This window comes from Chanos chanos, chromosome 8 (genome assembly GCF_902362185.1).
Source record: "Chanos chanos chromosome 8, fChaCha1.1, whole genome shotgun sequence".
Lineage (NCBI taxonomy): Eukaryota > Metazoa > Chordata > Actinopteri > Gonorynchiformes > Chanidae > Chanos > Chanos chanos.
In genome coordinates this window covers 37,607,038-37,657,880 of record NC_044502.1, presented here as the reverse complement: position 1 = coordinate 37,657,880, position 50,843 = coordinate 37,607,038, and the positions used below count along the sequence as shown (strand labels likewise).

The window sequence follows — 50,843 nt, the reverse complement described above, 5'->3', positions numbered from 1 at the left end:
TTTGATAGCAGGGGGAAGGGGGAAAAACCAAATAGCTCTTAACTGTGATATTCGGACTTCAATGCTTGTTGAAAATTGTGCAGAGTTCTGATGTAGGGTACTACTTACAATGGAAAGTTCAGCCAGTTGCATTAGTTCAAAGTATGGCACTGGAAATTTTTCAATGTGAAGTTTTTTGTTGTGTTCAATTTTCAGCTTTTACCTTCACTCTTATCTGTATCTTTTAGGAGTTACAGTCTTGTGCATCTAAGGTTATACACACAATACAAAGGATTTTGAGTACAAGGACAGTATATGATGGTCACTGAGGGTGAACTATCTATAACATTTATCTCGAAGTTTCTCTCTCTCTCTCTCTCTATTTCTTTATCTCTCTCTCTCTCACTCTCTCCTTCTCTCTGTCTCTCTTTCTCTCTTTTTCTTTGTCTTGTGTGTGCGTGTCCATGTGTCCGTGTGTCCGTTTGTCTGTGTGTTTGTGTGTTTGTATTTCTTCCATTCCAGGCAGGTCAAGGCATAGTGGGCTTGGAGCAAATAGAACAAGGCAAGTAAGGAAAAGCGAGCAGAAAAGCATCTGAAATCCTATTGAGGAAACCTGATGTAAGATTATTAAAAGATTAGCTTCACCTAGTTTCATCTCAACAACTCTCTTTGTTTGTTTCTATGTCCAGAAAACAAAGAGCCTTCAGAGAAAATCAGGAAAGGAAGGAAGGGAGATTTGATCACTGAGGCGGATTGTGCTCATAACATGCAATACTTCTTCATTAGAGCCTACATCTGAGAAATTAATTGTTTCCCTGAAAAACATCACCATCCTTTTTGACAACCCAGTTTTTAATGGGCAATGGCTTACAGCTTTCATTGCATTCCGTTATGTAACTGATTTCTTTAATAATCATTTTCAAAAACAAATCAATTTCAGCTAAAAATGAAAACACTTCAGGCGCACAGACGGTTTTAGCATGGCTGTGCAATATGCACTCCAAAAGCATTTGGAGAGAATTTCTGACATTACTCTCTCTTAAAGGGATTTTTATTATTTACTGTCAATTAAAGTGACGTGTATGCGCTTTACGAAGTCAAATGACATGGTCACCAACATACACTTCTCATTTCCCGTCGAGTGTTGTGATGAACCAAGTTACCGTATGTGACTTTTAAGACCCTTCATTACCGATGCCCTTGACTTACACTGGCACTGCAGGCTAAGTGCTTCATAATGGGGACAGCTGTGGTGTTCTCATTTTGCTTTTGGACTGGACACAAGGCATGTTTCCAAATGTTCTGTCTGGTGCTGTTGTATCAATGGAACAACGTCCTCACAGCTGACGTGCAGATATTTTTCCTCTTTCTCTCGATTTTTAAAGTCAACAAACTCAACGCTAAATTCTATCGGGGTTGGTGATTTTAGCACAGAGGGAGATTTAAAACCCTCATAGGCTTTTTTCCACTCTCATAAACACTCATTATCATAAAGCAAGAGGAGGTGTGATGTAGGGAGACATCCTGAGGGGAACAATGTAAGCCATTGGCTTTATACCTCTCCCAAGTGTGTAGCAGAGCAATTGCACAGTGTAAATGACTCATTGCCAAAATCCATTCAAATAATAAACATTTCAGGTAAGGTGTAGCAATAATACTCATACTTTCTTTTGCATACATGGAGCATCCTTTATATGTGACAAGTAACAACTCATTAATTAGGCTCTGAAGTACAAACTGTTGGTCTTTGTGTAGTATCTTCACATAGTTGTGAAGCTGCTGACGCACACATTTCAAAAACTGTACATTTAAATGATAATATACCACTCATTACCAGTTGACACTCTCTTTTAGAGCGATATATGATCATTCAGAAGAATCATTTTTTGAGGATCCTGATCAGGCCTCGTGTAGTTTTAGCTTTAGGCGTGATAGGACAAATCTGTGCTTGTGAGACAATACCGCTGACCAGGGCTAGTCACAAGATGATTTCAAGATGTATTCCGATATGATTCACCTCACTTTGCTCAAAGTCATGAGTGATATTTGACAGAACAGTCTTGCCTGAAAAGAGGAACTCTCTGGTCTCATGCTCCCTCATGTGGTCAGACAGCAACTACAGTTTAAGCATGAAAGCTATGAAAACATATTGGATATACTTCTTCAAAACTCATTTCACTGTGTAGTCATTGCTTGAAATTTGCTGCGATATGTTTTCATCACGCAGTTTTGGCACGGCAAGTATTTCTGTGTAAAGTCACACTGGTCGTTTTTTAGCTGTCTGGACAAAATCAACACATGGGATGCCAGAAGACAGAGGATTCAGAAGATAAAGTTTTAGAGAAGCTTGTCTGTCTGATTCACAGTCATGGCCAGATTACGGTGCCGCTGTGACCACATCCTCTGCTCCAATACAGTCGCTGGCACATCAAACAGAGATAGAACCCAAATCAAAACATCCCTTTTTTCACTCGTCTATCTCACCACGAGCCTCTCCAAGACAGAACGGTTACACAAAACGTATACGTTTCTCCACAGATTTAATCTTTTCAGCAAGCTATGTACAAATCTAAGGTATTATGTACAAATATTAAAACCAAACACTCAACACTCTGCCCTTAAACTTCTCAGATATCTTACATCATAGACATTCTCAGATATTTACATTTTTCAAATCAACAAACTGCCGAAAAAAAACACCAGCATACAATCAAAATGGCCAGAACAGGGAATATAAACTGAATATATCTGCGGTATTGTGACTGATACCCATGTTTCTGTTTGTCCATGTCTCCAATATTTTCATACAAAGGCATATTGATACTTAATAAGAAAATGAAAGACCTGCGATAGTCGGTCTAATGTTTCTTTCTGGACTGTGGAACTGAAAATACAGTAGTTGTCTCAAAAGTAGCTTCATTTTCGGTACTGGATAAGATCATTGTAGACATCTGACTGCACCCCATAGAGCTCCTATAACAATAGAGGAAAAATTGCGTTGTTCATTGGTTAGATTTCACATTTAAGCACATAAACATGCACGTTTTACACACACACTCGTATAGAAAAAGAGGCTCTGTTCTTAGGAGACAGTCTTAAGAAACTTATTTGTTTACCTGGTAAGGGGACTCAGTAACATCCACTGTCTTAGCTCTCTTTGATGATGTGTGTGTTCTCCTTTTACCTTACAATATATCAAAGAAATGAGAAAGGGTTCATCACTCTGAAGTGTCCTATTCTGTTGTGACTTTCTCTCTCTCTCACACACACACACACACACACACAGACACACACACACACACACACACAAACAAACAGACAAGCAGCGCAGTGCACTTACTAGATTCACATGGTTTTACTTGTGTCACTGAGTCAGTTGTCCTTTTCTGACGGGAGACGAAACAGTAGACAGCGAGAACAATCAGAAAAGTGAGAATGATATCACACACCAAGATAGCCACCACAACCGCCATATCTAAATGGTAACAGGAGCCACAGTCTGCGGAGACAGAACAGGAATGAGACAGATGGAGACATGTGACACCTTTGTAAAACATGTTTGTGTACACGTACAAAAGCTTGACTAACTGGAAAGAGCAACGTCGCAGTGACGAGGCACAGAAATAATTATGAGGATACATGAAAACGCAGATGTGTGAGGATGTATGTATACACAAAAACTTTTGGGAGAAAAGACAAGAACCTTGATTTCCTTTGACAGGACCTAAAAGAAACAAAGGAAAGCAACAAACGTTGATTATCCACATGACACAAAAAAAAACAAAAAAAACCACGACATCATGAATTTAAGATCATTCTCAAGATTAGGTAAAATATCTATCTCTGAATTTGGTAGCCACAAAGCAATATATTTCTTCCTCCTCAAACAACACCGCGTTTCTCACATACATATCCATCACCCCTCTGCATCACTTACCCATTGGTACTCAACAGTGTGAAACAGGAAACTTTTTTTGTTTTACTACACAACACAGGACCACATCAGTCACGAAAAGAGCCCAAAGAATAAAATAAAACTCACTCACCAAATAGCCCTGATAGAGATCCCACTATACACAATGTTTTGCCCATAACTTGTAGAGAGAGAAGAAAGCAGAGTACAGCTTGGTTAATCTTCGGCTCCTGGCGCTCAAACCAGAGGACAGTATGGTTGCGTCCCTGTCCAAAACAACACCGTTGAAGGTGTCTCAAGAGACAGAGCCACAACAACTAAAAAACAGACGACGAACGTCGCGAGCGTGATGTGTGTTTGCTTGAGCAGGTGCGAGTGTCCGTGAAATGAAAACCACAAAGAGGAACTATAAGAGATTATATGTGCTGTTATGTCACACCCTCATGTCCATCTCTCTCTCTCTCTCTCTCTCTCTCTCTCTCTCTCTCTCTCTCTCTCTCTCTCTCTCTCTTCTCAGTTTTTGTTTCATTTCTCTTATCATCATGCTTTTTCACAAGAACTGCATTAACAACTCAAAATTTAAAAAAAAAAGAAAAAAACATTCATGCCAGATATTTATGGTACCTGACAGAACACAAACAAATAGATGACATCATCTATTTGCGAATGATCAAGTGCTTACACGTGACAAAAAATGCCTGTTGACCTTGAAAAATAAATGGTTTCCATTTCATGTAAAGTGACTGCAGCCAGGAAAAGTGGTCAAAGTGCTTGCTAGCACAGGAAATGCCCCAGGTAAAGAGCTAGACACATCTCAGCTGCACTAAACGACACTAGGTCACTGGATACTTTCTTTTGAACAGCAACCCACAAAACCACACGATGAGAACTGAAAAACAGTTGTCACTGAATCTCTATGGGTTTTTGATTGTGGAAATCCCATGGTAATGGTTCAGTAAGGCATTTGTGAGAGGTCGCTCACATCCTTCACACAGCGCCGTGTCTTCTACGATACACTGTTAGTCCTATAGCAGTTATCAGGCCATTCTGCGCGTTTCCGCCTACACACACGCTCACTCTGTTCCTACATAGTTTGACAGTGGCTGATTAGATGCTGCCTGTGGTTACAGCTATTTCTCAGCAGTCCGGTCCAGTCTAGTTCAGATGAACCTTTGATAAAAAGATTGACAAGCGAAGAGAAAGTAGGCTGACCTTCCAGACAGATATCAAAATGAGCATCGCTTGATGATAGCAGTTCACAACTAGGCTTAAGCATGCAAACTCAAAATATGAATTTGGGATTGTTCGCTGATCTATCAAATTCGTGTGATTGACCTTTTGTAGACAAAGAGTCATAGTGAGCAATTAGTTAAAAATGACACGTAATTACAATTTTAAAAAATGATCATCAGTTAATAGTGAATGATGTTAATACAATACGACCAACACAATTAACTTCATTGTGGACTCATGTTACTTGTTTTTCCTTGTTAAAATTATTCTGCTATCAATCTGTTCCCTGTGGAAAAACTTGCAAGTTGAGGTAGAACAATCACTGAAAGATAGCAAACTCTTTCCCAATTCGTCATTAATAATGTGTCTTGTTTACCCTTGCTACTGTCTTTCAGTTTTAATATGAACAACTGATCCCATCTGGTATTCTTATCCGTACATCATTGTGCTAAACGCATTAGGACTGATATTCACCACAAACAATTCTGTTTCTCTTTATTTTTTCAGACACACACACATAGACACAAGTGCACACCTGCATCAGAAACAGAATCAGAATTTAGGGCTAAACCCACTGCTCAGTAGGTTTAGCCGTACGTGGAATTGTCTTTGGTACGATGGTGCTACATACAATACAACATTAAAGCACAATGAGTAACAAAAGCAACACGTACTGTAAAACAAACAAAAATCAAAAAACAGTGCAAAAGTTGCACAATGCACAGTGATACAATGAATATCATAATATTGTGCCTGTACATATGTCTGCCCATACACATAATCATCATTAGCTAAGTACATTAAAATACTAAACAAACAGACATTTTGTCTGTTTGGAGAGATAAATATTTACTCTTGTACAAAAATGAGCACAACCTTTATTCAAAGTGCTTTGTTCCTCATTTTAGACACAAAAATTCTAGGGATATTCCCAAATTCTGTACACTCATTCACACACAGTCTACTAATACTTCCCATATCTGTTTTTACTTGAGCAAACATGTGTGACACACAAACGCTTCTACTTCATTACTTTTTATATAAGTCATTGTTTAAGGACTAATCTTACAAAATTGTCTCAAAATCGTAAAAGCTATTGTATGCTCCCTAAAACTGAGGACACTGAGAGTGTGACAAAAAAGAAAACCACACAAAGGTGAAAACCCTTTTATTTGATCAGTTATCAGCACAAGGACGAATGGTATCAAGTGGACTACTTTTTGGCTGTGCTGATGTGTATCACAAAGTACCACAGAACTCTGTCCATGCACCATTCAGTCATCGAAAAACAGTTTAGACAGTTTACTCAAACTTATTGTCAGTCAGGATCAGAGCTGTAGTCAAGACCACCTTTGTTGAGTCCAGACATGTCCAAGACCAGGTCTAGTCGAGACCGAGTCAAGACCGAGTCCAAGGGGGTTCGAGTCCGAATGAGAGAGACAGAGTCAGGTGCATAGCATACAGATCCACCTGATGGGCCTGGTCCTGCCCAAAAGATGCAAAGGCCCCAAAAGTTTTAATTTAATGCTAAAAATAATATGTTATTGCTTGTTAAGTTGGTTGATAATATAACTGGAATATCATCACAAGCACCCCTGAATAAAGAAAAGGTGCTCTAATTTTTTATTTGTATAATGTTTGATGGGTTTGACTGACATTTGTATTAGCCAATTAACAAGTTAGGTTTTGATTTCATAGTTCCAGTATGGTAAACCTTCTACAGCAGATAGCGGCTGGTTTTCCACCCAACACATTCGCCTATTTGAAGCGCATTCATGAATATTTGGCTAGGGAGATGTCTGTGCGCGTTCCCATCAACTGTGTCACGCAGATTAAAAATGTACACTCTCGTCATTGCTGGAGGAGTGCTGACCAGCTGCCGGCTTACAACTGGTCTAGGACAACTTCACCGGAAATACGTGATAAAATTGCAATTTACTACACGACACGCCTACTACATGACACACCCACTATGGTTATGGTTGGGGCAGTGGTTAGCGTTAGGGGCCTGTGATGTCGCATACTAATCCAGAAAGTTATTCAGTGGGAGTGTCGTGCACTAAAGTGGGTGTGTCATGTAGTAAATGGGCGTGTCGTATTGTCTGCGTGACTGCAGATACTCTTCTCTGTTTATACGACTAAACCTGTTTCCATTGGCCAACACCATTTCACCCCATACTAATCACCTGTTTTCAGCGAATAAATTTCTTAGGCGACTTAAAAGATTTGATGTGAAGTTTAAGTGTTAATTTGCAGTAAACAGTTGGATGGAAACCCAGCTAGTGTTGTGATAGAATTATATTATGCGTTTGATGTGACACGGCATGCGTTTTATGCTACCTCTGATTGAAGTGTGCTTGATGAATAAAAATGCGGCAGTATTTTGTGGTTTACTACATATTCTGTTTCAATGCAAACAAAGAACGGAGGATTGGACAGGCTTGGTTACTGAGTAAGCTACAGTTGCGATATGGGGTATCTGACCTGTCACTCAGTTCAGCGGTAGGTTATACAGAATGTGTAGGCGAGTGATGGACTGTGAGTGAAAGTCGTGCCCGCTCACTTTTACCGAGGCCCTCTGAAAATAAATATCTGGTTATGCCACTGGGCAGAGTCAAGACCGAGACAGAAAAAAGGATTTTCTTCGAGAGCACTTTCTTACCTGTTTATAATTTTTATAAATACACGCAGTATATCTTCTATGACAATCATGAGCATGGACACAGAGCGCGCGGAGATGAGTTTTGGCTGGCATACGATTGGTTACCACGCAGCAAATGTCAATGCCCGTTTTAGATGGATTTTGGATTAATTAAACCAGTGCCCGTTTTCTGAACAAGCTCGCTTAATCATTTTTTTTTTTTGAGGGAAGGAATGACTTCTTGAGAAAAAACAACATATATCTTGCATATATACATATATCTGGCAGCTGGACTCTGTCGAGACCGACTATTAAGCGACAGGGCAGCAAACTCCCGGATACATCCGATTATCTGTGGAGTGAGTATCCAGGAGTATACAGGAGTATTCCAATCCGGATATCTACTTTCATGCAGTGATATCTGGCGAGACCAATGGCCAAAACCGAGACAATTCCGAGTGTAAATACCGATGAGTCCGGGACGAGTCGAGTACTACAGCCCTGGCCAGGATAGGACCTGTCATTCAAAAGACACCTCATTTATATCATTACTTTATTTAACCTTTTGAACCAGAATTCCAGTGCCTCTTTGTTAGAAAATACACAGCTTTTGTATGATTTTGCCATGACTGATGAGTCATAATGATTTTTAAAAGATTATTTAATTTACAGATTACGTCGTCACTTTAGCCTAATAGTACAATTATCAAGAAATTTCAGATGTGTGTAAATCTCAAGTTGAGTCATGTGTGAACTTGATTGTCTCTCTCTCACCCTGTGGTTTTGTTTGTGTGAGTGTGTGTGTGTGTGTGTGCATACTCGTTTTTGTTAAGGTAGGAAGACATTTTGCGGAATGCACACTATTCTACTGAGGATGTCTTGTCTAACAAGGGTCAAACCAGGCCCACCGGTAAAAAAAAAAAAAAGGCATAGGTTTCTTTTTGAAAAAGATATTGTTGTTGCAGGTAAAACCAAAAGTGTGAAAGGGTTAATGTTAAGGTCAGGGTTAGGGTTGCATAGTTATTCCTCTCTTATGTTATAACAGATGTCAATGGATGGTCGTCTGAATCTGTCATTGTCAGTGTGTGCGTGTGTGCCTGTGTCCATGGATGTACCTTATTTTCTTTCCTCAAGGGGGCGAAACAGACTTGAACACTGAGAATTTACGAAAGATAATGGTAAGTAAACTGGTGAAAATAAATGAGGCAAAAACACAAAACAGTGTGAAGGTAGACCTGTGTGTGAAAGCTGCTGGAATTTCTTAATCGCTGACTTATTACCACAGCAACACAGTATGCAGTTTATTTTAACCAATGAAAATGTTTTTCTTGGTCAGTAACAACATGTTTATGAACATGAAACAAGCTCAAGACATAGACTAAACTCTACAAGATTAAATACCTTTTTATTTAAGACATAACATTTTCTCATATTTTTAAGCTTTATGAAACAAACAGTAAGAAAAATTGATAATTTATGTAAAGAAAGCTGTAAAGAGACTGAAATATACACGATAATACAAGATAATAAAACTGTATCTTTAACACAGATCACACTGCTGTCTATGAAAATAATTCAGCCTCTAAAAATAGTTGTACTTGGGGGTTGGGGGGGGGGGTGCTTGGAGAGACTGAACATCCATGAATTTCTCAGGATTTACAGTTTGCTCTAACGTTCATGTAGACTTTGTCAGCTGTGGAAAAACATTTAGAAACAAATATTTCTTTAGTGTATACTTCATCCCTCATCCGAAGCTGAATTAAAAATATTTAATATGAATGATAATAATGAAGGTAAAAGACTGCTGCGAAACTAACACAAATTTTCAGAACCAGAAAACAAAAGTTTTCACTGTGTTTCACTGGCTTAGTTTTTGGGAGAGTGGGGAAGTAAGAGAAACCCACAGTGGTACATAGAATATAGTTCCATGGTTGTTCCTCTGCTTTCTCAATTTTACTTCTTGATATTATTTGTGAGACAGGAACAAACCTTACTTTCATACTGAATGTATGAGAGTCTACCGATTTCTTACCATTTTCTTTTTTGAGTCTGCGTTTGGTCGCATAGGAGTGTGTGGCAATGACAATAAGAAGAGTCAGGATGATGTCTCCAATAACCACTCCAGCCATGGTGCCAGGCTCTATTTTATAGCATTCTGTGGAGACGCTCTCTGAAAAAAAAAATGTTATATGTGCAAACTCTAGTGGGCAAGTGGAGTGGGTTGGGGGAATTTTTTTTTTTTAACTTAAAGAAAAACTTTTGACAAACGGACTTTACACAGTTCATGATAATATATCATTTCATATTTTAACTGTTTATTTACATATTCACAGCATATCAACAGATTGTACATGAAAGCTCATCTGAACCTATATTAACAAGTCCTGTGGATTGTAGCTATTGCATACCACATGATTTAACAGTACAGTGCGCTAGTGTGAGCACTGAAAGGGTCAACAACGATTAAATAACACTTTTAGGTATCTGAGTACAGGCTATCAGTCATTTACATTGGGTTTCTTTTATCTCAAAACCTTTAGCTGTTATTAGTACAAGCGCAAATTCCTCAACAACTGGGTAACACTGGAATCCTGTTTGAAATAATTGAACAGCTACAAATACTAAACAGTTATAAATTGTTAAGGAGTTTTAAAAGGCCTGACCTTAGCAGTGCTTATTATTATTAGTCTACCGTTTGTTTTAATTTTGTAACATGTTTCCGAGATTAAAGTAAACTCCAAGTAGTGACTTTCCCAACATATCACCTTACTTGCTATTATGTGTAAGTGTTTAGATCTCTACACATATTTTTCATAAACATACCTTTGTCGGCCATGACTCCAGCTGAATAGTGAGAAAGAAATGGGAGAAAGAGGGGGGGGGGGGTGACAATTAATCAATTACAAGTGCCAGGACCAATCTGTGAAACATAAAAGCACTTTGTTTTTCGGGGGGGTTTTCAGTGAAATGGTGTGTGTGTGTGTGTGTGTGTGTGTGTGTGTGCATATGCATATGCATAACTTCAGCACACATCAAATTTCAGATCATACGCACGATAAATACATTAGCAAACTTCAGTGGCGTGTTTTAGGCTTATTCTTCCCTCCTGATTTAACCACCTGCTAAGATATATATTAAGTGTCTGTCATTTATATTTATCTCAGATCACTGTCCTGGTATTTAAGTTAAATATCATTACAAATATTTCTTGGGGAAACGGCTCTTTATTATTTTGGGAAGTAATTGCTTTTACATATATATTGGCACTTGTAAATCTAGGGACAAACACTTTTTGTTAAGTGTTAAATCTGTGATGTTTAATAAACATGTAACAAAATATGGTAATATGCATGCAATTATAAAATAACAATTTCATTAAGAGATTCCAGATGCAGCTTAAGTATTATTATATCAGCATTTTGAAAACAAAGAAAACTTGATTAGATCTAATAAAGGTTTACACTTAACCAGACTTACTGGATAAACTGAGTGTAGATTTACACAGAACACTGCACAAAGGCTAGTCATACTTAAAGCATGTCATACTTAAACTTTACGCTTAAAAGTGTAAATATTCGTTTTAATATGCACAAAACTTATATTTATGTATTCCAGATTTAACTTTAAACCTGTTATGCATCTTAAAGTCGAAGTCGTTCAGTCATCTTCCTGACGTGATACGATAAAGGATGTATGGGGGTGGGACGAGGTGAATCATACTTACCCAACAAAAACACGATCAGAATAACACCTCGGAGGGCCATTTCCGGCAGAAGATTGTTGTTTAGCACCTTAAATCGAAAAACACATCATACCCATAACACAATGGGTGTAAAGTCTTTCTTTTTCTCTCTTTTTTTCAAAGCAGCAGAGCATAAACAGATAAAGTGATAGTTTAAACGTATTCAATATGATAGGCTTGAAAGGTCCTGTGAAAACGTCTCACTCTGAAGAGATAAACCGGAGAAAGGCAAAAATGGTCTCTCAAACGTAAACTGAAATAGATGTAGGTAATCTCAATCTGAGCATGAGACCAAGACCATGCAGCTATGAACATCCTCCATCCCTAGCATGCCTAGTTGCATTTACCTTCTTCAATCATTTTTTTCTCTTTAACGCGTTTTCCCTGAAACGGTAAAAGTTTATCTCCGTATGAAGATGTAATGTAATATTACATGAGTATTTAAGCATTTCAGGTTTCTCAGCAGCTACATATAGAATCGACGAGCCACTGCGTTGATAATATGTTCATTGAAGTACGTTTCTTAGTTTTCAAGTTAGTGTAATTATAATGAACCTTCATTGCGAGGAGAATGGTTATACGTTAATTGCGGAAGAAAAGTTTTTTGTTTGTTTGTTTGTTTGTTTGTTTGTTTGTTTTCCCCTTTCCCCCCAAAACACCATTTCTAAAACAAAACTAGGTTACCCATTTAACAGTCTTGGTAACGTGGTACTTATTTTTAGCCGAATGCAATTCCCTTACCGTATTGCGTCAACTCCGTGGCAGTTCGAATTTAGTTATGGTTCCCTTGATAACACACATAAAATTGACTATATTTTCCGGCCTCAGCCCCCTAGGTTTTATGAACGCTGCCATTGGACCAGTTAGACAGTTCTGGGGGCGTTATGACAGTTATGGAATTTATGTGTCACACAGCCGAACAAGGGTTTCAACGGTTTTTAATCTGCTTCTGAATAAAAATGTAGAGCATTACTGTTAAGTAGGACCAAATAGAATAGAGCAACGTGGATGGGCTGCAACCGCACACATCCCTTTCTGACTTTACTAAAGTGTTGGGTTTGATTTAAGATGGAAGGAAGGTGCTTTTATCACCACTGCTGAATTGATGAGTGCTGCACAGTCATAATATAACTCAACCCACCAAGTCCAGGTCAAATTCAGAAATTTAGACTTAGACAACGGAATGCATATATTTTGAAATAAACTGAATCTTTTTTTTTCTTCTATTTTTATTCTATTTCAGCTAAGGCATAAATCTTAGGTTCTACGATAACAGGGTCATTGTAATCCTCACCTACCAATAGCTGTTTAAACAGAAAAGCACAAACTTGCAAATCATTTTAAATAATTTAATATATGTTAAGCAATAGGACTACTTAATATTTGTTAGCTGATGTGGTGTTTGGGTGAATTTGTTAACGCCAAAGTTTGAGAGCCGGAAACGACTTGTGCTGGTTCTTTAGGCTATATTTCATTAATGGTTTCGTTTCCCGTATTGTATGTGACGGATATAGTAACACATCGCCACCCTGTGGTGTAAAACTAGTTCTAACCTAAAATGTATTACTTAAATGTGTATTGCACATAATGTATTGCTAAGATACATACATACATACACACACAAACACACACACACATATATATGTATGTATGTATGTATGTATGTATACAGAGAGAGACACAGAGAGAGAAAGAGAAAGAGAGAGAAGGAGAGATCTGTAAAGTACTCTTTGTAACCAATAGGCATTCCATGTATCTTCAGTAGGGATTCCCTGTAACCTTAGGTATTCTGTAACTTCACTCTTTGCAAATTATAAGTATTCCTGTAACCTAGGACTGTGCCATGCATTAAATCAGGGCATGAGCCTTTTTATCCTCAAAAATGAAACTTCTACCAAACTGCACTCAGAAAACACTCACTCTTCAAAGTGTCTTAATGTGCCAGTTTACAACATTTTTTTCATGTCCTTGTATATGAATAAACTGTAGACGCTTATTCCACTGGTATGCCTGATGCAAAACAATTCTGGATGAATAGGAGTTAGAGGATTTTGAGAAGAGACAGACAAGAAAGCTAGAGGTGGGTAGGAAAAATTAGGCGTTATGATTCCATCGTAGTGACACTTTCTTCCATCTCTTTACCATCTTTAACTCATATTCTGGGTCTGTAAACCCAAATATGCATTAGTGAATTGTACTGAGATAGGAAAGCAGTTGGAGGTTTGGCTGTTCTACTGTTTAAATCATAGTTTGAGTATAACTTTTTCCTTTGGCTCAATACACATTATAAATCTTTATAAATCTCTAACCCTAACCCTAAATCTTTGACTAAGACAGAATGTAGAATACTTAATGTACATGCTTTAAGGAAACAAAGGTACATTAGAGAACATCATCTCAGCAGACACTATATAGTCAACACATGTATTCCACATATTTCATCCTCTAAATTCTGGACATCTGTGATCATTAATACTCTATCGGTGTTACTACTGATACCTATGTGACATAAACCCTCTTAAGTTTCTTACAGTGTTATGGGTTGTCCGATTGATCTGAGGAAGAAAAACAGACATTCTGGTATGTGGCATGCAGCAAACATCACCTCCTCACCAGTCTGAAGAGGCAATATATTTGACTTGTTTTGGCCTTGTGCACACAAGGAGAAATCATTTTTTAAAATCGATATATACACATTTTTTTAAAATAAATCCCTTTGGCATTACCACTGTAATTAAATGACCCTGTCTCAGAAATACTTCAGTACATCCATAATGTTGAATATACAGCATGACTATAGACATGCATATCACAGATCTTTTGAAATATTTAGAATCAAATCTCACATTTTCCAGTCTGAATTAAGCTTGACTTCTGTATGCCTGTAGTAATCCATACAGATGTCAACCTAATTATGGGCAAGGCCCATCAGCAGAACACAAAATATTTTTATCTGATTGAATGTTTGAGGTCATAAACAATGATTTCACATCTTTAAAACAATATAATAATGTTATAGGCCCTTAAATATGAGGCCTGCTACATAAAGAATGGTTCATCTGTACAAAATTATGGGCAAATCTAAATGAAAATATGCTATTTTTGTATTTGCCAAGCATATATATTTATTTACTTGTGTCCAAGTAATAAAGTATGGTATCCATTCCATTCATATTAATTAGCATATGACTTCTGTCCAACTACAAACCAAACATAAGCAGAAACCCTAAAATCGTTCAGACATTGACTGGAAAATACACAGTGACAATTTCCCCTACAACTTTTATTAAATATTGAAAGTATCCAACAAGTGTGATAAACGCACTTTAGCGCAGTCTTAAAAAGAAGTAGATTAAACGCGATAGACGGTATTTTGCCTACTACGTACACTGCAGTCAGCAAGTCTACTGTAAACCATTCTATATATGTGACACACAATATTACACTAATACCTCGCTCCATGGTATTAATGGGGTATTGAAATTTAAATGTTCACTGTGTAATCCACATGTAGTAGGTGTGATAATGTACGGTTTCATTTTAAAACACCACAAATGTCAGTAAGCATTCTATTAATATGTTTACTTTGTCACTTACACTAGAGATAATACGGTATCTCTTATAGTTAGAAAAACAGGATTCTTCGTAACCTCTACCCCGTAAATAGCAATTACATATTATGAGAAATACAAAGAAAAGTATTTGAATATCTGTCTTCTCCTTACACATACAATATGGTCAGAAAATGATATGATATTTCTTTTAGCTCAAATATTTGCCAGTTCTCAGACCCTAACCCTATTCCAAGTTACAGGGAATAGCGAAAGTTGTTTAAAATGTCAAAATCCTCACAATGCAGTAATGAATTCCAACCATTCATATGTATAGTGTAATACATTCTTTGGGCTGCATCAGTGGCGGTTCTAGGTTGTATGGCGCCCTGGGCGAACACCCCCCCCCCTCCTGCCACCACCACCACCACCACACACACTCACACACACACACACACACACACACACACACACACACACGCACACTCACAGGAAAAAAGCGGATCATTCTGCACTAACTGTAATTTTTATTCAGACTTTTAGAACAACAGATGTAAATATATATATATATATATATATATATATATATAAATATATACATATACACACACACACACACAAAACTAAGACTCATAAATATCAAAAAGACGTAACAAAGAATATCCATTCGTGCTGATTTGGCACTCGAGCATCAATACATTACCCAACACTGTCCACCCACAGTCAAGATTCTTTCTTTTCACCTTGGCGGTGTGCAGATCAGCGGCGCCGGAACGAGTTTCAAAGTGGGGGAGCAAGAAGACGGAGGTAAACCCAGACCTGTAAGTGGGCTCGGGGGCAACCTCCCCCGGGGAAAATTTTCTTAATGCTGGCAGCTAAATGCACTATGTCCCGCAGTTTGAGACAGAAACGGAAAGTCTAAAGTCAGACGCGTTACCAGGATGTCATAGCGTATGCTACACCGCAACTTCGCAACTTCTAATTTGATGCAATCAAAACTGTTAAAACACAGACAGCAGAGCTGGAGAGCTGGAGCCTTCAAAGCACCAGCGGGACAAGAACGTATTTTCACCGTCTAGGGTAGCCTACTTTAGATGGAATTACTAAGAAATTGTGCCTTACAGTCGAGTAATCTCTGCTGGTCATTCTGATTTCCCAAATCAACAAAATACACTGCGCACAGCCAGTGTACGCTTCGCCCTTCTTCTTAAACATTATTACGTTACATATCTTGCTGGCTGGTGGTACGGAAAGACATCATAACTGGGAGTCCTGAAGAGACCTGAAGTCAAAGGAACCCTGCCCCCCTACGCCCCCATCTCGTGCTTCTGAGTGGGAGACCTTCCCCGGCAGCAGCTTACCTAACTCACAAACCAGAATCAAGGCGCCCACACCTACAACGTTAATTGACCCACACGGTGACGTGATATCATTGACGTGACGCGCAAATGAGAAAAACCGATCGCGCAAATGTCACTATTCCGATTTTTTTTGTTGTTGTTGTTTTTGTGAGGGGGCCCCGTGCTGATCGGGGACGGAGCCTTCAAACCGCTTATGGATGATGAAACACATATTCCATGAAAGTATTTTCATAAAATTTTCATCCAAAAAGAGAGAATTAGGAGAGAATTAAAATAAAAAGTAACACATAGGTGATACGCCACAGGGAAAAACACATTCCTGTTCTCTCCTTTTGGGGGCTTTTAAAATAAATGGGTATCCTTTGTAACTTTAAAAACAACAGTCTCCCAAAATCTGCAGCTTCTTATTTTTTCTTTGAAAGAATTTTTTGCAGCGTGGAATGATCGTAAAATAGACAATCATACTGAGTCAAACTATTAAAATAAGATCAAGAGTGTATTTTACACGTTAGAAGTAAGTTATTGGAAGTGCCTACTTTACAGCGAGAGAGAGAGAGAGAGAGAGAGAGAGAGAGAGAGATTAGGCTTTAGGGCTCAATAGCAAGCATAACGTACTCAGAAGTCTTATAACCGTCGAGATGCAAGTCAGTAACATTAACAGGTCCACACAACACACGGCTGGAACAGAAGAAACCAAGGTGTGATAGTCACTGAATTTTTTATTATATTTTTCCTCCTGATTGCACAATTTCCAGTGACCTGGAGAGCAAACACACATGCAGACAATCTCACACAGACACACGCACACACAAATACAGAGAGAGAGAGAAAGACAGAGACAGACACAGAGACAGAGACAGAGAGAGAATGGGAGAGATAGAAAAACAATGCCCTGGGACGTAAGTGATCGGATTCTAAATGCATGCACTGGGTGGGCATTACTGACCACACTTAGGTGTTTATTCCATTACTGTGGGGTGAAGACCATTTCAGCGGGATTTAGATTTGTGTGCTTTAATTACACATATTAACAGCCAGTTTGTACCAGGGCCGGCCTGACGCGTAAGCGAACTACGCGCCTGCTTGGGCCCCCCGTGGCCACCAGAGGGCCCCCAAGAGCATTCGAAATGTCCCACAAGACAGTTTAAGTTTCTTTCTTTTTTATCTGGTCATGTCATGTTATGTCAATGGTAATCATACAAAAACCCAATATTACGTTAACAGACTGGCTTGCTAATACTATTGGTTTAATCAATTCCAGCTGCCTTTTTCAGAGTTAGTGTCATGTTCGTGCGCATGCGCACTTTAACGAACGTAAACTGCATTTTGATTTAAGCACAGTCAGTCAGACTAACGTTAGGATATGGTCCTCGCCTCTACGTTGATGGAAGAAACCGCAAAAAACCAAAAGTAATTAAAGTTGTTAACTTTTTTACAGTAAATGCGTTGTCTACTGGTTTATTTTGTTACTTTTCAGTACACCACGTTCAGTATGCCACTTAGTAGTGTATCACTTTGAATATTAAAGTGCTACCCTTTAAGATTAAAAACCATAGAGGTTTTAAAAACGTGCCAGGCTGACATTGGTGTGATGTAAGCAACACAGCTACTACTAATAAAATTGATAATGGGTGTGAGATTTACAGTAGGTGTACGAATGATCAAGCATTGACAATAGTCAATAGAATTGGTGGCTCAGAGGCAGTGGGGGGGCCCCCCCAAATCAGTTTTGCTTAGGGCCCCATAAAGGCTTGGGCAAGCCCTGGTTTGTGTGCAAAACTTGGTGTTTGGTACTGAGGCCAATGTGAACCATCAGGCCACCAGAGGAGATGGAGAGGTCCAGTGGAAAACATTTCACAGACAATCAGGTCTGTGTTTTCTAAAGTATCTGTACATGCACAAATATGAGTGTGTGTGTGTGCGTGTGTGTGTGTGTGTGTGTGTGTGTGTGTGTGTGTGTAATTTCAATACATTCAGATTCATGTAATTTATTGGTGTTTGACAGATAACTCTAGACTGCAATACGAATGCGGTATATATAATTGCACTGGTTGGCATAATCAGATAGATTATATGTCTGCTGCAGTCAAATTCTAAAGGGCTTTTTAGCTCCTGTCATGACAGATTCTGATCTGCAGTTCACCTCCTGCTGTGTACAGTGTCAACAAGAGAGGACTGAGACCATTATGAAGCAGAATGCCAAATGGAATTCTCTAAACAGAATGACCCAGTCATGAAAAACAGAGTGAGATGACCCATCAGACAGGTCTGTTTTTGTACTGGTTCTCTCCATACACAAAACAGCTTCTCAGTTGATTTGGTTAATCCATCTATTGGTAAATTTACTCTGAAATAGCCAATAAAACACACAAGTACATCTTTTCTATGCATTTATGAATGCTTTAGTTTAGCTTTTGTTTCCACTCTCTCTCTCTCTCTCTCTCTCTCTCTCTCTCACACACACACACACACACACACAACACACACACACAAAGAGAGAGAGAGAGAGAGAGAGAGAGAGTTAGATTTGTCTTCAAAAAATTAGGACATAGGCAGGTTAAACAAAGCTCACTTATGCTAGCAATAATAAAAATGATTCAGACTATTCATAACAGGAGTGACTGGAGCAAATGCCATGAACAGCTTAGGTCTTGTGGCACAGAATTTAAATGTGGAGACAGCGCTGAAGTTCTGAGAGGAGATCAGGGGTTGGAGCCATTCCTCAGGATTGCTACGTGCAGTGAGAGGTCGAAAGCCAAATTTTATAAGCAGTCCTGAAGTTAACGGGCACCTAGTGCAGGGATCTTAACTCTGGTGTAATGTGTTGCTGTTTTTGCACCCTCAGTATAATTGGAGGAGCATAGTTCTCAAAGTGCTGATGTGTCTGTATTTAGCTGGAACCCCTTTAATTAAACAGTGCATTACAATCAGGTACCCTTGAGGAAACATAAGTAGAGAAAAGTCTCTCCTCACCGAAAAAAATGCAGATATTTTGATGTTACTGTCAAATCCCAAGGAATAAAGTGTATCCTGTAACAAGAGAGCTATTCATCATCTGCTCTATTCATTCTGTGTCCAGAATGAATAGAGCAGATGATGTTGCTGAAGACATTAAAAACCACCAGAACCTCACAAATGGCAATGTTACATTAAAGTCTACGGTCAGAGGCTTTAAACAATGTAAGTGCAGTTCCACAATCAATAATGCATACTTTAGACTACTTCAGCAATGACACAAGATTAATGTCTTCACCTTGCAGAGCCTGTTCCACAAATGTTTAGGTAAGCCTGTATCAGCTGCTCACATGGACAAATAACCAGACGAAGGAGCTGCTATTACAGTACTGCATGCAAATACAGCGTAAGGGAGGTTGTCAGGATGGCTGAAGTGAAAACTGCAGATGCAGCAGGAGTGCTTCTCCTGGGCGTAGATGAGTTGCTCTATGGAGTGGATCAATGCTTCTAACACTTTCACTGCACGGTTTAAAGAGGTCACGGCATCAAAAAGATCAGGGGGATTGCAAGGGATGGTAACTTGGTTATTTATGATGATTGGATGTGAACATTGCAACATAGCCAGTTCAGTCTCTGGGTTCCACTTCTGTCATAATTCTCATTCAATCTGTTTGAAGTATTGTCTGTTTTTTCTTTAAAAGCGCAACACACTTTACGCACACCTGTAAAACGGAGGTCAATGAGGGCTTTTGTGAAACGTTTGTTGAATTCTTATACACGTTCCACAATTGCATCAGGAGAGTCCCTTGCCAATCTTTAAGAGTTATTGATTCTGGAAAAATGCACAACTAGGCAAGTTGAAACAATGATTGCTTTGCTTGGCTTTTTGAGCTGAGTTTCAACAGAAAATAACTGGCCTCAAAAAAGAGTAATAAAAGGAGGTCTCTATGAGTGACTTGCAAAAGGAAATGTTAAGACTATTGTTGTGCTCGCCACATTTGTTCAAAAACATTCATGCATAGAATATTCTTGCTTCAGATATACATTAAGAAATCATTCTAAACTGATTTCCTTTAAAACTGCAACACATTTCATAAATTTACTTCTTAGGCTATTCAGGCAGTGTTTCAAGACCAAAAAAATTCAATCAGACGGTATTTATTTTGGTCACAGGGTGGAGCTATTACACGGGGGAGACAGATCACAGTATCATTCAGTAGAGATATATGAGTAAAGTTTCATCTTTCTCCCTCAGTGATATGTATGAAGACAGCTGACCACTGGCAGAATCTGTGAGCAGATTAATAAACAAGCACATGCACACACACACGCACACACACACAAACACACAAAAGCTGAGGCGACAGAGATCTAACCACCGTATGATCCTTACAGTTCATAATGTTTTATTAACCTGAAATATACTTCAAGCTTAATTCAGTGTGGAGTAGGTGTAATGACACTGAATTTAACTTTAAAACTGGTGGAGGGTGGTGGTGAACCTGACAGTATTTAATTCTTGCTGTTTCAAATGGTGGTCCAGAGAGTCTGAGGAGGAGGAACAGGAAGAAATGGGGGCGGAGTGAGATGCGAAGAAAGAGGAAAGGGGAGGAGGAATTTTGGGTGGGTGTCGGCCGGGGGTTACTCTCCTTCCCGTGGAGAAGAGGAAAGGGTCACATGAGGTGAACAGGAGAACAGGTGGTTTTGTATAATGGAAATCAAAGGTACACTGGAAGATCTCATCAGGGAGAGGATGTGGGAGCTCTCATACAGTGCTTCAGTGGCAGCCTCAGAGAAGGTGGTATAACCATAACTTTGTGGGGTAGATGACAGAGAGAGTGTGGGCGTAGGTCTAGCACGAGGAGAGGGCTTTTGGAACAGACAGCAGAAACAGATGGTCAAGCAGAGCATGGTAGAATATGGCTAAGAGTCAAGAAGGACAAAGCGTGTCTACTGTGCTGTATTTTATAAAGTTTAAATCAATAAACATACACTGGGCTTTACATTTTTTTTTCTTTTTAATTTTTATATATTTGTTATTTATATGCTTATTTCCATGGGTTATTTGGTCAGGGTTTTTAAAATCTTTTTTAGGCTTATGGACAGACATTCATTAGCGGGCTACAGTTCATTCCATTCTACAGTTCTCTGTCATCCATGCATTTTTCTTCATTTGATATGACAAACGAGATACGGTTCGGGAGGTATCGTTTTAAATGCAAATGGGGAGAGTGAACATTTATAGGGGGGGAAACAATTTTCAAGAGTTTTTTTCTGTCGTGGCTTATGTAACGGCTGTAAAATCCCATGATATGACAGCTCTTTCAGAACATTAAAATGACTTATGTCTATCTGTGTTAAAGTTCATTGGCTCCGTCAGTGAAATTGTGGAGACTGCGATAGTGGAGAAAATTCTCCAGTCGACGATATCTTTCAACCCCGCGGAGAAATAAGCCACGTGTTTTGATCAAATACACAGATATTTATCTTTTAATCACTGCCGAAAGGGGGCGGTTGTTAGTATGTAATTTGCGGTTCTCTTAGCTAGTAGGTAAAACAGCCAATGGGTGTTCGAAATTTCGTTTCCTGACTGCATGAAGAGGTACAGTTGCATAGGCCAATGAGGAACGGAAAGAAATGCACGATCGCAAATTCGATTGAACATGGAGCACCGGAAGATTCCTACCAACTCTTGGTAACCTGCTATGGTATCAATCTGACCAGCCGATAATCTCACAAGTCCAACTTTGTCTGTCTGCTTCAAAATCTTTCCATTTGACTATATGGAAATTATAAGAACTACAAAAAGAGGACGCTCATCCTCCTAAAACTATAGAAAAATAGCTTGCAAATACGATATGAATTAAAGGCTTATTCTATTAGTTAAGTTTAAGAAAGCCTGGGAGACATTTTGGGTTGTAAAATGTGCTATTTATAAACTTTATACACTTGTGGCGTAGTGGCTTGATGATTTATCAATGCAGGTCTGGTCTTTACCGAGCTTTTTTCTCATTTTAAGAAACAAACAAACAAACAGATTTGAGGTCATTTTCATAAAAGCAATGACGGGGCTTTACCATCAAAGGACACGCAGTGATAGACTAAACTATGCCTGGATTTGTTTTGCGGTTCAATCAGAAACAAACTTGCGTAAAGTAGTGTATTGGAGAGTTCCTTGTGGAATGGGGGAGGTGTTACATGTTACGACATTTCTGATGGGCGGAACATACAGACAACGTGCTTTGTGTGTACATGAGGTCACCAGTTAGTGATAGTCAGACATCCACAACCACGAGCAGAGTTCTGAAGTCGTCAGACGATTACTTTCAACAAGTTGAACTGAAGCTGATTTCAAGCTGAGAAATACTTCGTCTAAGTGGGTTGAGCTGAAAACTAAAGACAGCGAAAGGGATTGTGACATGCCCTGGTCGAAACGTAAGTAGGCTGTTGTTGTTTAACAGTTATTAGTCTGTATCACTATTACACGCACAATCATGAATTTGACATTTTGTGGGGTATTATGTATCATACGTTATGTGAGTTGTATGTATCATTTACATGATACTATTTTATGTTAGTAGGGTGTATGTATAGTATGTATATATAGATTGTTAATATTAACATAGGCTACGTCATTTAACGGTATTTTACTGAAATAACTTACTTCAAATATGTGTGAAGTGTTTGCGTGGAGGATCAACATTAACACTCTTAGGTTTGATATTTTACACACTAAGCTCTGGCAGTTCTTAACAATTCTTAAAACGATGTTTAAAAATAACGCGTGGAGACAACACGAGAACAACGCGCATGAGCTTCAGCATCGGTTTGGGCATGAGCTTTCTTTCTAATACTAGTCTCCCATAAGAAAATTACACTGAATAATATGATTTTCCGAATACATTTTATTGATGTGCCCTGTGATTTTTAGACTTTGTATGGTGTAGTGTAGTTTATTTGTCGTCATATTTAGGACTGCTGTCAAAATTTTTTTGAGATCCCGCAAAACCCCTCCCAGTGTGATGTATTCTCAGTTCCCTCTTTTGTTTGTGTATGGTACGGTAACATTAACTAACGAGTTGAAAACTACCTTTCGAATTGGTTACATAATAAACATGTTTGCTGGTCAGTTGGCGCTACCACAGTGAAATGGATTGTGGAATAAACCCTGGCATCTGAACTGTCCGCTCTGGTCAAGTAGAAGACGGCCGGGATGATCATGCATGGTGCATAAATTTAACATCTTACTTCACGAAATGAAAGTATATGCTGAAGCGCCTCGTGAGATTTGCTTGTTCCTTTTTCTCTAATCTCTCACTCGCAACCAGAGAGAGCAGACCGATCTTTGGAATCCCCAGCCTCCCACGCGCGTGACTCAGTGGCCAGGGATTTCCGTCTTTTAAATATTTCATCGAGACAGTCGTATCAGTGAAGAGGGTATCCCAGTCGTCTGCCGCCTACCTGGTCGGACTTTCGAAAGACTGTACTGTGAACTTTTTTGAAGTTCATCTTTGATGTCAAGTTTAATGTCACGCTTAGTCGTGTTGACATGCTGTATCTCGCTTTTTTTTTTTAAATTCAAGTCGGACTTCTTGTCGTTGACGGTGGCTAATAATCACTTGTAAGGGGTTACGCGCACGTCTGGTAGCGTGTCTATACAATTGTTGGCAGAATATAGGCAGAATCAGGTTTGGCAGAATATAACTCCCCTTCTCAGACACTTCAATTCCCGTTAAATTATTACAGACGATAAAAATAGTATCTGAAGTTCTCTCTAATCTACCACATTCTCCTGAATTAGTTAACAGTGGTGAGGCTTTAATATCAAGAAATTGAAAGTGAAGGCAAAACACAGAACTGATGGAGGCTCTGCAAGTATTGGTCACGTTTGACATCCAGTTAAAGGGTTATGTCACATATTATTATATTTATCTCCTAAAACTGCATCAGAATTAGCCGTAATTTCAATGTCAGCATAAAAAAAAACTCATTCAGATTTACACATGAATACTCAATCAGTTCAGAGCTTGTAAATAGTCTCAGCTGTAAAATTACAGTTAATTCACTGCCTTCAAAAGAACTTCAGTGGAGTACTGTAAGCTTAACTATGAACATAGCTTCCCCTGAGAGATTCATTCTTATAACGTTGGCTTGTTCACAATCATTTCACCCATACTCTATCTATGGTGATGTTATTTGCATGTGCGTATTTTTTTAGGACATGCACCTGTCAGGCACTCTCACATCAGTGAGCAGGTTTGCCCTTTTTGTTCTTTTCAGCCCACGCATGCCTCTGAGGTCTTCCCTCTCAGACCCCTCTCTAACAACCCCCACATAGCATTAAGAAAGCAGCCACATTCAACTCATATGGGATACGGATTGCCGATTATTCCAGTTTCCTTCTTAGCAATTGAGAGATTCAACGCAATTACGTAATGACACTGTCACTGCAACTTGAAATTGTTGAAGTGATACAGTGATTCAACTCCGATTGTCAGGAATATTAGAGTTTAAGCAGGAATTCCCTCTCGTCATTTAAACTTCTCTGTTTTTGCCCTGTCAAGATTATGTCTGCAATACTCCTCCAGGGATGTGCTCTGTTTGATTCAGTGAGACTGGGAAGTATTGGTCATATTTGCTTGGAGCCAGTGGCTGAGAAGTAAAGAGGACTTGAAGTGAAAATGGAATAAATCAACAATAACAATAAACATATTAAATAAGGTCAGATGAGGAGGGAGACTCTTCAACTGTGGCGTAACTGTTAGTGAGTTTCCCTGCCAGCTAAACTAAAATCAGCTTCCTCTTTTCAGTCTCCTTCGATATGAGAAATGCACACTTCAGTGGGTTTGCATGAAACTTTGTGTGTGTGTGTGTGTGTGTGTGTGATAGGATAAAGAAATTGAAAACACAAGTCTTACTCAATTCCAATAACTTCTAACACACAGTCTACATTTCTACAATGACTGTATACCCCAAATATAGACATTTAATCCTCCAGCGCTACCACTGAAATATAAATGCCCAAGAAAGAAAAATATAATAATTTTTCTCAAATGTAAATTCACAACTGGCATAACAAAGGCTGACTCAAAAGCATCAACCCGACTAAAAAAAAAAAAAAAAAAGAAAAGAAAAGAAAAGAAACCTTTATCTGGATCAGTGATCACTGTGTTGTGAGAAAAAGACAGCTGGTGACAAGAAATACAGCACATTGTAGTCCGTGAATCATCACACAAAGGACAACCCAAGCCGCCGTCTACCTTTAACAATTCATTTAAGACCAGTTCTCAAAATCACTGAACAATGAAGAACAAAACCTCAATCTGCCTACATATCGGGGCAGAGGTACTTCATGCACTCAACCCAGATGAGGCCTCTCTGATTACTCGGGTGTCTGAGTATGCGTCACTTGAACAAAGCAGGAAGAAGTGTGGTTTTGCATTGAGCGTAACGGAGAGTAGGAAACAGTCACAGAAAATGTGCTGTGTGAACATCCTCCACAGTAAAGAGTTTTTTTTTTTCTCGCAAAGAGGACAGGTAGACCTGACCTCACCGAATCTTTTCCTAATGGAATACCTTCCTCACAATGATCTCAATGAGCACTTTGCTCCTCTGGTGGAAATTTCTGTTATATTTTATGTTTTGGCTCAAGATTTCGAAGAAACTTTCCTCCTTTTTCTCCAGAACACGTAACAGTTTTGGCAGTTGGAAACCTTTATTATTTGCATTTTTGCTTACATCACTTTTTTTCTGTTGTTCTCTTTTTTGTGACTAACAAAAGGAAAGGATGCCTTTCAAAAGAAAAGTGTAGCAAAACAAAAAAGATACTCGGGAAATCACAACAGGGGAAACAACTCTTTATCACATATCAACAACAAGAGTTTAACATGATGATCAAAGGACTTGTCATACTGTTGTCTTCTGATGATGGTAATTGAGCACTAAGTAGTGAGATGAAGCACCGAAGTATATGATTAATCAGTATATATTATTATATAGTGATAAATTTGATATATGTATATATGTATATGTGTGTGTGTGTGTGTGTATGTATATATATATATATATATATATATATATATACATATATATGTGTGTGTGTGTGTGTGTGTGTGTATACATATATATGTGTGTGTGTGTGTGTGTGTGTGTGTTATTTATCACTGTACACACACACATATATATAACCCATACCATATTACAGTATATAATGGTTAATCTTGTATATAATAAATATAATTATAGAACTCTGTATTATTATGGATAAACACATATGGGTGCTGTAATGAAAACAGTGGAGGTGAAAAATTGATATAATCAGTGTCAATTGACACAAATGAACAAGAGATAAAATCTGCTTTTCATTTGTTACCACAGTTTCCCAGTACATATTGTCCTTGAACAATGTTCTTTACCAGGTGTTCTCTACTGAATGTTGTGCCTTTTAGCTTTTGTATTGCATTCTTAAACATGCCTCGCATTTATTGTATGTTCTGCTATTGTATAGGATATATATATGTGTAGGTCAATGTGTATTGTATAGGGCAAATAGGAATTACCTGTTTTCACTGCTATTTTAACTGTTATCATGACCTTCAGTGCATCAAGTTATTTTTACGTATGATCAAATAATTGATGTAATTTCCTCTGTCACTGCAATGAGTAACCTCTGATTACTGACTCTGTTCACAGCACCAAAGGAGAAGTCGTGTTACACTCTCCCCACAGTGAAGAAACTCCTGGAGCAGAAGAGAAAGAGAGAGACCTCCTCAGCATCCCCCTCTTGCTCTGCAACCCCCCCTACTACTGCCGCCCCTGTGGCCAACCCCGTAAGTACACGCGTGGCTTTGACTTCAAGGCTCTGTTTTCTGATGTGGCAAATATAAGTCATTAGGGATTTTATGGCACCTTGGTATATTTTACCCTGTCTTTATTTGTAAAGTGTATTAATGCAGTGTTTACATTTGATAATCCCAAATGGTGGTCATAGACATAACTAATCGTCTTAGAAATGAAATGCTGTAGGCGAAGGCATAACTGTCTCGTTGAGCTCTGTCACTTTCGGTTCGTTAATGGTCTTCTTGTTGTCACTTATAGGTTTTAACACCCACGCAAACCTCTCCTTCAGGTAGGTTTTAATCATCTAATATGTTCATACACTGGGGTTGTTAAGCCATGGTGTTTTCTTTTTCTCTTGGGACATTAAACACTTACAGATAAATGGAGAAGAGATATTTATTGTTTGTTACTGAATAGACACAGTCAGTCAGTGAGATGTCAGTATCTGTCCCACTAGGTGCTACAAGCAGTTACTCAGATATGGGAGCTGTAGGATATGACAGATGGGATATTCCAAGCATGGCTCCCTCAAACCTACAGCCATGTGGACCGTTTTCCCCCTTTGGGACGAATTTCATATCCAGTCCTTCCACGTCAGTAAACTTCAGCCAGAGTCCTTTACCTAACCAGCCCATGCCATCCAGCTACAGCCCTCAGCAGCTGCAGGACTGCCAGGACAACCAGCTACCGCAACATTACGTAAGACGGCCTTGGGCTTTCCACACTGACCTTCCATAATACCGAATGCGTGGTTATATATGCACATTCAATCAAATCTCACTGATATTGATGTATTACAGTCAAAAGGCAACTAGAAAGCAGTCTTGTCAATCAATTGTCAAGTCTTGTCAATCAATTGTCAAGTGATGACACGGACGACAAGAATTGAGTTGCTGGCACGTTTTCATATGTTTCTCATATTTATTTTTCACAGACCCCAGACTGTCCCGTGACTGCAGCCATGCCTGTCATGACACATGCCATGCCCATTCCAACCTCTAGCTATGACTGGACCTGTAACCAGGAGTACAGGAGCCCGATCGACACAGCCAAACTGGAAGAAGCCCGTTTATTTCTCCAGAGCATGGACTACAACAGAACAACTTGGCAGGATGATGATGGAGACACGTGAGTTACAGGATTATGGAAGCATAATTTTCCAACGGTTGTCACATTAGAGTATATTTGTATTTTAGAATGTGGTTTGTGAAAGAGGTTTCTGTGAGTTCCTTGTAATGCACCATTAGGTCTCAGTGTCTCGGTTTGAATTGCTAAAACAGAGAAAGACAGTTCAGATCTGTTCATCTCCAATTCTGTCAAAGACACTGAAGTACCAAATTTCATACTAAATTGACTGTGAGGTAGCCCCGTATGTTTTGTTAACACTTAAACTAACAGGAAGTCATTTTTGCACTAGAGAGGGTTATAAACAGACCAGCGTGAGAGCATAGAATGATATTATCCTGTTTTTCACAAATTCAACTGTCTTTTTTTTTACTATTCTGGTAGGATTCTGCACATCTACACTGCCAAAGGACTACGGGAGTATGCATTTGCTGCTGCAGAGAAACTGCACAGACTGGGAAGCTTAGACTCAAAGGAGCACAAGGGAAAGGTAAACCTTTTCCTTTCATTTTATCTTCAGTGGCAATAATACAGTTATAATTCTCAGTTATGAAACTTATTTTGTGCTGGAGTTATAACACTACACTTACACTTAGTCCATGTTTTTGGCCGTCTTCGGATTTGAAATTGGACGCGGTCTCTGTTCTGTTGTCAGGTTCTATGGTAGTCATTACACAAAAGAATCAGTAAACCTGGGTAATCTGTGAATTGTTATTAGGAGTGTACATAAGAAAGATGAGTTAAATATTTCTTCCTTGTCCTCAATCCCAGACTGCCTTGCTAGTAGCAGTAACAGCAAACCAGCCAGAAATTGTCCAGGACCTGCTGTCGTTTGGAGCTGACATTAATGCCTGTGATGTCAAAGGTCAGACTGCTCTCCACCTGGCTGCCACTTATGGTTTTCCACGAGTGATGGAGGTAAGAGAGATAGGCCGTTCATATTCGTCTGCCATGCAGCGTTCAGGTTTACACTGAAATGCTGCTAATGCTTATTTACCTGGGTTTGACTCTTTCAATCTGTGAATTCACAGGTAATTCTCTCAATGGGACTCAGAGTAGACCTGGAGGCTCGTAATTTTGAAGGTAACATTCTGTATGCTGTTTCAGAACATGCATTGTATACTTTCACATAAAGTACAACATACACTGTAGTACCATTAGTTGAGAGTCTTCTGCTCTCTCTTGTTTCCCTTTCTCTTTCTCTTTCTCTCTCTCTCTCTCTCTCTCTCTCTCTCTCTCTCTCTCAGGTCTGACTCCCTTGCACTGTGTGGTAATCTCTCACAGTGCCACAGTTAAAGCACTGGCTGCTGCTGCCTCTTCCACATGGCATGGCCCTGGCAATCTACAGACTCAGGCTGAGGACAAACTTTCCTGCTTACAGCTTCTGCTGAATGCTGGAGCTTCCCTGCTTAGTCAGGTACTATGTTCTCTCCTACTTTTCATTCAAAGAGTGCAGTACCAGTCAAAGGTTTGGACACACTTTCTCATTCAGGTGAATGGAAAAGTGTGTCCAGACTTTTGACTGGTACTGTATGCTCTCTTCAACTCCTCAGCCAGACATTATACTCCTACTCCTCAGTTAGGGTACTATACTTTCCCTTACACCCTCAGTCAGATACTGTACTCTCTCCTACTCCACAATTAGGGTACCAGACTTCCCCTTACTCTCTCCTACCCCTCAGTCAGATACTGTACTCTCTCCTACTCCTCAGTCAGATACTGTACTCTCTCCTACTCCTCAGTTAGGGTACCAGACTTCCCCTTACTCTCTCCTACCCCCCAGTCAGATACTGTACTCTTTCCTACTCCTCAGTTAGGGTACCAGACTTTCCCTTACTCTCTCCTACCCCTCAGTCAGATACTGTACTCTCTCCTACTCCTCAGTCAGATACTGTACTCTCTCCTACTCCTCAGTTAGGGTACCAGACTTTCCCTTACTCTCTCCTACCCCTCAGTCAGATACTGTACTCTCTCCTACTCCTCAGTTAGGGTACCAGACTTTCCCCTTACTCTCTCCTACTGCTCAGTCAGATACTATATTCTCTCTCCTGTTCTGTTAAATTACTACACTCTCAGACACTGTACTCTCTCCTACTGCTCAGTCATATTTTCCATGTCACTTCTTCATCAGGTTCATGTAATCCATCAGTATTCTTAGATTATAGATCTTAGATTATATCCGTTCAAGTCACTTTGACACAGCTCAACACCACATACATATACGTACAAACAACTCTACATATACTTTAAACACTTCAGTTGTATGCTGGCAGAGGCTTTATCTGACTGATGAAGGGGGTGTTTTGCTGAGGAAGAAACTCATTGTGAGCTTATCATTTCCATTCCCACAGTGTGGAGAGTTTCATTCTAAAAATGGAGCATAAAGAACTCTTTCATTCTCAGTTTCACATTTCATATTGTTTGCTCTGTTGTGAATTATCTTCCTATTACTATCAGGAAATCAAAAGCAACAAGACTGCTCTTCACCTAGCTGTGAAGGAGGGGAATATCCAACTGGTTCGATATCTCTTGAGCATCCAACTACCTGACATGCAATCTTTTGTCAACATGAAGGTGAGAATAATATAGAAAATTGGAAAACAAAAATATGGCTCTATTTTTGTCAAAATATTCGTGTTGCTCATTAGTCCTGAATACTATTGCTTTTGTACATATAGCAATAAATAGTAATGAAGTATTTAAATTGACTGGAACTGTTACATTGATGTGGGGTGTCAACTAAATCCCAAAAATAGCAGGAAATATTATGAAATACATTATATTACAGTGTATAACAATACACTACTCTAAATGAGCTGGAGAAAAATGAAAATGACTTCAACACATTTCAAATGTCACTGCTGTTATACTCAGTCAAGTTGAATCACATCAAAATGATGAATGATGAATCACTCTTTTGAGGTGTAAAATAGTCATGAATAATGTATTGTGGTTTGAAGTACAATATGTGCATTATGTTATGTGTGATTTTTTTTTTAAACTTAATGACCTCATGCACAATACATCATGCTAGGTGTAGTGATACATATTTGACCTTATGCGTTTTATCTCAATACCCACCTTGTTCCCGTCAGTATTACTGTCTTCCCCCTGCACTCTCAACATGTCATTGCACTGCTTCTCATTCTCTTAAGACCACAACAAAATGACAGGAGTAGACAATGTGTCAAAATATTTGAGACTAAATCATTCCCAGAGAGCAGTTCAAACAGTCATGTGTGTTATGTTATGTCCGCCCAGGCTCACGGGCACACCGCCTTGCATATGGCAGCTGGTCTCCATGGCAACCCGCACCAGGAGGAGCTGATCAGGCTGCTGCTGAGCCGAGGTGCTGACCCCAGCATCCGCAACCTGGAGAACGACCAACCCGCGCACCTGTTGCAGAGCGGAGAGCGCGGAGAGCAGGTAAAGGCTTAATCCCGTAGGTGTAATCAGTCTGTCAGCCGGTTTATTCGGTCAGTGTAAACGTTTTCCTTCTTTTCTGTCTGGAATACTCAGCTCAAGCTCATCTTGAAGAAAAGAAGTACTTCGTCTCGACGACGAATCATGTCCTTACAGGACCAAGAGTGACCAGGACTCATTTTAAGTCCCAGCGTATGCATTTCCTTGTCTAAAGGATGGTTTAGGCCATACAGCCATGGGCCATTTTTATTGTGCTAAGCACAGAATTATGATTGTACAACTAGACTGTTTTAAACACTGTTACATGTAAAAAAAAAAAAAAAAGTGACCTGGTGAATTATTTAATCAAACTACATTGAGTGTCATAGACTAATTCAATACAGTTTTGGTAGTTTTATTTGATAGTTTTCTACCTACCTCTTTGTAACTTCAAAAAAAAAAATATGCAAGATTACAAAAGTTACTCTTTAAGCGCTATCAGAATGTCCCATGGCTGAATCCTGGCTTCCTTTAGAGCAGAAGGGATCAATTTTGCAGTACCTTTTCATGAGGGTTTTCAATATGTATAAAATATGTCTCTAATTTATTCTAGAGTTCCTTTTCAGATTTACTGAATGTTCAGCTATGTATTCTTTTTGAAATATGTGGCCAAGTATCTTCCCAGACAAACTGGTAGCACAGTACATGCAAATGCCATTACACAATATAGACCTAAACAGAGCCTTGAGATCATGTTGATGTTTTCTAACTGGAATTTAAAGCAACGAATGTGTAAGAAAGATAATAATTTATGTGTAGACAGTGTACATGTACAGTTTATGTCATATTTACGTACATATGTGAATAGTGATTTCTGTGAAATCGTTATGGTTTGGAATATCTTCCAACCATCCTTTAGAACCATATTGGTTCCTGAGAGAGGAGCTATAAGCAAACTCATTTTGAGGTTCGTACACTGCATCAGTGTATGTACTAGTCTGATAACTTATTTATTTTTCACATTTTTACTATGTTGCATTTCAAATGTGCCTTTTGTTAGTACTGTTTGGTATTTTCTTCAGTATTTTAAGCAAAGAAACAAGAATGGTGCAGTTAGTTATTTATTCAGTAAAATAAATAAAGGAACAGACCACTCAAAAATATATCTAGGGTGTACATTTCTGATGTAACCACGATCTCTTAAGGACATCTTGTACACTCATCATTCAGAATGTGTCATCGCAGGTCGCCTGAATGTGTTATTTATGACTCATCTGTGTCATATATCTGGGGCTTATTCAATGATACAAACCTCTAAGATGATACAAACCTCTGCTGTTGTCTTCATTGCACAATCATTTGAAGCTTGATTATTATTCATTAAAACTATTTATATTTTAATTGTGGATTTTCTGTGAATGTGATGGTAATGTTTCTATGGTTTGAAATCATTTTTTTTAGATATTTGAACTGTTTTCATGTCATATAGAATCCAGAAATGTTACTGTTGTACTGATGAGTCAAAAAGGTGATTTATAGACATCTTTGGGGGAGGGGGTACGAATGTGAATCAGCTACTTTAGGGGTGGGTTCCATGGTAATTCAAATGGGGGAAAACACATACGAGTAGTATTTTCTTGTAAGAAAGTGGCACTGGATTTCAGGGAATTTGAAAACAGGCGACTTCATACTCTCAGTCGCAGTGATATAGATTTTTGATTACTGACTTTGTTTCATGACTTTTGCTCTTAAAAGGTCCTCAAGGTATAAAACAATGCACTAGCACCAGTAATAGCATTGTAATGAATTAAGTTTATTAAATTGTCTTATTGAATGTAATCTACTGACCAGTTCTATTATGTTAGCTTTGACAAAAGGCATTAAACCCTGTCTTAAAATTTAATATTCTCTGACCTTATTAACTTAATGCTGAAAATATCTCTTAATTTAATAAAAACATGTTAATTGTCATGTGTTAGAGTACACTGAAATAAATGTTCAAACATTGTTTAAGAAATGTTGACTTAGTTGTATTTATTTTGTTGGTGTACTCAATATTTTGAAACTCAATAAGGCTATCAATACATGTAGACTGAGAATTTTTTATACATAGCGTTTTCACCTCTTTTGTGTTTGATCTTCAAGGTGACGATTCTCATCACGTGGTTTATGTAGATGTATATGGTAGATTCCTGATGTAGTAAAAGCTGAAAGGATCTTAATTCAACTTAACACAAATATGACATAAAATAAATATAAGCTTTTAGTTAACAAAAGATCGGAATTGCTTGCACACTGAGAATTGATTGTTAAGATATCCAAGGTCCTTTTATGTATTTTGGACAGTAACATGCTTATTGAAGAATAGTGTGAGCAGGGGCAATGCAAGAAAAAGGAATATTTTAACAGTTTGGATGTAAAAATTAGTAATGATAACCTTTGAAGATGAGGATTACAATGTACCTGTGATCTTCTAGTAACTCCACCAGGGTGACAGTGGCCAGTACAATGTTTGGTGACCAGAAGCCCCCCCCCCCCCCAACTAGCTAACGCAGTTCATAACCGTCAAGAATGTGTACTTCATTTAGTCATTCACATTGAGGGGCTATTACAAGAAAGAAAAAAGTCAAACAAGGTGAATCATGGGAATGTCCCTTGTGCTACATAAGCAGGAATCAGGAAACAACATTAAAGTAAAGGTTTGACCAAAAAAATGAGTGCTTCTAAAGGATGATCAAAAAAATGAAAATAAACGCGTTTCATTACTGGTTCGTAATGACCAGCTTTCCCCTGTTGTTCCCTTGGGCATCCGTGTGAAGGTGAACTTGTCTTCTGTCTTACTCATATCCTGAAATGGCCCTCTCCCTTGTACATGTGGACCTTCATACTGTCTGTGGCGGCACTGGAGACAGAGAGACAGATAAAGGGAAAAAAGGTGGAGAGGGAGGGAGAGAGAGAGAGAGAGAGAGAGAGTGAGTGTGTATAAAGTTGTATGTTATACATTTAAACACTGAAACACTGCATTCACTAAACCCAGGATTATACCTTCAGACTTTGGTATCTGAGATCCTTCAACTGGACTGGAGCTATGAAAGAAAACACATGAAAGACAATAATTCTTAAGAAACACTGAGATTAGACAATCCAGGCTCAAAGCATACCATTCCATCACTGACTTACATGCAAATTAAACAAACAAATAAATAAACAAAACACCGTCCATATACTTAAAAGCTTAGATAAGTCTGTGACATCACCTTCTGAAGAAATATTTGACGATTATCATAGTCTAAAGAGAATTAACTGCTTGCAAATTACAGAAATAAATTAAGATTGTCTACCCAGGTCATCAGTGAATAGTTCTTCAAGAGGAAAACATGCTATGCATTTCACAGGAATGTCACACACTGCCCATCCATACAAAAAAAATTACATTCTTTTTAAATCCTTTTCTGTTACCATCTTTGAAAACAGAGGAAAGGTGTAGAGGTAGATTCTTTTTTTTAATGAGAAGTAAGTTCAAAAAGTTCTAAAATGTTTTAAGACATTTATCTCTTACTTCTGAGATAAATATGCTTTACAGAAAAAAACATCCTATTTTTCCATGAGTAGGCGTGATACCGTACTCTCACTACACAGTTTACTCAAATCTAAACCGTTCATGTTTGAATGAAAAGGCAGTGTTTGTGAACTGCGAGCGTATGCCGGGACTGGGAGATGGGTAATACTGAAATCCAGGGCTGCATTCAAAACGGGGACATGACCTTTTTTCAGAAAGAGATCATCTGTGATTACAGGCATGATAATCGGCAGTCCATTTATTTTGCATTATCCCGCCCTCTGGTTTGACGCATTCCACATGCACAGTCCTGAGCGCATGGGCAAACTCTTACTTTGATGATTTTGCGCATTTAAATTTTTTGCCTGTCAGAAACAAAAACATTTAGAAAGACAAACTTAAGAAGATTGTGACGGAGAACATAAAACGCCACTGTAAAATCATTAATATTTTGTGACTGCTTAATATCTAACGATAGATAATAATGATCAGAAGGTCCCAAAGAAAACTAACGGAGAAAAGATCTGGATCTGATAACAGCCGAAGCTAACCAACAAACAAAAAGGTTATGTTTCCATGATATCTGTATATCTGAGATATTTTGTACAGGTTCATATGTTTCATCTGAAGATAATTTCACCAATTTTATTCCGCTCCAAAAATCCAAATTTTATTTATTAAGCACTTCATGGACAATTGGCAAATATTTCAAAGTAAATAAAAAATGTAAAACAAACAAATGAATAGAAGAAAAACACGCATGGTTGCACATCTAAAGTAAAATACAAAAACTTAGACACTATAACACCACGTGTATCTTATGATCCCAAGGGGAAATGTGTATCAGGAGCAAAGGCTGAGATGGGAAAAGACTCCTACAGAACACCACTGCAGGTGGTAATTTTATCTCCCAGTCAAATATGTAAGAGACCAGAGTTTAACAGACAAACAGAAAGAAATAAAGTTTGAAGATACTGAACTAGCGCCCTTGGTTCTTTAGTATCGTGTTGAAAAATTCTCTGTTTCAATGGCAATAAATAACAATTTACTAAAAAAGGGAAGAAAACAGGCAGAATGAGAGCAAGAACAGAAACATGAATCAATAGAAACAAGGGGGGGGGGTGAGAGAGAGAGAGAGAGAGAGAGAGAGAGAGAGAGAGAGAACGAGAGAGAGTCACATGGAGCCTGTATACAATGCATGTCTTTGATTTTACTCACTCAGAGCAATGAGGATTCCTGAGACAAACATGACCACTGCGAGGATAACCCCAGTGGTGCGCAGAGTGTCATAGTCTGCATCCAGAGAGAATTAAAAGGAAGTCAACTGTAATATTGGGAGAGGGGGGGAGTCTTTTTTCTGAGTCAGGTTTATACTTTAGTCATTCTGTAAGATGATCATTTAGCCATTCTGTAAAACAATGTTTTCTGCCTGATAAAGATGGCAAATTATGAAAGGCAACATCTTATTCATGTTCATTCGTTTTTCTGCCTCTTAAGAGGAATACTCACCATAGTTGAATGCTTGGTCATCGTCAATTATGCTTGATTCTGTTGAGACAACAACATGTCAACTGATTCTGTTGAGACAATTAAGTGCTCTGACAGCAGGAGGAAAATCAAGGTTGCTTTTTAGGACACTGGAGTGAATTGGCTCAAGCTGGCACAATGAAGTGAATTCAGCACCTTGGACAGGAGCCCAGACTTCAGTGAAATGGAGGGAATCTATGTGCTTTGTCTGAAAGTGGCTTGAATTCCACCTTGGCTGGTTCGGTGCCTATTTAATTCCAATCATTGGTGAAGAGTTCCAAATAATCTGTATCATAACTTTAGCCGTCAGTCCAGATAACACTATAATTGTAAAGACACACGCACACGCGCAAAGCATCCTTCGTGGACCAGTGTGATTTGTTACATTGCTGCAGACTGCGCAATTGATATAAAGAATGTGAGCTCAGCAAAAGTGCGTTAGTGGCACATACACGCGCACAGCACTTTCAAAGAGCAGGAAAAGTTTCCTTCCCGCGGACTGATTAACACATTTAATCAGTGTCACTGATTGTAGTACGTCAGCGATTGCAATTGCCCATAGATACATTCTGTTTCTACGAAGATTCTCAGTATGCCTGGGTGTTGAATTATCCTTTTTAGTAGATACACAGTGGAGCAAATGCATAGTTGAGCACTGCGACACGGGCGGCGGGGCAAAGATGCTGTAGGTAACTTGCTCGGTTATGATGCGGTTTTCTGTTGCTGATATCAGACTTTTTGAGAGGGTCAAGTTAGGACTCTATTGCGCCCCATCCCCAGTTTTCCAGCTACGCTCACAAGCAGTCTAATGTTTCTGTATCGAAATGATTAAACTGAAAACATTTGTGAAGCAAAGCGGGGAAAGATCTGAGACACACGTGTTTATAGTGGAAAAAGACAACACCCACACATTCATCTCACAATTTTCCCTACTAAATACACTCGATTAAACACGGAAGCAAAGATTTTAAAAGGGTAGTTGTCTAATGTGTGATCATTGCAAACAAATAGACATTTCAGAGATATTTGAGATATGAAAATATGCAGGTGTTATTGGGGGTTTTTTTAAATGAAAAATGTTTTTAGGTTTCAAAGATTCACAAAACTCATCGTTTCTAATCAAAGTTAAGATGTGATGTAAAGATGACGTTAACGCGAGTTCAGAGATTTACAAAAGGTTGTAATTCTAGACATGGTAGAGTAATACAGAAACTTGAACAAACCTGCAGAAGTTGCCATGACTGCGGTATAGGAAGATTGCGGAGCCTCCCTCGATGCTGCTTCAGCTACAAAGCATAAAGTCAGGACTACGAGAGGGAATATAGGTTGGCGTTGGAGAAGTGCAGAGGAGGAGTGTGTGGGCGCAAAATCGATGCGAATCAACGGGGTGCTGGCAGTGCACCTCAACCGTCACCACAAGTGCCATCTAGCGGCAAAGATTAAATATCAAAGACCTGAGGATCTAAGGACTTCTGAAGAGATAGCTGAATTAGATGTGTGCCAAGCAATGCGGAGGTGCTCCTTGCCAGAATATCTTGCGTCCAGAAATAAGACCAAGCAGCTTTGCTACCCCAGAAGTGCGTGCGCTCTTATTGCAAGCGACGCCTTTCCCCGTAACGCTGCATAGGTAGACTGAAATGAGGATGCGTTTGCACATATGGGGAGTGAGGAAACGTTTGAGTTTGCAGTATCGACGATGTCCTTGGCTCTAAAACGTGGGTCATACCCTAGTGATTATAATATTTCATTATACTAGCATCAATGCATGTCTTTGCCCACTTTGCCCAGCTATCTATTAGCATATTTTGAACTGAATCAAATTTATTTAATAATCTACATGATGGCTTATATTATTTCCATATAAATTAAAATAATAAAAGTGTCAAATAAAAAAACCAAGAGAGCTTCGAAAATTTTAGTAAGATATTCGGACCTACTCATTAGGATACATCATGCACTTTTAAATCATAATGCAGTTTTGAATTCAATATCCTGCATCTCTGGGGAGAAATTGGCAGATGATCAAACAGCATCAGCACACTGGTTGTTCTAAAATAATTTATGATGCTTATCAAAACAAGGACAAGACATGGATGGAATGAAAAACATTAATGGGTGCAGAAGACCTTAATAATATTTTACAAATAAAACGACATCCAACAGCAGTAAATGACAGCATATTAATTCATCCATCTAAATATGTTTATTTGAAAAGACAGAATACAGTCAATTAAACTAATTTTTAATACCAGTTTTAGAAAAACAGCTTAAATGAGTATCATTACTTGAATAATGGGACAAATTATTAACACTTACAAAATCTGCAACACTGATTTGAATGCGACTAAGACACTCGAAGAAGATGCTATACAAAAATCAGCCATAGCCTGTATAAGAAAACAGATTCTACTTAAGCATGACAATGGAAAGAAAAACTGCACAATTCATTTACTGGTGTATGTTTAGGTAACTCATTCCCTATATCTCTAAATAGAGACATAATAGCATTTATCAGCGAACCCTTGGCAGAGGGCAAAGGAAAAATAAGAATCAACGACAATGAGAAATATGAGAGAGGCAAAATCTTCTGAAGTCCAACCACTCCTGCTGCTACTGCTGCTACTCAAAGAAGTCCAAGCTTTCTGTAAGTGGATATCTCCTCCATCTGGTGGCACTACACACTGTCACATAGACTCTAGGGCAAAAGGAAGATTGAAGTGGTTAAGCTGAACCTTGTCAGGGGTAAGATTTTCACCATAAGATAACTGTATGAATATATCATAACGGCACATTCACTCACGTCATTCAATCGGACATGGACAGTTCAACTCACCTCTTCACTTGCTTCAATTCGCATTATTTTTCAACTGCAAGAGCAAATAAATTGTAAACTTCACGTTCATTAATATGTGAAGAATGACATGAATAGTAAAATGAAGTATTTGAGTGCAATTTTGCACAGAGTTTCTACATAACAGAACAATGGCAAACATGCTAACTACGTGCATAAAAAGTTACCAAGTTTGCTGAGGGACAAAAGGTAACATTGAGAGTTTTAATGTAGGCACCTATGAAATTCCAGTGCAATCACATTTGTTAAATGTAAAAATCCAGGTTTACCGAGGCGTAGACATAAACAATAAACTTTAACAGTACACCGCTAAAAACATCCCGAACACTCACCTATAACTCCAGCAGCTTCTGTATTCATTCCCACAGGCCTAAAGAGAGTTCGGACAGTTAAATCGTGACATAGCACATTGAAATCTCCATGAAAACACATACACTATACCGGTTTGTAACAAACACATGACAGAACAGACTTCAGGGTAGTGGTATCCCCCCTCCCCCCAACTTACTTTTGCTGCTGACGCCCACTGCACCTACATTTTCGGCCTGGGGGTGAAGCAGAAATGAGAGGGAGAAAGGAGCACAAGAAAAACTTGATTAGAATAAAACTGTCAATGTGTCTTCCAGAAAATTAAAACAATACTATATTATACATAGCTTAGTCTGAAGCTTTCAGTTAGTGAATTTGACAAACGTATTTTAGCGACCTCATTGTTTGTGTATGAAACTTCTTTTGGGCAGACGTGGCAGATAAGCGTTGGGCAGCTGGCACTCTGAGACTCCAAATGAGGGCACACACATAGCCTGGTCTCTGTTCCTTGCCTTATACTGTTCACAGTGCAGATTCAAGAATTAAGGACTCCATATAGCGGCAGCCGAGGCAGGGCAGGGTGAGTTTATCCTAATCTGATCTTCATAAGTAATTTATGGCCTCCTTGGCTTTCAGAGCTGGGGTGTTGGGGGAGGGGTAGACTGCAGTGCCTTTTGCTCCTCGGCCATAAGAGGGGCAGGGTGTAGAGTGTCTAAGAAGGGCTAAGACTGGAGGTTGCGCAACATTCACTGGCCTGAGGCCCACTAACACCTCAAACCAGCAACTGTCTCATTTCAGTCTATCAAAGTCTTGTTTACCTCAACTGTTCCGGTTAACACCAGTAAAGCCTTCCATGAAAACGTATCTTACTTTACACTATGATCCGTATTGGTTTAAAAAAAAAAATCACGTGAGGTTAAACAAAGGTGAGCCCGCGTTTCCTTTCTTTAGCATTCTTATCAGAAGGGATATAATCCCTCTTTGTTTTTGTATCCGTTTGGTCCCTTGCAAATGCACGTTTCGGTAAGCAGGCCTACCACTGAAGAGGCATGTCTTTTTCAGTTTTTTTTTGTTTGTTTGTTCGTTTGTTTTTCATCTGTTTTCCTTTTGCGATCACATTAACAAAAACTCTTTCGTAAGCAGCAGCCTGTCAACCAAAGCAACTTTTTTTGACCGATACTCACTGAGAACGAGGAAGATTCCCATGAGAAAGAGTGCCACAGCAAAGATAAGACCACCAATCCGAAGAGACTCGTAATCTAAAAAAAAAAAAAAAAAAAGAAAGAAAGAAATAAAGCAAATGATAACCTGACGCAGCCGGCCTTGAACAAGGCAACTGGCAGCTAACCGAATCAGATCTTCAGAGCAGCGCAAAGTTACAGAAAAGATAGACAGTATATTAAAACAATGTCACATTTATACTAACAATGTCTGACAGGGACTTTCCACTATTTTTCAGCTTGCTGAGTGTTACAAAAAGGGAAAATGTATCTGTAACAGTGTGTGATAGCTGATGTCACTGTAATATTACAAATGCTATTTACTAAAACATTATTTAATCATGGAAGAAATAAATACCGTATGTTGAACAACTGAATGTTTACTGTACAAAGTGAATCTGTCCATTTGTACAGCCAATGAATGATACCTTCCTCTAAAGGCAGGAAAGTTTTTTTCCATTCTGTATTTATTTTTGTGTGGGTAAGACCGAATAAACAAACAAATGTCTTTCTTGAGCGTGAGCCACTAAGACATGCATCATTTCAGAAAGGCATAATATGAAAACATGGCTTAAAACATTATTAAAAAAAAATGTTATGACATGAGAATTTCAAAACATCGGGGTGGAGCCTGGGACTTTCTTAAAGTTATTCCCGGAAGCTTGGCTTAGGGGTGAGTTTTTTCCATTGATCTTGGAAAAACAGAGGGAAAATGTACCCCGTCCTGACCTCCCAGATGTTTCCTGAGTTGAGTGACACGGTCTGCCCCTAAAAAACTCACATGGATGCTATATTTCCTGATGTCGTAAAAGCTAAGTCCCCGCAGTTTATTCAAACTGCATGATATGTATTGTGGATGGACAAAGGACTCCTTGTTAAAACACTCATCAGGAATTCACTGTGATTATGCGGCTGTGCGTGTATCAGGCGCTCCCTGTCAACAACTAGGAACGCAAACTTCCCTCACACAACGTTTCAGTTTCACCTTCTGTCAATCAACAAAGTTTAGCTGTCGCGATAAGTTCTAAATAAATCAAATGTAGTTCTACTTACCGTAATGAAATGGGCTGTCATAATCTATTTGGAAAGACAAGATTAAAAAATGAAAAATATTTCAGGATTTAAGAGAATTGAAAATAAATTTAAGCAGGCTTCAAGCAAAATTTCAGTATTTGGACAGAGCACAAACTATCATATAAAAAAAATCTATACTGTACCTCTAAGCCTTCGGAAGCATAATCGACAAAAACGTGGTTATCAGTAAAGGACAAAAACACAGCTAACATACAATTCTTTCACCCTGAGGCAATTCTAAGAGTGTTATACCCTCTGGGGTACATAAGAAGATCAAGTCTGGTTGCCAGGATACCAACATAAACATTTCTCCTCCATCGTTGTGTGTCACTATTCGATATCTTAAATACTTCAACAGGGCTGAAATTCTTCATGTTTGGGCTGAAGCTGATTTTAAATGTATAACCCATCCAAAGGAGTGTTCATGTGACTATGTTATTCCCGCATTCCAACTGTTGTTGAAATTGCATTGGCGTAAAGTCAGGGCATCCTTACCATGAACATCATCCATTGTGGTAGCTGGAGAGAAAAGAAAGAGACGCTATTAGCATATGTACTGAGACGAACAGGAGAGAATGGGATGCAAAGGTCTGTCTTTTCAGGATCTGCTGCTTCATATAACTTTTAAGGTTGACATGGACCCGCCACACCACAAGATGCAGGAGCATCAGCAACTGAACAAAAAGGTGAAAGTATGGTGCAATTAGCCCAACACCATTCAAGTACTCCGGTACACACCAGCTTTGAGTATTAGACAATGAGGCACCATGGAGACATGAGCAAGAAGCATGGGCCAAACATGCAGGACAGACAGGGAGTACTGCCAGCTATAGATTCACACTAGCAGTGTCTCTGCCGCAGTAACCGGCCACCCCCAATACATTCTAACACAACATTCTAGACACTCTAACCCAAAACCAGTGTCGCAAGTTCACATTTTAACACAGTACTGCCAGACCTGAACTACTGATCTGTCACTTCATGGCAGCTGATTTAACAGGCTCCAAACAAATCCAAGTCAAGTTACGACACTGCAGTAAGTGTGTATCACCTAGTTGCTAAGAAACCACGACGTACTGACAGGGATAAGTAAAGCGACTGATTTAATAGCAAAGCTACGTCAAGACTGGTCTGTGACGTCAAGAACGTTTCCTGAGCTACAATCGACCCAAAGAATAAATTCAAGAGGGTAATTCGAATTTGCTAGACAAAATATCAGTCGCCGCACTAATGATATTTGTGGCTGATTGCATAACGATAACCTGCTCTAAGAGCAAAATTTAAATCAACTTGGATGAAGTCATGGGAAAGCAGTCATGTAAATTGTTCAAACGCCAAGTATCACTTTGCTCGGTCTAGTAGCAGATGACACAGAGCAAAGATGGATTAAATGTCTGGCGGTAAAGACCACTAATTTACTATTACACATTTGCATAGTTACTGTAGTTAAAGAAATGAAGAAGAATGGGTTCCTTTTGCATATGGCACAACTGGATTAGAAACTTATCATATGAGGAAAAATACCTTTTTCCTCATGTAACAGTACCCACTGGAAGATCTGAATGGTATGTATTGAAGCCTAGAGTTACCTGACACACTGTTTCTCTCAGTGTTTGTGTGTGTGTGTGTGTGTGTGTGTGTGAGAGAGTTGAAAAAATGAATGTTTGTTAGTCTGTGTTTCAAAATGAAAGCCTATGAATCCAGTAAATGTCAAGTCTCTCTCAGAAATCCATGCGGACAGCTGGGTTCACAGCCTCTGGATAGCCTTAATCATAAATCTATCTGTGTCATCACCAAACTATCCTGTACTCTACTGCATGGACAGAATGAATGTTCCTGAGATTAAACAGAACTTGAACTGTGCAACTGAGAGAAAAACTCCAGAGTCCTCAGGTATCAGAGAACCCCTTACCTAATAATCTCTTTGCAAACAATTTACAGGATAGGGTGGGTCACAACAGCTGCCAAAGTGTGAGCTGTAATGACATGTAAAACACGAATTCCTCTCTTCAGACTACATCACAGTAGGCACAATGTTACTACAGCATTATGTCATGTTTCAGAGCTAAAAATGTCAGAAAGTATAAATCATTAAACCAAAACATTTCTACAGCTAATGTTAGCTAAAATATTCCTACAGCCACACAGCTTCTAACTATGGCATAAAAATGAGTGTGATGTAAAAGAAGCTTTGCCACAAACAGACACATTTGGGTAGAGAAGCACACAAAAGCACCAATGCTCACTCCCACTCTCTCTCTCTTCCAAGGGAGCGCCATAGTTCTCATTCCCCCGAGACACAAACATTTACCCAGAACTCTCCAAACTCACCTGGCATTTCCCTGCCGAAAGCAGAGCCTGTCAAACGCACATACACACACCACTTTAAAAGAAAAATAACAAGATATCTCAAAGTACAAAATGTGTTTTCTAAATGTATTCTAAACAATTTGTAGTAATCTAAACTTCTCCCACATATAAAAAATATAAAATTAAAAAAAAAAAAGAGTCAAATGAAAAGAAAACTTGATTAAAGGGGTGGAACAACTCTGCTCCCCCATAAGAAACTACTCCTTCAAAGACACGCCTCATGAAGAGAAATACAGAGGAGGAAAATGGAAACGGTCGCCCCGTTTGAAGACAACATTCATTTTTCAAACGAACACAAATACAGTAAACCAGATTATCCATTTATGTCTTGGTCTGTGTGAAGTAACGAAAAAAAAAAACAAGCGTTCCCAACAGACACCATGGACGTAATGCAAAATTTTGGGTCCCCTTACCCCAAACTGGAGCTAAACAGGAGCAGAAAGCCACTGCAGCAGTGAGAGCCATGTCCTCTGAAAAACATGAGAAGACACTTGCATCAGAGAGACACATTTGAGGCAGTTTTGAAGCCTTGTGGAATTTCACACACATACCTCAACACTTCAGTGAGATATCCAGAACTGACTGGAGAGGACTGACCAGTACTACGTGCTAGTATTCCACCTACTACAGAGCATTTGGTTTTTAGAATCAGTACTCATACATTGACATACACACTGTCATGCATTTATGGACCGAATTTTGAGAAAAAACATTTGACACAGGGCAGACATACTTGTTCATGAGTTAACCAAAACCAACACAAGTGAATGTCACCAGTAGCCAAAGACTTTGCTTTCAGCTGAAATTAGAAAAAAGCAATTACAAGCTTTCTGAACAACTTTGTGGTTCATAAATGATCTCTTTAGTAACAGATCCAAGGGTGGCTCTGTTTGTCACTGTACTTGAAAAATTCTAAATGGACTCATGACTAAAAGGATCCCTTACATAACCCTCGGAAGATCACTGACTCCCAAGGGAGGGTAGGAGGCTCTATTTTAAGACAGGCACCTCAAAACAGTGTCTACCAGCAGAATACAGGTTGCCAGGGTATGGCAAGCAGGAGAAAGCTCAAGTTTCAGAAGATAGTATTTGGTCAGTGGGTTACTGACATATCTCCACTTATTCTAGTAACTCGAATGCACTATCGTGGATGTATGAGAACGTCTGGTACATTCCAGTCACAACTGTTTGCAACGCATAGACGTTTGTCTCTAAGGTTGCCCCTTAAAAACTTTCTAAATTACTAAAATGTTGATCAACATTTTGAGCAGTAGCTGAACTTAATAATTATGTGCAAACAAAGAGCACTTCGTTGAGATTTGGTCACCGCTGTGGAGGAGTTTGTCTAACACAGAGATGACTGTGAGGCTTACAATACCGAGCCTGGCTCTACAGACCGCTCGTTAACACGCATCAAAACAACTATTTGCCTGACTGAATGGGCACAAACAATTCTAAGAAAACTCTGATGAGCCGGAATAACCACATTTGTTTGCGTTCAATCAACCTGAGATAAAAGTTTATCTCGTTAAAAGATTTAGACATTTTGCATTTTTCAAAAAAGTCCCTCTGAAAAACTCATTTTTGCATGTACACATACCAACAAACGCAAAGACAGAGGGGGAGGGGGTAAATTATAATCGGGTTTTTTTGTCAATTTCAGTAAATCTCCACGCTGATCATTAAAAGACATAACTGTTAAGAAATTGTTGCTCATCTATTCCAGTGGCATCTCGAAAACGTACAATGCAATAGCAAAAGACTCATTTTTCTTACAAAGAAACTGGCTGCTGAAACTTTATCAAACACTAACTAACACGTAGCACAGTTTGTAACGGGAAAACGGAATTCATATCCATCTGGTCTCATCTGTGAAATTCTGTACTTTAAATATTTTGAGCAAATGCAGCAATCATTAAATCAGCATTCGCTGCTTAAATAAGGAGAAGAAATGCTTACCAGGCATATCAATATGCAACACCAAACGCTGCTGAAAAGTTCTCTCAAGTCAGTGAAGTTTCACGGGGAGTCAAATCACCGGATTTTCCAACAAACGACAGGATCTAGTAATCAGAAAGTTCTGCCACTATAAGTATTTCTGGGATCCTAAATTTTTTCAATGACGCTTTGAACGTCATGGAAAGTGTATCATATCTGATTTAATCCCTCTAAAGTGGGTCTTTCCTTGTTGCCGAAAAACGCTACAATGAAGTCTCTATTCCCACTTCAGCGCAGGTCGACGCTCAGTGGTTTCAAAGAGTCAGATTACACTGAGTGAGATTGCGGATGCGCAACTTCTAAAGATATTACGGAAAAACTCGCCTGGCGGGATCAACGCCTGTTTACGTTTTTTTGAGCACGCATTCCACCACATGGTACTGCATTGCGTATCTATTTATCGGTTGTAAGAATACTGTAAACCATTTGATAAATGTTTTTATCGTGTAGCATTCATATGACCGATGGCTGGATTGTATACATGCATAGTACGTACATTATTACATTGCGTGCTGCCATGGAGGTGTATTTAAATCACACTGCCACCGAGAGTTAACAGAGAAGTTGATGTGGGCGAATGATCTAATCGTCTGGAAGACATGTCACTCAAAAACAGCACAATGATTGACAAGTCTGTTTCAATGTTTTAAACAGTCTCTTACATCTGTTAAAATAAGAAAAGATAGTCAACCACTGAATATTACATTAATTTTTGTCAGGCTATCACTGGTAACAAGTTCTGTCATCTCTCTTTTCTTTCCTTTTATATTTTTTGGCATTCTGATACTGGAGATGTGAATGTTTGTAAATTCGCAATCTTCTTAATAAAAGTCTGATTTGAGTAAAGTGAGAGTTGCGCAGTTCTGTCGGGCAAGAGTTTGGGGTTCATATTACTGACCCTGAACGAGTTTTGAAGTGGTAGCATTCTGTTTTCAGTTACTGTCAGTTTGTAAGGAGGCCTTGGACGGGTCTTCATTATGGCATTCTAGGAATTCAAAAAAAAGCAGACGTATGTACCCTCGAGGCGTGAAGTGGCTGAAGAAGTCCTCCCTCATGAGGTAAACTCAGATTTAATGTTTTCCTCTCTTCGCTCCACGTTGTGAACTTCATTTATCAATTGATATCGTTTTTCTTTCACTTGTTATTGAATCCTATACCAACAAATCTAGGGTAATCCACCATTTAACGCGCACTGGCAAATACTGTCAAATTACAAGAATTACAAATACACCTTCCGTTTACGTATTATAAAAGAGATATTTGTGGCTTTGCACATTTTGTTCGAAGCTATACGGACATACTTGCATTTCTTGACCATGGGAGGGAGCTATTTTACCATAATTTCTCTTGTTTTGCTCCAAGTTTTAAAAACTCAACATCGGTCCTCCGTCACAGAAGCTGAAATAATATTAATACAACGAACACCATGCATTGTCACACGCGCTTGCTGTATGTCTTGTTGATATTAGTCCGTTTAAAAATGTTTCAGTGCAACAGTGGATGTTTTCGATCCTCAATCGATGCAAGATTCAGTAGATGGCGCTTGTTTTGCCCCAAAATCTTGTTTTTCACAAACCCTCAATACAAGTTCCTAGTGGTAAAAAAGAGACGTGGCCTTGTAACTTCTGCATAGAAGACATTTTATTGTCATCTGCATGGTGATGTCTCCGAACAGTTGGTCTTAGCTTTTAGGTAGCAAAGAAACATGTGGACTTCATCAAGCTGATGCTTCCATGCGGGAATAAAATTCACCCTTTTATTCTTCGTTCAAGGGTACCAAATACTGTGAATTTTTTGTTTTGTTTTGCTTTGCTTTGGCCTGATTAGACCACATACCCACTGTGATGTTTCCTTAAACATTCATTTAAGATTTGCATTCGAATAATCATATGAATTTCATTTCTTTTTTTTCTTTTTCTTTTTTTTTTTTTTTTTTGTCGAATCATTTGTTTGATATCGTTGAGGAATGACATGTAATTTAATGAAAATGGTCTCTTCATCTAGTATGTGTCTCACAATTCCTGGAGACAACCGCTTGGAGAATTCAAGCCCAACAGCAACAGATTAGTCAGCATGCTCATCCACACCTGCAGTCTATATGCAGCAAATGACATGCTACATGACTTCTATGACATCATTTTAACTCAGCAGTAGGGGCATAGAGGAGTGGTGCTGCACTATGGAGAGAGGCTGTATTCGGAAGAGAATGACTGAAAGAAAAATGTCAGCTGTAATGCAGTGTAATGACCATAAAATACAGGGTGAATTTCTCTGACTCAGTGACACGATTTTTTTTTTTTTTTTTTTTTTACACGGTGACCAAGCAGCATAACGTTCATGGAAACCCACTGATCTGGCACATGTTCATATATGCATGATTCATCTCTGTTTTGAGGTTCTGATGATCATTTTAACATCTTATTCTGTTGACTCACAAGATTGCTTTAATTTATTGATTTTTCACGTGTCTCTCCAAATCTTTTAACTGAAATATACATTAATAGAGCCCATTCAGTACAACACAAACTTGTGTTATCATCAGTGGCATTTCCCTAGTAGAGTTCAGCATCTTGGCTACATCTCTAACTGTGTAAATCAGCTCTTAATGTGAGCATTTTTACAGCATATTCATCAAACATCCAAAAACAACACTGACCATGGAGGATTCGTTCGACCATTACTGTAATATCATCAGTTTTGTCCCCCTTAGCTGTGAGCTTTGTATCCAGGGCGGTACCAGAGGTCAGTAACACTAACTTGTGCCAGAAATAGGCTGTGACGTCACAGCCCAGGGTGAGCAGGTGTACCCTTGTCAGACGCAGGGTCACAGAAAGAAGCCTGTCTCTAAGGTAAAATCGGCATACAATGTCTTTCCTCTGCACTTTACACAATACCTTTGTCAGTGAGATGGATAAAACAAAACAAAACAAAGCAATCATCAATAGACACAAAATTTAACAGCCTCTGTAAAGATACTCAAAAGGATTTTTTTTTTTTTTTTTTTGCATTTGTAAGACAAACACTGATGTGCTGACAGAGGGGGCTTGTTTTAAAACTGTCTTTGTAACATTTGAGGAAAATTACTTTGGGGAGTGTGATACATGGATGTGGTGACCAGAAGTAACAAGGGTTACATAACTGAAATCCAGGACACTGAGCAGACTCGTAAGTGAGGCATGGGTAAAGAATTCCCCCAAGACCTGTCGGTTTACAGGCTGGTGAGCAAATGGTTATCAACAACTAATCATTTAACTGAGAGTCACAAATACAGTGAGCTCGTTTGACCTCTTCTGTGTCAAAAACATGGATTATAAATATTGTTTTATAGTGACTGCACGTCCAAAGCTAAACTGCCCGTGGGAAGCCTGGAAACAGACCAGAAATAATGTTACAAATGCCATTTGCTACAATAAGCCTGGTAAACCTTACGGTGACTCCTGACTAATCAAAGGCTGAACCATGCTGTGAAATTTTCAGTTTGTTCAGTTTCAGTTCAGTTTCAGTTTAACAAAAAGAATTAGCACCTACACAGAAAGGATACTGCAGACAGAGACATGGGCAATGCAAGCAGATATGAAAAAATTCTCTCTTTTGCTCATTCTAATCTTGGTACTTTAGGAAGTGTTCCTAGAAGTACTGCTTTCAACACTGGATCTGTAAAATAAACCTTATAGACTACACATCATACTTAATGTTGTGTTCTGATGCTGAATCCTTTGCATGTTTGCAAGTACAAGAAGCACTGTAATTTCAGGCCTCAAAACACAAAATGACAACAGAAGTGTCATTGTTGATGTCATTTGAAAGCTAATTTTGTCGTGGAGAATTCGAAATAAATTCTGTAAATGCTACATGATTAATTCTTGTGATAACTTTTTAAGAAAATGGGTTGTCACAGGTATAACACCCACCCCAAATCCAACGGCCAATAATAAGTGTCAGAACTGCTTTTCTAGCCTTTCAAAACACCACCAGCACCTCCACCCTGACACCCATCCCCATTTATCTGCAAGAATCACGCAACAATGTAAAAATACTTAATACTTAATATGTTAGAGTAGCAATGACCAAACCTGGTGTCATGTATGCCTCTGAACAACCGCGTAGGGAGTGAATCTTAGGATTCTGTCCATCTGCAATTGTTTCTAATCACCAATTAATCTCAGGCATCAAAGGCTTTGGACAACATGGACC

General features: G+C 38.9%; 4 protein-coding genes across 4 annotated transcripts; 1 reads left to right on the top strand and 3 right to left on the bottom strand.

Annotated features, from left to right (window-relative positions):
- Window positions 1-2,895: 2,895 nt before the first annotated feature.
- Window positions 2,896-3,920, bottom strand: tyrobp (transmembrane immune signaling adaptor TYROBP). Its single transcript, XM_030783174.1, has 4 exons — window positions 3,917-3,920; window positions 3,320-3,478; window positions 3,096-3,163; window positions 2,896-2,952 (listed from the first exon to the last, which is right to left on the bottom strand). Exons 1-4 carry the CDS (start codon window positions 3,918-3,920, stop codon window positions 2,896-2,898), a joined length of 288 nt encoding a protein of 95 aa, XP_030639034.1.
- A 21,758-nt stretch (window positions 3,921-25,678) lies between these two features.
- Window positions 25,679-31,930, top strand: nfkbid (nuclear factor of kappa light polypeptide gene enhancer in B-cells inhibitor, delta). The gene is made up of 11 exons (XM_030783173.1): window positions 25,679-25,832; window positions 27,068-27,208; window positions 27,642-27,913; window positions 28,149-28,342; window positions 28,724-28,829; window positions 29,111-29,257; window positions 29,371-29,422; window positions 29,587-29,756; window positions 30,797-30,913; window positions 31,601-31,765; window positions 31,859-31,930. The coding sequence occupies exons 1-11, from the start codon at window positions 25,679-25,681 to the stop codon at window positions 31,928-31,930; spliced, it is 1,590 nt and encodes a 529-aa protein (XP_030639033.1).
- A 2,693-nt stretch (window positions 31,931-34,623) lies between these two features.
- On the bottom strand, window positions 34,624-38,066 carry LOC115819670 (FXYD domain-containing ion transport regulator 7-like). Its single transcript, XM_030783172.1, has 6 exons — window positions 38,051-38,066; window positions 36,810-36,848; window positions 36,519-36,593; window positions 35,635-35,665; window positions 34,787-34,827; window positions 34,624-34,643 (listed from the first exon to the last, which is right to left on the bottom strand). The coding sequence occupies exons 1-6, from the start codon at window positions 38,064-38,066 to the stop codon at window positions 34,624-34,626; spliced, it is 222 nt and encodes a 73-aa protein (XP_030639032.1).
- Window positions 38,067-39,370: 1,304 nt separating this feature from the next.
- On the bottom strand, window positions 39,371-46,839 carry fxyd6l (FXYD domain containing ion transport regulator 6 like). Its single transcript, XM_030783330.1, has 9 exons — window positions 46,611-46,839; window positions 45,065-45,121; window positions 42,777-42,800; window positions 42,261-42,284; window positions 41,172-41,246; window positions 40,187-40,223; window positions 40,011-40,048; window positions 39,661-39,694; window positions 39,371-39,522 (listed from the first exon to the last, which is right to left on the bottom strand). Exons 1-8 carry the CDS (start codon window positions 46,615-46,617, stop codon window positions 39,684-39,686), a joined length of 273 nt encoding a protein of 90 aa, XP_030639190.1. The 5' UTR covers window positions 46,618-46,839; the 3' UTR covers window positions 39,371-39,522; window positions 39,661-39,683.
- Window positions 46,840-50,843: the final 4,004 nt, after the last annotated feature.

Bases quoted from the DNA above. Each gene is read 5' to 3' on its own strand.
- fxyd6l (XM_030783330.1), bottom strand. The intron at 42,801-45,064 runs GTAAGGGGACCC...TTTTCTCTCCAG, and splicing joins CTGTTTAGCTCCAGTTTGGG to CTACCACAATGGATGATGTT. The intron at 41,247-42,260 runs GTAAGTAGAACT...TTTTTTTTTTAG, and splicing joins TGACAGCCCATTTCATTACG to ATTACGAGTCTCTTCGGATT.
- tyrobp (XM_030783174.1), bottom strand. The intron at 3,164-3,319 runs GTAAGTGCACTG...ATATATTGTAAG, and splicing joins AGTAAAACCATGTGAATCTA to GTAAAAGGAGAACACACACA. The intron at 2,953-3,095 runs GTAAACAAATAA...CTATTGTTATAG, and splicing joins TTACTGAGTCCCCTTACCAG to GAGCTCTATGGGGTGCAGTC.
- nfkbid (XM_030783173.1), top strand. From the start codon at position 25,679: ATGAAGAACAAAACCTCAATCTGCCTACATATCGGGGCAGAGGTACTT. The intron at 25,833-27,067 runs GTAGGAAACAGT...CTCTGTTCACAG, and splicing joins TGCATTGAGCGTAACGGAGA to CACCAAAGGAGAAGTCGTGT. The intron at 29,757-30,796 runs GTACTATGTTCT...TATTACTATCAG, and splicing joins GAGCTTCCCTGCTTAGTCAG to GAAATCAAAAGCAACAAGAC.
- LOC115819670 (XM_030783172.1), bottom strand. The intron at 34,828-35,634 runs GTAAGAGTTTGC...TTTCTTTCATAG, and splicing joins AAATGCGCAAAATCATCAAA to CTCCAGTCCAGTTGAAGGAT. The intron at 34,644-34,786 runs GTATAATCCTGG...CTCTGTCTCCAG, and splicing joins TCAGATACCAAAGTCTGAAG to TGCCGCCACAGACAGTATGA.